Source organism: Antechinus flavipes, chromosome 3, assembly GCF_016432865.1.
Source record: "Antechinus flavipes isolate AdamAnt ecotype Samford, QLD, Australia chromosome 3, AdamAnt_v2, whole genome shotgun sequence".
Taxonomy (NCBI): Eukaryota; Metazoa; Chordata; class Mammalia; order Dasyuromorphia; family Dasyuridae; genus Antechinus; species Antechinus flavipes.
The window spans coordinates 323,917,941-323,978,888 of record NC_067400.1 but is presented as its reverse complement, the minus strand read 5'-3'; the positions used below and the strand labels follow the sequence as shown (position 1 = coordinate 323,978,888).

At 36.4% G+C, this 60,948-nt stretch overlaps 1 protein-coding gene across 1 annotated transcript; it reads right to left on the bottom strand.

The window, feature by feature from the left end:
• Nucleotides 1-266: 266 nt before the first annotated feature.
• LOC127554204 (lactotransferrin-like) lies at nt 267-29,808 on the bottom strand. The gene is made up of 17 exons (XM_051985550.1): nt 29,689-29,808; nt 25,878-26,041; nt 23,624-23,732; nt 22,239-22,427; nt 20,133-20,277; nt 19,414-19,469; nt 18,449-18,627; nt 14,343-14,511; nt 12,205-12,368; nt 11,001-11,091; nt 10,345-10,398; nt 9,626-9,778; nt 8,771-8,918; nt 5,549-5,616; nt 2,575-2,759; nt 1,408-1,591; nt 267-512 (listed from the first exon to the last, which is right to left on the bottom strand). Exons 1-17 carry the CDS (start codon nt 29,729-29,731, stop codon nt 478-480), a joined length of 2,136 nt encoding a protein of 711 aa, XP_051841510.1. The 5' UTR covers nt 29,732-29,808; the 3' UTR covers nt 267-477.
• Nucleotides 29,809-60,948: the final 31,140 nt, after the last annotated feature.

The window sequence follows — 60,948 nt, the reverse complement described above, 5'->3', positions numbered from 1 at the left end:
CTGGCCTCTGCCTGGAAGAACTAATTTTATTTCTGCTCCTTGCTAGATAACCCTGAGCAAACCAAACTTTCAGGACCTCTAGGCCTTGCTTAAGACTGTAGTTGACATAGGAACTGGTCTATACTGGCAGAGTTAATTTCCTCTGAGAAAGTTCCTTGTACCAATGAAATCATGTGTTTTAGTGTAAAACAAAAATGAGATTTCAATATGGCAAAGTAGTTTAGATTTAAGTAAAATCATGAAGTATAATACAAAGACACACAGAATCAGTGACATTCTTCCACTTTATTTATTGTTCAGATGAAAATAGGGAAGTGTGAAGATTGAAGACAATATTCCTCTCTAGGATCATCTGTTAAAAGAAAGTGAGAAGGAAGTCCCCACCATACTTGGTGATCAGGAAAGAGAGCAGCAAAGAGAAATATAACAATCTGGTGGCTAGTCCCTCATAGGTGGATGTCTGATTTTCCTGGCTTTCTAGAATTTGTGAAATTCACAAACAGGCAGGACAGCTGTGGGGAAAGAATAGAACAGATGGTTATTCAGACTCTGCCAGCTATTTGCTAAAAATGATTCTATCCCCACTCCTACAACATGTAAATAGCAATTAAACACTAGAAATTATGGTCAATAAAGAGCATAGAAATAATTCTCTCTTGCATCTCTTAATGGAATAAGGGACCTGCCATGGCCACATATTCCTACCTTTCCTCTTAATAGCCAAGAGGTCCCCTATATAACTTCACACATCACAAAAGCAGACTCTTAAAAATGACTTGTTTACTATTTTCCTATTCTGCTACCTTCCTGTATCGGTTTCTTATTTATTCTGTTGTCACATGCACACATACACACACACACACACACACACACACACACACACACATTTTTAGGGTTGGATGGAAGCCAGAAAGGTCATCTAGTCTAACTTTTGCTTTGTGCAGAATCCTCAAGTTTCAAGTCACTGGAGTTGTCACCTGTGACCCAGACCAATGATTCCAGCCTTGTTAAGGGCCTGGGAAGAGTTGTTGGTATGAAGGCTATGAGTTTCCATACAATGCTTATTGACTTAAGTTATTCTCTTCTGTCTTGCTCTAGACCATAACTCCCTTTTGCCATAGGTTACATTCAGGGCCAACCTTTAGTCTGAAAGGGGAAGAAATAGGCCAGCAGCAAGTTAGAGGGAAATCTGTGTGACCACCAGCTATTTCCTTACATGGCTGTTAACTAGAGACTGTCAGAAGGTAAAAACTAATAGAATGCTCTTTGTCTATTGTTCAGCACCTTGGACAGTGCTAGACCCACAGCTGGTACTCAATATTTATTAGAGTTGATGATTCCCATGTTTCTAAGGAATTCATTTGATTGTGTGCTCCTTGTTTCCCAGTAATGTGTCTTTCTACTTACAGGAAGTCGAGCATTTCTTGAGAGAGCCAACCGCTGTGACATAGTCTTTTCCTAAGAAACTTTCATAAGTGCTGCCATCTGGGATTTTTGCCAAGCACTCAGTGTTGTCTTTGAACAGGAGGTTTCCAGTTTTGGGTAGGATATTAAAGGTTTCTTTATCTGTCCCATAAGTTCCAAAATGGCTCTGGGTCAAAGAGATAGACATGTTATCAGCAGGCATCCACGGAAAAATGAAGAAAAATATAATTTACTCAGGATCAACCTTAGAGAAAACTTCAAAGCAATCCAAATTGATCTCTGGTGTCTTTCTCTTTACCTTGTCACCATTATCCCTTCCTAATATTACCGACCCCTCTTATTTGTCCTCTATCTGGTCCCCTTACAGCCCCAATGGCTATGCCACTGTTTTCTCAGGTCCTGAAAGATTTCTATTTAATGCATTTACCCTACCTAAGGGAAATTTAAAATGGCATTCCTAGAGATAAAATACCCTTACCTAAAGAAATAATTGATAGAATTTGAGGCAGTATGTCATCCAAATGGTGAAGATGCCTTCTGAGAGTAAAGAAGTTTTCAGAATCTCCCTTCAATTATACAATTCATTAACTGCTGCCTTCCCTGTTTTGTTCATTTGGTTTGTCGTTCTTGTGATATCTTGAATTCAGAGACCATGTCTTTTTCATAATGTCCAGTGTTATGCGAAGTCTACCATGCTATTTCTGACTGTTTTCATTTTGATTTTAAAAAGCAGATAATCAAGGACAAAGCCAAATATATTTATCATAACCTATACCCAGGCTGTCTGCCAAGTGATTTAAACTATCATTCTCACCTAGAGAAACAACTAAGTGAAATAGGGTGAGTACAGGGAATCTTCCCAAAGTCTCCCAACAAAATCAAGAAGGAACAGAGTTTGAAAAACTTCATGCCCCTCCGTTCTTAATTCAAAAAGCTCATTAACAGAAGGTCATAAAGAGTCCCTGCACATTCTTTTTTACTTTCTATATAGAGACTTAAGGCAATAGTGTTAATATATAGCCACAGCTAATGACCCACTTTCAGATTTAAGTGGAAACAAAATTAAGTGACTGGATTCTGGGTCCTATTGACTCATTCAAAGTCCAGTTAAGTAAGGAAAAGGGATAGCAAGCCCTGGATTATACAGACCTGTTGATCCAATAACACCTGGCGAACTAAGGCTGCCTTTTCTTGGCGGGAGATCACAGCATGGTTTGGTGCCTTGGCCAAGTGACAATTCTCAAATTCGTACACATCCTTCTGTTGTCCATTTAAACACAATAACTTAAAGTCATCACTTTTCAGATTTTTTGCCCAAGATTCTGTATTCTTTTCTGAAATGAGAATGAAAAGTGATTATCAACAACCATTTTTATTTTGACTAGTTGTTAATCTATAGGCTATCACCCATGTAATTATAGTACCTATGGCTCTAATTTACTTCTTCATAAAAATCTATACATCTGTGCCATGATGATTCATGGAAAGAAGAAAATATCTACTATTCTCCCAGGAAGATAGTTCAACTTCATATTTTATAATCAATGATCCTTCATCCTATCCTGAATACTTCTGCCCATGAGACTTTTTCTTGAGGTTCAAAACAAACTTCTGGTTTCAAGACCAAGGAGAATGTAATTTGTTCTTCTGTTTCCAAATACCTTTTAGTATAAGTAGAGAAAGAAAAAAATCTTATTCTTCTGATTGTTTCCCAGACATTGAACATTAGCTTCTATGCTTCACTTGTTAGGTTCCCCTTGGGGGCAAAATTCTTTGGAGGGTCATTTTTAAAAGCTACTTCACAGGCTCAATGAATACCACATGTCTATATACACTAGAATACTCATGTGAATACAAATTTCATAGGCAGCCTTTTCATTTGTTATTTATCCTTTGTCATGCTGCTACAGGAGAAAGCATGGACACTAAAAAGAGTGCTAAGAGAGCATCTTAGACATGATGTTGTGATGTGAAACTCCTCTGGGCCTGTTTCCTCATCAATAAAAGGAAGGAAATTGGCTAAATAATCTCTGACTTCTAACTCCAAATCTACTTCATTTTCCCTTTGCCAAGAGTTCCTTCTTTCTCCTCCTCAACTCACATTACTCAGATGGCTTTTGCCACTATCTCCTTCACCCTTGACTCACATGAAGAGATATCCCCCTTCACCTTGCCTCATATGAAGATATCCCCCTTCACCTTGCTAAACAAAACTCAATCCTCTTCCATTCTGTTTTCTACCCTGGATTTCTCTCTTTGACACCCTCACTCTCACTCAAACATCGGCCTCTCTTCATCTACTGGCTACTATTCTACACTCTACAAACATGCCAATGTTTCCTCCATCCTCAAAAAAATTTCACTTCATTCATCCATTCATACTATATCTTTCCTATCTTTTGTCACCAGACTTCTTGAGAAAAACATCTACAAGAGGTTCCTTCCCATCCTTTCCTCTCACCCTCTTCTTAGCTCTTTGCAGTTTAGTTTGGGATCTCCTCATTCAACCAAAACTGCTCTCTCCAAAGTCATTCAAAATCTGATTGCCAAATCCAATGGCCTTTTATCAATGCTCATCCTTCTTGACCTTTCTTTGGCCTTTCACACTATTATTCATCCTCTCCTCCTTGAGATTTTCTACTAGTTTTCATGATGCCTTTCTCTCCTCATTCTTCTCCTATCTATCTGACCACAGTTTCTCAGTCTCCTTTGCTGGATCTTCATCCAGCTCATGCCCTCTAACTTCATATGTCATACAGAGTCCTATCCTGAACCTTTTTCTCTTTTCCCCTGATAGATTTCCCTTGGTGAATCTCATCTGTTCTCATGGATTTGATTATCATCTCTACCTTGATGATTCTCAAATCTTATGCAGTCATAATTTCTCTGCTAACCTCCAGGTTCTCATCTTCAAATATCTATTGAACATCTCAAATTGGATGTCCTATAGATATCTTAAACTCAATGTGTTCAAAACTGAACTCACAAGTCTCTCCCAACTCCAAATATGCCATCCTGTAGTTAACTCCCAAAGTGATCTTCCTAAAGCATTTAACACTCCCTCCCATCCAACACACACACACACACACACACACACACACACACACATACACACACACACACACACACACACACACACACATATTCAATAAATTTTAGTGATTCTCTATCACTTCCAGGACCAAAGATAAAAATACTGTGTCATTCAAAGTCTTTAATAAGCTGTCTCTCTGTATCATCCTCCTCAATTTTTTTCTTTTTACATTCAACATCTCTGTCACACTTTCTCCTTGCTGCTCCATAGAGGAGATACTACATGTCCCACCTTTGGGCATTTTCACTGCATGTCTCAAGTACCTAGAATACTCTCTCTATTAATCTCTACTTCCAGGCTTTCTTCAACTCCTAATTAAAATTCCATCTTCTACAGAGAAGACACTCTACCCTCCATAATTCTAGTGCCTTTCCTCTGTTAATTATTTCCAATTTTTTCTGCAGATAGCTTGTTTGTATATAGTTGTTTGTACATTGCCTCCCCTGTTAGACTGGGGGCCTCCCTGAGGACAAGAATTATCTTTTGTTTTTCTTTGTCTAGGACTAATGCCTGACACATAGTAGGCATTTAATTGATATCTATTGATTAACACAACTTCTTAAAAGTAATAGAAATAGTGTCAGTTATTAGAAGTGTGAGGTGATACTACTTATTGTGCAGTCTCTGTCACAATTTTTATATGTCTCATATTAAACTCTCATAATATAAACTCCAAGAGTCTGGACCTGAATCTTAGCTATATATTCTATATAGATAGTAGAGTTCAAAGAGACTCAAGAAAGCAATTGGAATCCAACTCTTTCATTTTATAATTGAAGGAACTAAAACTTTGAGAGGAGGGATGGTCAAAAGTCACATAAATAATACTAAGATTTGAACTCAGATTCAACTCTAAATTCAGAGCTTTTTTATTATAATCTACAGCTTCTCCTGGCATCTAGCATAGTGTTCTACATAACCATATTTACTCAGTTTCTCTTTGTTGAACTGAATTGTGCAAGATTGCTATAAAGACCCTTGTGCCACCCTTGATCCTGACTTCACTGAAATCTAGAGGGAATCACATACCATTTACATTATCCAAGACGGTGCTGTGTTTCACAAAAGCAACATCTCCTTTATTCTCAGCCAGGCATCTACAAAAGATGAAAAGCAAATGAGCATTAAGATTCTCTTTCTTGAAGAGAATCTTTTTCAGAATCAAACATCTTCCTTTTATAGGAGTATGGACTTTAAAGCTATAAGGGACTTTGGAGGTCTTTGAGTCTAATCTCCTCATTTTCCAAATAAAGAAACTGAGGTCCAGAAGCTGTTGAGCAAACAGAAACAGGATTTCAACCCAAATCCTTTGACCCAAGAACCAGTGCTCTTTCTGTCATGCCATGCTAAAACCACTATATTCATATAATCCTCACAATGTTCTCTTCAATAATACATTTCCATTCATTTTATTTGATATAAGATAATTGTCTTCATATTATTTTAGCATGATAAAAGTTATTACTTCCTATAATATTTTAGTGGTGTCTTTATGATATAATCTCTAAAACAAAACTTCAGTGATTGATACCAAAATACTACTACAAAGTGATTAGTGATTAATTATAGAACAAAAAGAAGTCGAATGCTTTAGTCATCATAATCCATTTTGATCAATCATAATTTATTCAAAATACTACTGATGATACCAAGTAAAATAAAGTAGTAAAAAATTTTAAATTTCTATTATCAGAGGACTTTCCCCAAAAAAATCTAACAGCATTATGAACTGTTTAATGGGAACAATGGAATTGCTTGTCATCAATAAGTGTTTAAAAATTTGGAAAGATTTTAATTCAAAAGCTCTCTTTGTGAGATGATTCACAACAATTTCCACTTCCTCATCTTATGTAAGTCACTATGGGGGCAAGGGAGGATAAGGTGGGAGAGAGAATTGAGTGAATATATTTCCATTCATCACATTTTGGCTTTCAAATTTGGAGTTTTGCCTTTAAATGTTCTATTTTACTTCTTAATCATTCATAAAATTAGCTATGGAATTATATTTTAAAATGTGAAAACAATTCCTGCAGAGCAACAGGATCACTAAAAAAAATACAAATTGGAGACGGCCATTTCCACATTTGCATTACTACTCTATTTGGGATTTGATACCAGAACTAGATTTGTAACTTTGTTTCAGAGTTTTGTTTATTAATAGTTTTATTTCCTTGTCTCTGTAGATACCTTTGTTGTATCCAATAATGGGCCAGAGTATATAATATTAGTGGCAACAATCTACCTAATACCATCCATAGTTATAGTCAAAGAAAGAATTCTGAACCAAGGATAGAGACAATCACAAAAGATAAAAAAAGTTTTGTTACTTATACCCTATATGATCTTAGACAAGTCTCATGATCTCTTGGTGCCTCAGTTTCCTTATATAGAAAATAAAGGATTTACCTTTTGGGATTCTTCTAGTACTAATAATCTATGATTCTATGATCCCTTTTAGAAGGTTAGCCTTCCCAGCATGATGAAGACCCCATGTCAAGCATCTCCTCTGACATGTGTTAGCTTTTAACTACTGTGTTCTGGGTAACCATTCAAGACTATAAATTAGATAGACTTGTCTGTGCTTAGCAGAAGAAATTTCCTACAACAATGATATCACAGGTCTGTCTTTTCACAGTCTTCCTTTGAGAAAAGTGCCTTTCCAGAATCACTGAGCACTAAGAATTTTCTTGGAGTAGCTAGGTGGCACCATAGTGCACAGAATGGTACACCTAGAGTCAGGAACTGATGGCAGATCTTGGGCAAATCACTTCACCCTGTTTGCCTCAGTTTCCTCACCTGTAAAATGAACTAGAGAAGGAAATGGCAAACTGCTCCATTGTCTGTGCCAAGGAAATCTGAGATGGGGTCACAAAGAGGCAGACATGATTGAAATGATTGAATACCAGCAACTTTTTAGATCAATCCCAACATGGAATAAACACCTCAGGGAGTGGTAAGTTACCTATCTATCTCACTTCCCAGAAGTCTAGATCATCTCTGAGATGTTAGGAAAAGAATTTCCTCTTGGACATAAATTGGATTAGATGGTACCTGAGCATCTTTCTAATTCTGAGATTTAATAATTCATTCCATAATAATAAAAGAGACAAAATAATCATAGCACTAAAGTGAGATCTAGAATAACCTTAGAGAATCTTTTTGGACCAACTTTATTTTTAGAGAACAAACTGAAGCTTAATGTATTCAACATCATACAGGTAAATAAGTATCAGAGGACATATGTAAACTTAGGTTTTCTGACTTCACAATCAGTATTCTTTCCAATGCAATGTGTTGCCTTTTCCTATAGCTGTTCAACTTCTAATGTATATTGTCTTCACTCCAACTAAGAGGCATTAAAAGGCCTCATTGCCCAACAATCTGTTAGGAAAAAAGATCCAACAGCCACCCAACAAATTTGATGATGCTGGCAAATGACCAAACATACAGAGCCACTGATCTGGACTATATCCTATTGACCTGGTCTAAAATCCTTAGTGAGAGTGGGAAGACCTCACCAGTAGTCATGGACCTGCCCCTAACCAGCTGCACAATCCTGAGCAAGTCACATAAGGTTTCTCCACTTCAATTTCCCCATCTATAAAAATATAAAAGTACACTAGAAAAATTCAGGGCTTCTTAAACTTTTTCCACTCATGACCTTTTTTTACCCAAGAAATTTTTACATGGCCCTGGATATAATAGATATATAAAATCATTCAATCATAATTTCATGACCCCCACATTACAAGATCCCAGTTTAAGAAACTAGGGATTAGATGATCAAAAAGAGCCCTTTCTGATTTATGATTTTACAATTTAACTATTAATCCTGTGCCAGTACCATTTTCATCTCTACATTAGTGGGAAAGAATTTATAAGCTGTAATAATGAACAATCCATGATAAAAGTCTAAGAGAATAGGAAGGACAACAATGGAAGTGACAAAAGGCCTGAGTCCAAGAGAATAGGAAGGAAAGCAATGGGAAACCAAGGTTATCTTGAGGGATCTTACAGATAAGAAAGAGTGTCTTCCTCAGGTATCAGGGACATTTGGATCCCTGATCATGTCATTGTGTTCGTCTTTCAGTTTCTTTGAAAGACTATTTCCTAAAGCTGATACCCTTCTAAGTATAGCCCAGAGCTGTTAAACTGAAGGAAGAGTTAATGTATTGGAAAGATGTCAAGAAAAAAAGGGAGAAGAGAGTCCTGTTGGTGATGGTATTTTAGGGTTGGGTTTAATACACTTACCTAAAAGCCCCATTGTAGCCATAGTAGGTTTCTTTGGTACTAGAAGCACATTTATCCAAAACTGGTGAGTCTGGATTGCCAATACATAAGCTACAGAGATTGGAAGTAGGATCAGCACCAGGAGCACAAGATTCACTGAAGTATTTATCTGCACAGAGAAAAGACAGTTGTTTCTACTTGAATAAATATGAGTGCTTCCTTTTATTTTCCATGTCAAAAACCTCTTTTTTAAATTACATAATTGCCCCAATTAAATGAAGACATATGATCATAAGCCCAAAACCCGAAATAAATCAGAGGTTCAGAGGTAAGGCAACATTGCAGGGAGAGAAGAATCACCCCTCATGGTGATTTTTTTTTTCTTTTTTAAAAAAATATTTATTTATTTAAAATTTTTTTTAAAAACAGAGAAAGAAAGACAGAACATGGAAAGTAAAAACATATATTGTCATGTGTCTAGCAGAATAGCAATATTCAATAAATTTGCATTTCAAGAAAACAAAGAAGACATTATATTTATGACTGTCCATTTTTTGTTGTTGTTGCTTCCATGTAGGTTATTCTTTTGTTTTCTACTGTACACTTTTTATTTTATTCTTTTTTCAGATAGTGATTTTAAAAAACACTCAAGGCTCCTCTTTAGAAAGTCAATTCACATACCACACTATCATTCAGGTGTGTTGGTGACTGCTTTTCTCCTTCAAATCTGCCCTTAATATGTTTTAACTTGATTCTACATATATAGAAATATTTAGCACTCTCTACCACCCAAGGTAATGAGGGACTTCACAGTGTAAATTTCCCTAAGTCTCTGACAATTAGAGAAAATCAGACTTCCTCAAAGAATCAGCTTACCAAATGCACAGGAATGGGTTTGGTTGTATATCAGGCCCATGGGAATGTTCCAGCCAGCAGTTCTGCCAACTGCAGTGTGGCAGGATTTCTTGTCTTTCAGTGAATTCCATGAGAGATCAGTACCTGACCTAACAACGGCCACAGCATAATAACCTTGAAAATAACAGACACAAAAAAGCAAAAGTTAGCATTGTGAGCCATTCCAGAAAGGGCCATTTGATGCCACTAGATCAAGCCTACTTTGTGCCTTGGAGAAAATAGATATATAGATGTCCTCAGAATTACAGGAACCAGAGCATTGGAAGAACCTCATTTACTTCATTTCTCATGACCAGAAAGTTATCTATACTATAACAAACTCAACAAGTAGTCATCCAGACTATTCTCAAAAGATTTTTCAATTAAAAAGAATCCCATTATTTCCTAAGGAAATATCTTCCATTTAATTATTTGTGTTCAGTCATTTTTTCAGTAGGATCAGATTCTTTGTGACCCCATTTGGGATTTTCTTGGCAGAGACACTTGAGTAGTTTGAGTTTCCTTCTCCAGTTTATTTTACAGATGGAGAAACTGGGGTAATCAGAGTGAAGTGACATGCCCAGAGTAACATAGTGATTAAGGTCTCTGGCTAGACTTGAACTCAGGAAAATGAACCCAATGATCTATCCTGTGCCACCTGGTTAACCCTTCCATTGCTGTCTTTACCAATTCAGACTCACCCTGAGCAGGTTTATTCACACAGTCCTCCCCATGACTCTGTCCATCCTTAGGTGCTGAAAAAATAAAGAAGCCAGAGGAGTGAATCTTCTATCTGTGTTCACTAAATGTCAGGTCTTCTTAAGCATAAGTGTTTATCCCATTATAATGTTATTCCATTCCATTCCATTCCATTAAGGAGAATCCATTTCATTCTAGTCGGGAGAATCTTTGATTCTCCACAGTTTAGAATAACATAAAAATGAAAATTCATTCCTATTCAGCTAATTTTGCTTCTATTTTGATCCCACCCTTAGAGTGTTCAGATGACTCAGGCCCAAATTTTCTTTTTCTTTGTGCTTTTTAATCACTTCAGGGTTTATTAGAACCTTTCTGTACCAGACGCAAGATATAGTATATGACCTTTGCTATATATTTGTATATAATATGTGACCTTCGCTATATATTTTGTATCTAGCAAAGGAAAAAAATGAGAAAGAGCTAACCTAAGTTGTCTCATCTCAGGGTTTTAAATGTTTAAATGATTAATAGTGATTCTAATTTATCCCTTTGCTATTTCCCACCCTTCTTCTGCTACCTTAGTGAGAGCTATGTGCAAAATCTTTTGTTCAGAGGCGAGAAAGAGTCAAACTAAAGGAGAGATATTCCCTCTACTTACTGTAGTTTTCCACTAGGACAGGTACCAAACCACACTTGCCAGCAATATAAACATATCCTCCATCGGTACTCATGGCATCAGCTTCCCCTTTCTGTGGAGGCAAAGTAAATCATTACAAAAACATTGTTCCATGTAGCTTAGGAGCCCTAGGCTGTGCCCTCAGGAGTGCCACCACATACACTTAGTGACAGGGCTGATTGACTAGGGAGGAGAAGGATGGGAAGTACAAGAACTTAGAGTTTCACATGAGAAAATTATCTTCAATATCAACCTCATATAGCAGACCACAACTTTTAAAGTTACTTCTAAAGCTTCTGGCATCATAAATCTAGAGCTGGAAGTGATCTCCAAGGTATTCTAATTCAATCCCCTCATTTTATAAAAGAGTAAGAAAGTAGACAGTCTAGGATCCAATACAGGAGACCCAAAACACATGGTGTTTTAAAATATTACATTTTATAAATACAAAGCTTTTACTACAAGAAAATCCCACTCTTTCTAGCATGGGAAAGAGAGGGGTGAATTTCTTCTATACTAAGTCAAGGTACACATGTCACAGAGAAGGGTACAATAACACATCTTTATGGTCATATAACAATGAAAAAAACTAATTTCATTGAGGCAGGGAGTAAAGTTTCCAGGTGTTATCTACAAAGTACAAATTCTTTGACTCATCTCTGTGCATATCACAAGGCTAATAATACACTAGGGATGTCTAAGGAGATCCAGGTTTTCTTCTCAAATACAGATTCCCAGGAGGACCAAAAAGCATTCACATATTAGTCTCTGACTTTTGACTACACTGAGTTCCTGGTCATGGAGGAAGGGACTCAAGTTGAATGGCAGCACAAAATGGACTGTCATCATGATAATGGCAGCAATATACTTTGTTCATGGGAAGTTGGTCTTTAATATAATTCCCTAACAAAGTAGCTCAGATACAGAAGAAATATTGTGATTATTATCATTTTTTTATCATTGTCCTTTTCTAGGAGGAAATATCTACTTTGAATTAAAAGAGTTTAGAATTAGACATTATTTTCAATATCACCTATACCAAACTTTCCATTTTCTAAGCAAGGAAACAGTTCTAGTGAGCCAACAATTTTTTCAGTCACACAATTGATAGAACCATTAACTAGTGATCCTTCTAGGCTAAAGAATCCCAAAACACTGATGCTGTACCAAAATGGGAGCTACCTACCATTATCTTGACAATGCAATCTTCAGAGTTTTCTCCTACTTCACATGCAATAACTCCATTACTGAACACGCTCCATTCATCACATTTTTTCTTTTCATCATCATTTACTGTGCACCACTTCACCTTCTTGTCCCCTAAGGGATGAATCTTGTCTAGGGCATGACCTGGGAAAAGAAGTCAAGAGTTTAACCTCCTAATCAATCTTTAAAATGCACTATGTAAAAGCTTGTACTATGACCAGTGAAAGAAGAAATGGCTTTCTGAAGATTTGATCTTTTGAGTTTATTGATTTACTAAATAATGTATGGTAATTACCCAACAAACAAAGACCAGATTCCTCAACTTAGGTCTGGGCCCTGAAAACAGGGCTAGTTAGACTTTTATACATTAAAAACAATTATTCAAAAAAAGCCAATTAATTAGAAGGAAACAATATAACATTGAGTCATCTAATTTGATGAAAGAGTAGAGATTTTCCAAGTTGGGAGGAAAAACACAAACAGGTACAATTCTCGAAATCAAAATTACTCCCCCTATGTATAAATAATCAACACAGCAACAATAACTGATTGATATGGAGCTAGTTTTCAGATAAGAATTGCTTGAGATATACAACTATAAGAACTCTTACAATTAATAAGAGAATCAGAATACAAATGACAACATTGAATCACAGGTCTAGACCTGTAGATCTCAGAGGCCATCTACTCCAACCCCTTCATTTTATAGAGGAATAAATGGAAGCAGAGAAAGTTTACATGACTTGGCCTAAGGTTGTGCAGGTAGCAAGCACTGCTTTTAACCTAGATGCTTCAACCCTAGAACAGACCATTTTTCATTTCCATTTCTACTCTCCCTACAGCCCTGATGTATTTTCTTTAAATGTAATTAATAAGTATTAACTGTATATATCAGATGCATTCATATATATTGTTATATATATGTATATATTCATATATATATGATTTCCAAGATTCCTCTTGATTCCTCCTATCCCTGAAATTCTTTGATATATAATCAGATTCTCAAATATATTATATGTATATATAAAATATATATAAATAAGTATAAGATCTTTCAAATATGTGATTCAAATATATGATTTATAAGGTCTCTTCTATCCCTGACATTCCTTGATTCTGTACTTCCTTAGTGGTATCAGCCAGGCATTGTGCTAGAGATTGTGCATATTTAAAAAACAAAAGTAAAATATGCCAGAAGTTTATTTTCTAAATATTTTTTCTTCTTTTATCTTTTTTTTTCCTTTTTTGGCAATTGGGGTTAAGTGACTTGCCTAGGGTCACACAGCTAGGAAGTGTTAAGTGTCTGAGGCCAGATTTGAACTCAGGTCCTCCTGACTTCAGGGATGGCACTCTATCTATTCCCCCACCTAGCTGCCCCCCAAATAATTTTTAATTAACTGATTTGACCTGGCCTTTCAAGGACCTCTCTACAGGATTTTAGAGTGTTATTTTCCTTTGATGGCCTCTGTTTTTCATATCTTTAAAATGAGGGAAACAAATATATGATCTCTAAGGCCTTTTATATCCTTGAAATTCCCTGACACATAATCAAGATTCTCAAGTATATGACATATATATGATTGATCTTTCAAATATGTGATTCAAATATATGACTTCTAAGATCTCTTCTATCCCTGACATTCCCCAATTCTGTACTTCCCTAGTGATACTAGCTAGAAACTATGATGGGTAATAAGATTTCCTGAGTAGCTGCACTGAGGATCACAGATATGATCAGAGAGGGGCATTCTGAAAACTTTAGAAATAATACTGAATATAATGTAGAATTTCTGTATGTAGTTCTTGAAATGTTCACCCCTCTCCTTCATCAGAACTAACTCTATAAAGCTCCTAGACTCAGATGACAAGTAGAACCATCTGGCCTAACAATCTATGGGAGACTAGTACCAGAAAGCAATTTAACCCCTCCAAATTTCAGTTTTTTCCATCTTATCAACTACCAAAGATATTTTTAAAAGATCAAATGCCTGGAAGCATTATAATGTCTTACAATGACTGCAACTGAATTAGAATCATGGACCCATATGTGAATAATGTACTGCTTGGGCCCCCACTCCCCATCTCTGAAATGGACATGGACCAGAGTCTGCTTACCCTTCATAGGCTTGATGGCCTGGATGAATTTGTATCCTAGGTACAATTCGTAGTCCATTTTTGGAGGTACTCTCAGAAGTCTATTAGCAGTGTCCTTAAATAGCAAGTCTTTTCCATGTTGGGAAGCAAATAGCTTGAATTTCTCTGATTTGCCCTTGCCAAAATGCTCCTATTCAAGGGAAAAAGAGAACCATGAATGAAAATTGCTAACACGAGTTTGGCCTTTTTTGCTATATTCCTTCATGAGGTCTGTAATCTAATCTGCTTCCATACTTTTAATTACCATTTCTATGCCATTGCTCCTTTATTCTGTCCTAATCTCTCTTGAGCTCCAGTCTGTTTCTTTCATCCCATCTACCTATTAGAAAGTTCTACAAACACCCAAAACAGATCTCATGATCTTGTCCCATACTCACATTTTTTTCTACTAAATGTTTCTATTTTAGTCCAGGCCTTCACCATCCTTCTATTTATTCAGGTTCACAATTTTGGAGTTTTCCTTAACTCCTCACTTTCCTCCCTCCCCAACTTTTACAATCCATGCCTAATTTTGTGAGCTTCACAATCTTTTCTATATGCATGCTCTTCTTTCCTCTCCATTCCTCCTCTCCTTTCCATCACTATCTTATTTCAGTCCCTAACTTTTCCCCTGTACCATAGCAATAGCTTCCTAATTGGTCTCTCTGCCCTATTTCTCTCTCCTCTTCTCTCCAACATATCCTTCACCTAGTTGCCAATGTGATATTCCTAAAGCCCAGTGCTGACAGTGTTACTTCTCCCCTACTCAATAAACTCTAGCAATTTCTATCACCACCAGAATCAAAATATAAACTCTGTTACTTAAAGGCTTTCACATGCTTCTACCCTACCTTTCCATTCTAATTACACATTACTCTTTTTCACCCACTCTATTGTTCACATTGGTCTTGTTATTGTTGATACAGAACACACAATCTTCCATTGCCATGTCCACTTTACCCAAGCTCCTTTTCACCCACTATAATTCAAACTGGTCTTCTTGCTATTATAAATACAGAATACACATATTCCATCACCATGTCCACTTTACATAGAATTCACTCTCTCCATATCTGCCTCTTTGAATACTTCTGTTGCCTTCAAGATTCTGCTCAAGTGCTACCCTCTACATAAAATTTAACCTGGCCTCCTCAACTGCTATTCATCTCTCCCATATACTACTGTTCTATTCTTTTCAATTCCCAGAGGAACTGATTATATCCTGTAACCCATTTATATTTTACCTCTTTCAGAACATCCTAACCATCTCTACCAGGTTTGTTGCATAATCAGAGATTCCATCTTATATATCTCATAATCTTGTCTACTTTGTAGGTCTCTATTAATCTCCCGGTTTATCTATCTCCATTTATCTTCTCTAAGACTTTCGTTTAATTGTATTCCAAAGCATAATGTACCTTAGGCAGTTAAATGAGAAGTATCTTCTTAGTTCTTTTCCCTTTGAGAAATTACCTCTCTTATGACCATAAACAATTTTGATTACATTGAGAATCATCTGTTCAATCATTTCTTCCAAAATGATCACAAAGGAAATGTTCAGCAATACTAAACTTGTATCAGAAAGAATAGAGTTCCAATGGGGCCTCAGATACATAGTAGTTGGATTTTTTTTGAGCAAGTATCAGAAGAATAGAGTTCAAATCTGGCCTAAGATACATAGTAATTGGATGGTTTTGAGTAAGTAATTTAATTGTAAAATCAGGATAATTTCTATGTAGCATAGTCCATAAGGTGTTGGGATGGAGTCAAGAAAATTCATTTTCCTGAGTTCAGATCCAGTACCTAACACTAACTAGTTGTGTGACCCTGCACAACAACCCTGTTTACTTCAGTTTTCTTATCTGTAAAATCATCTGGAAAGGCAGGACAAGCCACTTTAACATCTTTAAAAGGATTTAAAAAGGAACAGGAATTAAGAATAAGAACTTAGCAGAAGGAAAGATGATCAATAGTGATATGAAAAAATTCTCTAAATCACTAATAAGTAAAGGGATCAAATTTAAATAACTCTGAGGTAATGTCTCACATCCATCAGACTGACTAAGATGTTAAAAGCAAAATGACAATTGATGAAGAAGCTGTGGGAAAAGAGGTACACTATATATACTTTTAGGGACCTGCGAATTAGTCTAATACTAGAAAGCAATCTGGAATAGTCCAGAACTGTGCACAATAAACTCTGCATGCCTTTTTTTTTTTTTGCAAGAGAGGATATCTTTTATTTTTCCAATAAGTTTATTAATTTTTAATATACATTACTTTATGAATCATGTTTGGAGAGAAAAATCAGCAAATGAGAAAAATCATGGGAGAGATTGAAAAAAAAACAGAAAAAAAAAAAGAAATGAACATAGCATATGTTGATTTATATTCAGTCTCCTTGGTTCTTTTTCTAGATACAGATGGCATTTTCTTGTCAAGGTTTATTGAGATTGCAATGGGTTAGTGAACCACTGAGAAGAATCAAGTTTTTCATAGTTGATCATTACTCATTTTTGCTGTTATTGTGTACAATGTATTCCTGGTTCTGCTTGCTTTGCTCAGCACCAGTTCATGTAAATCTTCCCAGGCCTTTCTAAAATTAGCTTGTTCTTCATATTTTATAGAATAATATCCATTATCTTCATATACCACAACTTGTTTAGCTATTCTCCAATTGATGGGCATCTATCCTTTTCCAATTCTTTGCTACCACAAAAAAGAGTTGCTACATATATTTTTACACATGTGGGTCCTTTTCCCTCCTTTAAGATTTGCTTGGGATACAGACTCAGAAATGACCCTGCTGGGTCAAAAGGTATACACAGTTTTGTAGCACTTTGAACAGAGTTTCAAATTGCTCTACAGAATGGTTGGATCATTTCACAACTCCACCAACAATGCATTAGTGTCCTAGTTTTCTCACATTCTTTCCAACATTTATCATTATCTTTTCCTGTCAAATTAGCCAACAAGTGGAGGTGGTATCTCAGAGTTGTTTTAATTTACATTTCTCTAATCAATAGTCAGAGCATTTTTTCACATGACTGTAGATAGCTTTAATTTTGTCATCTGAAAATGATGTCATATTCTTTGATTATCATTTGGGAATGACTTGTATTCCTATAAATTTGACACTTTTTAAATATATTTTGGAAATGAGATCTTTATCAGAAACATCGGCTGTAAAGATTTTTTCCCAGTTTTGTACTTCCCTTTTAATCTTGTTTTTGTTGGGTTTGTTTGTGCAAAAACTTTTTAATTTAATGTAGATTTTTTTATTTTAATTTTTAAATTAAATTAATTTTTTAATTTAAAGTTGTCCATTTTTCCTTTTATAATATTCTCTAATTCTTCTTTGATCATAAATTCCTTCCTTCTCCAGAGATCTGATAGGTAAATTTTCACTTGCTCTCCTAATTTGTTTATGCTATCATCCTTGATGGCCAAACCATCTACTTAGCCTTTCATCCTGCAATACCACTACTAAGTCTATATCCTAAAGAGCTCAAAGAAAAAAAGATCCATGTTTATACAAATATTTATAGCACCTCTCTTTGTTGTGGCAGAATTGGAAACTGAGGAGATACCCATCAATTGAAGAATGACTAGAAAAGTTATGGTTTATGAATGTGATGGAATATCATTGTGCCATAAGAAATAATGAAGAGGATGGTTTCAGAAAAACCTGGGATGATTTATAGGAACTGATGCAAAGATGAGAATAGAAGCAGGAGAACTATCTGCACAGTAACAGCAACATGAATAAAGATGATCAACTGTGAAAGACAGTAAATATAATCACTGCAATGCAATGCAATCAAAAAATGTCATCCAACTTCTGAGAAAAAGCTGATATTCAGAGTACAGATTGAAGCATATTTTTTCTTTTCTTTCTTTTTTCTGATCCACCCCAACCCCAGAACAAGTCTAACAAGATTTTTTTATTTTCATATGACTTCATATTTGTAATGAGTTTCATATTTCTTGCCTTCTCAATAAGTGGAGGAGTGAATGGGCAGAGGACAGAATTTAGAAGTGAAAATAAAATTGAATTTTAAAAAAAGAAGAAAAAGGGATGCCAATACCTGTGCAATGGAGAGAAGATCCCAAATCAAATCTTCCTTGCCATTCACACTTCGGGCCACAACAGCATGAGCAGCAATCCTGGCCAGGTGGCACTCCCTGTACTGATCAATGGACCTTCTTGTGTTATCAGGGCACAGTAGCTCATAATTTTCTTTTTCAGCCTCGGTTTGAAGGTTTTCTGCAAGAAAAAGCAAAAAACTCCAAATAAGACTAGAAAGACCATTCTCAAAGAGAATAAGCATTTATTAAGCTTCTATTGTGTGCAAAACACTTTGACAAGCATTAAATGAGATACATATTTTGAATAAAACTAAAAGATCAAAAGAAAAAAATCTCTGACTAAAATCTATAGTGGAATCAGAATTCTAGGCCAAAATGATGCTAAGCTGACTAATTTTTGTGCTTTTAGAATCTTGGCAATACTCTGTCTTAAATTCAGGAATATGAATCTTCTTGACTCTTGACTCAGCACTCTATCTATTGAACCACTGAGAGCAAATTTTACATATTACCCTCCTGAAGGCAATGTATTACTTGGTTGTAATTAATTATCCATTAATATTTTACTTTTTTTTAAGAATATCTTAGCATTCTTCTCCATCCATCTCCCCCTTTCCACTTCTCTTGGCTGTTGAGCCTTAATGATTCCACCTTTTATGTCCCATATTTTTGTCACTCTGAAGGACATTACAATTTAACAAGGTGGGTAACTTCAATCTATGAGTATTAGGTGGTGGGAAGGGATGTCGATGAAAAGGTTAATAAATAGCTTTGTGCAGGGAACTCCAGCAGATGATAAATGGTATAATCCATAAGACCACTGTGAACTTTTTAAAATTCTCTTCAGAAGAGCATTGTAAGAAACATGAGGGCAGGAAATAGGATGAACCAGATTGAGGTTAAATAAAGCTGTGTCCAATGCTTGGGATAGTGGGGAATTGGGCCTCTCTACCCTAGTACTTACCTAACACAGTTGTATGCTTGACAAAACTCACTTCTCCAACATCATCCTTCAGGCACCTAGGGAAAAGGAAAATCACAAGAATGGGCAGAGTCCAGCCTTAATAGCTTATCCTATGCTTTCCAATAACCATCATAGACATAGAAACATATGCAGAATTTCCAAGAGAATACAAAGGAATCCAGAGAGTATCTACTTCACCAAGGCTTGCAAGGCAACAAAGGTAGGAAGTCCTAGAGCTAAGATTCAGACCTAAGTACCCATTTCCACCAACTCCTCTAACTTGCATGATCCAATTCATCCCTTCTCTAATAAGCAGGGACTCTTGGTTAGACTGCTAGATACTAAAGAGCTTTCTTAGTCAGGCCCTTTGTCTTTCTCCAGTTTAGGCTTAGACTAGGTTCAAGAAACTGAAAGAATTGGCAATGATAATATTAATACTAATAACAGTGCCTCTGCATATAATGCTATATGTTCTGCAAAGTACTTCCTATAAATTAATCTCATTTGAACAAAAGTAGAAGCAGCTGTGGAAGGAGGGGGACAAAGAACAAGCTACCTGCTGTCCTGTCCCCACTACTTTGGAAAACCAGGATCAGAACGGTTGAAGTTAAGATGTGACTATTTATGGGACCCAAGAAAATCATAGAAATTGGGGAAAATGTTCACAGATCTATTGATGCTTGACATTTCATCGGAGTTATGGGGAGGGTTCAACTTACTGGAATGCTCCTGAGTAGCCAAAATAAGGTTCTCTGTCTGAGCAGACACACTTATCACCACCTTTTCCGGCACACAAAGAGCACAATTTAGGATTCCTTCCCAATGCACAGGGAACACAGCTGCCTGAGAAGAACCTGGCCACAGCTATATAGAGAAAAAGAAACAGCTCACATGAGCAGTGTAAAGGGTATGTGGGAAGACACACAGAAACAATGTCCAGCTTCAGATATAAACTTTCTAGTCTTGCCTTCTTTCCAGAAGACATATCAATAGCAATCTGCATGAATTGAGAGATATGAAGTAATTGCTTTTCATTTTGGATGAATGAGTTAACAAGGTCAACAATCTACTTCTAAATTCAATTTCAGTCATGTCTTACTCTTTGAGACTCCCTTTTGGGTTTTCCTGACAAAGCTACTAGAATGGCTTGCCATTTCCTTCTCCAGCTCATTTTACAGATGAGGAAACTGAGGCAAACAAGTTAGTTTAGTCACTTGCCCAGGATCACACAGCTAGCAAGTGTCTGAGGCCACATTTGAACTCAGGAAGATGAGTCCCTCTCACTCCAGACCCAATATTGCATCTACTGAACCACCCAGCTACCCAATAATTTCCCACTTTCATTCTTAACATTCAGTCATGGGCCCATCCTTCAGGTGTTAATTCTGAGCCAATACTTTGACCTGAGTCAAATATACATCTACCCCCTAATCCCTGGAAAAGTCTCAAAGCCTGGAAAGAATTAATTAATTATAGGAACTACTTTTTCAATATTAACCTGAGAGTCTATGAACTGGCTTTTTAAAAAATATATTTTTTCCTAACTTGTGATCCTTTGTGATCCTATGTGTTTTATTTGTATGTATTTTATTTTATAGGTTTTACCAGACCGCTGAGAAGATTCATCACACCAAAAAAGGATAAGACTCCTGAATTAGAGGAAGCTTCTGGAGAACATTCAAATAATAGGGTGCTTCGCATACTAAGAGGCAGCACACTGCTATCCAAGTCTGGGCAGACTTTAAGGTAAAGACTTCAGGCAAGAAATTGATAATGAATAAAAAGTCAAAGCTTCAGATGATATTCTTTTTAGAAAGCACATTTTTCTTTCTTTGTTGGAGAAAACTAGGATTGTGACTTGCCCAGGGTCACACAGCTAGTAAGTACCTGAGGCTGGATTTGAACTCAGTCCTTCTGACTTCAGAGTTACCCAGTTGTCCCTGAAAACACAATTTTAAAACACAGAAAGAAAACTACACCATTCCCAGACCTTTACTCATCCCTATTTGTCCAGAAAAATATTTTCAACAAATTTTATGTAAAATTTGCCTTTCATTCAAGACATACATTCAAATTTTGCACACTAAATCAGATAAAGATTGGTAATAATTGATGACAACAATAAATAATATTTTTTATTGTTGCCATTGTATATGTGATCATCCTCTTTATGGTTGGTGATGGTGGTGATATTTGTCTTAGTGTTCTAATTTCTGATTATATATGACCATCCTCATTGTGGTTTTTATTTGGTGGTGATGGTGGTGATATTTCTCTTAGTATTCTAGTTTCTGATATGTAGAGTGAATATGTGTTAAATGAACACAGAATATGAGAAAGTGATCAAAAAAGTGGCCTCTGACATTTTACATAATTGTGTAATTGGATTTTTACCTGTCTTATACAATTGTATAAACTATAACAGACTGCTTAGTGAGAGGGAGGGAAAAGAAGGAAAGATGAAAGGAATAGTATTTGGAACTCAAAACTTTTTTTAAAAAATTTTTTCAAACTGGTTTAACATGTAATGGGGGGGGGGGGAAGAGGGGGAGAAATAAAACATTTTCTTAAAAAAAAAGAAAATTGGCTTCTGAGTCAAGACGACCTGAAGTCAAAGTCTTGCCATGTACAGTCAAATTCCTTGAACTCTCAGTGCCCCAAACACCTTGAGTCTAAGTTTATAAGTTATAGTAGAAAATTTTCCCCTCTTGAGAATTCATTTCACTACTGAAATCAGAACTGATGGGGGAGAGGGGACTTAATAATAATAATACTGCAGCTAATAACCACTACATTCAGAGTTCTGACTGTACTTGCCAGCTTACCATCCTCGATGGGTTCTGGTGGTCCTTCCCACTCCAACAGGCCAAGTGAATAAAGTGTCCCCACAGGGATGATCCACCCAGCTGACCTGCCCAGGCCAGTGTGACAGGACTTCTTGCCTTTGAGGTCCTTGAATAGGAAACCAGTTCCTTTCTTCACAACAGCCACAGCAAAGTACTGAGACAGAGGAACTATACAACACAGAATAAACAGGAAGATTCTCAGCTAGGAGTCAAAGACAAGAAGGTGGCATTCTCTGATGATCTCTTAAGGGGTGGGGAAAGGCCAAGAAATATCTGGGATCCTGGACTTGCATTTGGTGATCAGGTAAAGGAAGAATTTAAAAATGCTTATAAAACACATACCCACACCCACAAACATACATGTATACATACATATATACATACTATATATACATACATATATATAAAATGCAAAATAATGAAGAGCAAAATGAACAGAACCAAAAGAACATTGTATAAAATAACAGCAATATTGTTTTAAGAACAACTTTAAGAAATAAGTTATTTTGACTCTATTATACCCAACTTAACTATAAAGGACATATGAAGAAAGACACTATATTCAAAAAAAAAACTGATAAATTGAGATAAGTGTAGAATAATACACACACACACACACATGCACACACACACACACTTATTTGTGTCTAATGGTGGCTATCTTGGGAAGCAGTACAGGAGGGAAGAAAAAAGAAATCTACATGATGACTTTGTTGCATATTTTAAAAGTAATAGCAAGTTATTCATAGATTTGAAGTTTCAAATACAACCATCTTTTTTACTATACTGTCTTATGGAAATGCTTGTTTTATTCCCTGAATTAAGAATGAAATAAATTTTTAAAAAGAAAACTCTTCTTTGACTATTATAGGAGAAAATAATCAAAGCTCCCTTTTCAAATCATTAAATTTTGGGAATTTTTCCAATGGTCCTATTCAGGCAAATGAGTAAGTAGCTAAGAACAGCCCCTAGTTTACATTTCCCATCTCTATAGTCTCTTCTCAGGCAATTTCCCAGCTAAAATCCTTCTATTGTTTTGGTGACCTGAATGATATCCCTTATTTTTTTTTTCCTCTCTGTGCTCCTTACACCATGGATTTGAATTCGCCAGTGCCAGAAGTACATAGAGAAAAGAAGTTGAGTGAGCAGAAAGGGAGAAGGGGGAACTATTTTTATAAGGCCATTTTCTATAATCACGGAATTTCTGGAAGTTTTATTCCACAGCAAAAACCATATTCTCTCATTCTCATTTTGAGAATAACTTCACTTTCTGGATCATCAGAGTTTAATCCTGTCAGCAACTCAAGGCTGTCCAAAACTCCTGTTCTGACATGGGATCCAATATATGCAAATCAAGAACTCACTTTCTTCGGTACCATAATCTTCAGCAACAATGGGTTTCAGATTGTAGGGGACCAGACCTGCTTCATAGATAAAACCACCATCGATAGTCACAGCATCAGCCTCATTATCCTGAAAGAGATGAGTGAAAACAGCACTGAAGCCCCTTAGCTCTCAGTAAGGAATAGTAGGAACACATGTAATGGATGGGTTTGGAAGGAAATCATAGAGTTTGAGGACTAGAAAAACCTTAACAAAGCTACATTGTCCTTTACCCTGCCTTGAAGATGCCTGAGATGATTCAGTGAATCCTAAGTCTTGAGTCACAAAGACCTGATTTTAAATCTAGCTTTTTTTTAGACACTTAGCAGTATGACCTTGAACAAATCATTTATCTCTGTTTCCTCAGTTTATTCAACTGTAAAAATAGAGATATGAACAGCACCTATTCTCAGGGTTGTTAAGAGGATCAGATGAGGTCTTTATAAAAAGTACTTAGCACATGAGGGATTTAATAAATTCAGAGTTCCTTCCTACCTTCCTTTGAACATAATAGAAGCTAAATATGCCAAAAGTTCTCTCTCCCATAAAGTGGGAGAAAATATCTCTCTCATTAACCTTTCCTGCCTATAATTTCCCTGCCTTCCATTCAAACAGCATTTATGAAGCCCTTCCTGATAAAAAATGGCCAAAGAAAATATTAATTTTTTTTGGTCTCTGCCCTTAAGAAAATCTACATAAAGATAATTGGATATAGAATTAAAAGCCAAAATTTGAATTCAAATCCTGGCACTTCTATTTATGGTAGGTACCTTAGGTAAAGCACTAGACCTCTCTGAGTCTCATTTTTCTCATCTATAATATGAGGGAGTTGGATTAAGTAACCTTTAAGGTTCCTTCTTGCCCTAAATTTCTAAACTATTAAAATTAATAATGCTAAGTATGTAGGAGTGGGCCAGACTTCTTTCTTTTGTACATCAATTGAAATATTATGTACCAATCATACTCTCTGAATTCAAAGGGTCTAGATTCAAATCCTAACTTGCTTTAGATTACCTGGACAACCTCAGGCAATCTTGCTTAATCCCTCTAGGGTTTCCTTATCTGGGAAAAAAAAAAAAAAAAGGGGAAGGGGTGGCAGGAAGGAAAGGGAAGGAAAGCTAAACCAAGTGACATCAGAGATCCCTTTCAGATCCAAATCCATGATTCCATGATCTTTTTCCATTTGTACTTGAATGCTTCCTTCACCTAAGTTCTCCTTCATCCCTAGAAGATAGTCTAGAGGAATTATTTGTGGCCAAAAATAAATAATAGCTCACCTGGATCCGAGTTCCAGATCAGGAACATGGCTGCACTGATCTGGAATACCTCATCTGGCAGGTGCCCAATCACTAGACCCTCACTTAGCTGATGTCTTTCCAATTTGTCAGGCCTTGCCAAAGCTTGCCCTTTGCTGGCTATTTGCAGATAGCCTTAAAGAAGTTAGGGTTCGTTCCATGCCATTACAAGGTAGCAACAGAGCTGGCAATTTTTTTTTTAAACTAACTGGGTTGCCATTACATTAAATCATTTCTGGATTTTCTTTTTCTTTTTTTTTTTTCTTTTTTTTTTTTTTTTGCTGAGGCAATTGGGGTTAAGTAATTTGCCCAGGGTCACATAGTTAGAAAGTGTTAAGTGTCTGAAGCTGGATTTGAAATCAGGTCCTTCAAACTTCAGGGACAGCACTCTATCCGCTGCACCATCTCGATGCCCTTTCCCTCTATTTTCCATGCAGCTATTTTCTCAGCACAATTCTGTCTCCATCCCCCCCACCCCCACCCCCACCCTCACCCAGGCTCCTTTTTGAGGAAAGCACTTTTTCCAGAATTACTGAGAACTAAGTCTCTTTGCAGCAGCTAGGTGGCACTATAGTGCACAAAGTACTAAACCTAGAATTAGGAAGAATCATCTTCTCGAGTTCAAATCCGCCCTCAGATCTCAAGCAAGTCAGTTAACTCTTGTTGCCTCAGTTTCCTCATCTGTAAATTTATCTGGAGAAGGAAATGGCAAATCACTCCAGTATCTCTGCCAAGGAAACCCCAATGGGGTCATAAAGAATAAGACAAGACTGAAACAACTGAACAATAACAAGAATTTCTTAGAGACCTTCATGGAAGGGAAACATTAGTGTAATGAAACAAAGTAAGAGGATTGGCGAGGAGCAAAGAAAACATTCTTCCATTCTCCTTCAGGCAGACAGTCACACACCCGCCACACTAACAAGGGCTTGTGACCTACTGAGATGGCCTTGACACAATCCATGTGGGAGGTTTTCTTAATGCAGGCCAGACTGGGGCTCTTGGTGGTCTTTAAGGCTTCCTTAAATTCGTTACATTTCTTCAGCTCGTTTTCTGATATGGCACACCATCTTACTTGTTGTTCTGCAGAAGCCAGGCACAACCCTAAAGGAGAAAAGCCAGAGGGGAATGAGTTCATGACCACACTAACTTCTCTCAACCAAGAGTAGAGAAGGTGTCCTCTATCCCAGGCCCTGCATCTTCCAGAGAGGAGCACAGAGGAACAAGACCTCCAGTGCTTGCTTGCAAGATAGGAAACTGTGCCCACCAAATAGTTAAACAAAGCTAATAACTTGACCTGGATTAATTATCAGCTTTCAATTATCCAAGCCACAAAATTTCATTTCTGAGATGCCTCCCCTTTACTTCCAAAACTAGTAGGGAAGGACTCAGAGGATAGAAAAAAGTTGATACTCCCTCCTCTCTCCCAATTATTTTCCTCCTCATCAGTGATTCTTTTTTTGAAGGGGGGATAATGGAAGGGAGTTGTTTTGTTAGTGTTGCTGTTATTTTTTTCCATTAAATCTTTCAGTATGAAGCATAAAATAAAATACAGAGGATTTCAAAAGAAACCAACTGTATTAAATACAGTTGGAAAAAAAAAACCAGGAAATAGGACTAGATGCTTTTTACACTTAAACCAAAATATGTGTCAGTTATTTTTAGTATGGTCTAAGATCTCTTCCACTTCTAAAGTCATAAATTTGTGGTCCTAGGACAGCATTGAAACTACTATACATGAAGCTTCCCAGCTTAGATGGAACTGCTGGGTTTTGAACTAAGCTCACATTGTCTTTTAGAAGCCAGGGTCACCCTCATGGCAAGATGAAACATCAGAGGAAGAATTCAGCAGAGGGAATATCCTTACATTACAGCCACAGAGAGCTGGCAAAATATTTAGTTCCCATAACTAAGACCCAACAAGTCGGCTGTGTGCTGGGCTCTAGGGATGATATCATCCTCTGGTAAAGTATATTGCTTGGATCAGCACTAGGTGTTTACTGAGGGATTTACCTTTCCCTGTTTACAAGGCCTTCTGTCACAAGTTCACAATCCCTGTTCCTTCTCACTGACAGGAACTGCACCCCTGTTCTCACCACAGAATTCTGATTTTGTGCACCACAGGGTGGCCAAGACTCCCCAAAAGTTGAGACAATGACTTCCAGCAAGAGCAAAGAATATCTGTATTGTTCATTTGAATTATCTCGAGATCTAAGAATTCTTTGTTGTGAGCCAATTCCTTTTGTGTGTGTGTGTGTGTGTGTGTATGTGACCCCAAAATCAGCAGCATCAAGCCCTCTTTCTTAACAGGTGGGTATCTGCCTGCAGCTGTCATTTTCCTCCCTCTAAAATTAATTAAACTTCTGTTTGAGTCCTGATTCTCCTTTCTCTAGCCTGCAGTATTTCAGTTTCAGCCACTCTCAGGTTAGAGACTAGTTCTGATCAAGTTGACAGGGCAGCTAAGAGGTTCAGTGGATAAAGCATCAGTCCTGGAATCTAAGACCTGAATTCAAATCTGGTCTCAGACATTTAGTAACTATGTGACCTGGGCAAATCATTTAACCTTCTTTGCTTCAGTTTCCTCAACTATAAAATGAGTAAGACAAGGAAATAGCGAACCACTCCAATGTCTTTGCTAAGAAAACCCTAAATGTGGTCATAAAGGGTCAACCACAAAATAACATCAATAAGGAAACATAAGCACAGTAGTTCACAGGAATATATTCAAAGTATGTTTTACAAATATGCAGAAAACCAAAGCCCAAAGTCTGGGAATTCTTTAGCTATAGATTGAAAATATTCCACAGTTCCCACTCAACCTCTTTGCTCTCACCAGACATGTCCTCAGGCAGTTTTTCCCAGAATGAATAGTTTTTGCAGTTAAAGTGTCTTCGTTTGCAAAATGCAAGGATGGGACCAGCTCCCTAAAGTACCATAGAAGATCTAAAGGGCCCATGTCCTTCCACCTCCTTTGCTAAACATTCAAATTCTACAGTCTAGTTCTGACCTCATCTTCCCAGACTTAAATCTTACTTCCCTTCAAGCACTCTACCTTGCAGCCAATCTTTTCTCCTTACCATTCTTATACATAATGTTCTATCTCCAGTGTTGGCATCTGCTGTTCCTCGGGACACTAGACTGACCTTCCTCATTTATCTCTTACAAGCTTTTGTTCACCTCAAAATTAGGCTCACTGGTCACATTCTACATTAGGCATTTCCTTATGCTCCCACACTTAATCTAAGGGGTGCTGTACTCCACCTCATTTAGCCCTGAGAGACTTAGAATGCAATTAATTCCAATACCTTCATTTTATAGGAAGGGAAACTGAAGCCCAGAAAAATGAAGTAAGCTTTTCCCAGAGACATAGGAAATAAGAGCCAGAGCCAAGAGGAATCCAAGTCCTTAAATTTCTTTCCTCTATATTAGTCCTTTAATTTAGACTTTAGAATTTAGTTATTCAGAATTATTAGTTAAAATGGGATGCTGTTTTGATGGCTGGGGTGAATTCCTCCCCACCTTCCTTCTTCCTTCTTTGCCCTCCTCCTCTCTACATGATCCCCTCAATTCCCTAGAAGAAAAGGAGAGGGGATATGCTAAGATCTGTTTCCCCCCATGTGGAGCAGCTCCAATTCCTCCTTAAACATTTGTTAAGAGGCAGTGTGACTTCAGAAATCAAGACCTAGGTTCACTTGCTGAGCTTTTTTCCTCCTGCCTCTACAGCTATTAACCTGGAACCAGAGAAATTGGTTTTATGTTGTTGTTTTTTAAATGTTTGGATGAGTCTATTTCAATATGCCCAGCTTCCTTTGTCATTGCATATATTTTATTTTGTGCATTTAAAACATTACTCTCAGAAACTGCCAAAGATGTAGCACGCGCACACACACACACACACACACACACACACACACTCACACAAAACATTAATAACTCCTGGACTAGACAGTCCCTATTTCTAAAGTTATGGTTCTATGCTTTTTATCTCAGAATCTGCATTTTGTCCTACTTTCTTCAAAAGTAGGTTTTACCCACTGACTACTGTAGCATTGATCAGAAAACCTCAGACAAGCTCTGGATTTCTATAAGGCCCTCCTATTATAAAATAATCTTTTGAGATATGTCTCCCACTCCCTTCAAAGAAGCTGTGTGATATTAGGCAAATTATTTAGCCTCAGTTTCTTTATCTGCAAGAGAAGGTTGAATCTGATAACCTCATAGGTCACTTGTAACTTCCTAAATGTCCAGTATTGGAGGAAGGAAAACTTGAATTAAACTCTATCCCAAATTCTTACTAGTTATGTATCTATTTGTGAGTCTCTTAGACCTCTCTGAGGTTCAATTTCTTCATCGATAAGCTGGGAATCTTAATAACAGCCACCTCACAGAGTTGTTCCATGGGTCAAATAAGATACCTTATGTAAAGTACTTTATAAACCTTAAAATGCTATATAAATATGGGTTCTTAATATTACTAAATCTACAAGGGAAGCAGGTCAGGATGTCAAAACTTCAGTCACAGATAGCTTAATCCCTTGATTGATCTCTCTTCCAAGCCAGGTTTGAGTCTGCCTCATTCATATTTCTTTTGTGAAGACAGGGTTGGGAATTCACTGACTGACAACCTCTAGTGTTGTAGCCTTAGAGAAAGCTCAGTTCTTTCTCACAAAGAATGGGTAGAGAAACTGCCCCCCCACCTCACCCCAAATCAACAATCCTTCTAAATCAACCCCCTTTCAGTGGTCACTTACCTATTATCCCGAAGGATAATAAGGCGGAAAAAGTGAGTCTCATTTCTTTGTTGGTTCTGGGTCTGGCAGCAAGGGGGATGTAGGGCTGCTATCACAGAATGACCCCCTAGATTCTGTGATGGCTTCTAAGCTGCTCTCCTGGCCCTTTTATAGAAAAACAGGAGCTGTGTTAGCAGAATCAGTGACCTAACAGTGTTTGTCCTTCCTTGTTGCCCAATAGCCATTCAACCACCTTCTTCTCCCTCTTTCCTCTTCCCTCCCATTTCTCCCTCCCCTTTCTCCTCCTCCCTTCTTCTTCCCCTCCCCTTTCCCTCCAATGATCAGTACATTTTCAGGAAGGTTTGGGCTATGTTACTGCACTGCCTGGCAGGAGCCTGGGGAAGGAATGCTGATTAATGAGGATGGAGCTAGGGCTGGGGGAGAAAGAATTAGGAAAAGCTATAGATGTTTTGTAAGGGCCTTTTGTGGTTAAGTACCTCAGGGGTTCATACATTTGAAGTCAGCTAGGCTAGAATCAAAATGGGAAATACCCATTCCTCATCCAACAACCCCTTTTTAAGGAGAATGGATGAGAATGGGCAGTTTAAAAATGTCACTGATTAAACCCTGAATTTAGGATTTTTCCTCCTTCACTACTATTTTATTCCTTTAGGATAGGGAGAGGGACTGGACCTATAAGAATAATTATAATCATAATAGCTAATATCTTTGAGGTTTGCAAAGCACTTTACATATATTATCTCTTTTAAGGTAATCTCCTGAGAGGATTTTTGATTCTCACAACAATCCTGTGAGGCAGGTATTATATTATCTCCATTTTACTAGGTAAAGACACTAAGGACCAGAAAGCTTGTCACTTTCTGGATTCAAATTTATTTCTTCTTGATTCCAAGTCTACCACTCTATCTACTGTGTCCCTTAACTGCATTAGATATATCTAGACCTCATTTCATTGGCTTAAAAAATTCCTAGATGATAATCTTAGAAAGTTGCCTAGAATATTGCAAGGTTAAAAGACTTGATTAGTGTCACACAGACACTAGATTTGATCTCAGTTCTTCCTAGCATGGATACTGGCTTTCATCTACTATATAGGATGCCTCTCTTAATTTATTTCAAATAAAGAAATATTTTAAATGTCGGTATCTGCATCACTGTATCTGAATAGAATGAAATTATTCATTCTGGCAAATTGGAATGGGAGAACGGAAATGCTTATTTCAAATATACAACATTTTTAAAGCACCCTCTAGATCACAGGTTTAGTGCTAGAAGGAATCTTGATGGCCATCCAGTTCAGTACCTTCATTTTATACATGAAGAAATTTAGACATATATAGACTAGTCCTAAAATGCTGTTTTATACAAAGAATCAGACAAACTGCCAATAAAGCTTGTTGCCCAATAGAGGTCCTTCAGAGATCTGCTTTAATGTTATAACAGGCACTTAAAGAGAGATATCAACAATCTTGATGCAAACAGGGATTTCTACAGTGTTTTGAAGAGTACATCCTCATTTCTCTGACAAAGAGACTTAACTGAGTTTCATTGGATAAATGATGGACAGAAACAGCTACACCCAAAGAAGGAATACTGGGAAATGAATGTGAACTATTTGATTTTTGATTTTCTTCCCGAGTTACTTTTACCTTCTGAATCCAATTCTCCCTGTGCAGCGGGAGAACTGTTGGGTTCTGCAAATATGTATTGTATCTAGGATATACTGCAACATATTTAACATATATAGAACTGCTTGCCATCTTGCGGGGGGGAGGAGGGAGGGAGGGGAAAAAACAAAACATAAGTGATTGCAAGGGATAATGCTGTGTAAAAATTATCCTGGCATGGATTCTGTCAATACAAAGTTATTATTAAATAAAATTAAATTTAAAAAAAAAGTTTCAAAAAAAAAATGAAGAGTACATCCTCTTATGTTAATGTTCCCCTATGATCTTGTTTATGTAAACTTGCCTTCTGGTGCTGAACAGATAATAACCAATACAGTTTTAGTTCAGTCTATGGGAGATTCTGAAGTGATTAGAGCCAGAATCAATATAATGTAGCTGTATTGTCAGGAAGGCAGTTCCTGAAGTAGTTTCCTTCTCTTCCTGTGAGTCAAAGAAAACCTCATCTGATCACATCCTGAAGATTTGTACAGAAAACAACTCAATGTATAGAAAGATTAGATCTAAAAAAAATTTATTCTCCACTTTCAAAGGACAGATAAAGTGTAATAAAACCTTACATAGATGTATATGAATGTGTATGTATATATATATATATATATATATATATGACTATAGTTATCTAGGTATATATATATATGTAATATATATTTATACATTTTTATATAGACAGTGAAATAGAGAGAGATAATATGTGCATGTGGATTATGCATGCTTAACTGTAGTCTGATTAGGGGAGGAGGGGGGAGGAAAAGGAAAAAAAGAATAAAATAAAAAATGCATAGCAAAGAACAGAAGAAAACCTTCAAAAGATAAAAAGAAAAGATGGACAGTTTTGAATACAATGTATTCTATTATTATATATGCTTTCTTGAAATGGAAATTTATTGTTACATATCCTGAATCCACCCTGATGTTCTGCTATGCACATAACAATGTATTTTTTTCCTTTTTGGTTTTGTTTTGTTTTTTTTTCTATTTTGTATTTAAGTTTTAAATAAATAAATATATTTTAAAAAGAAAAAGGAAAGAATGGAACCAAAAGCCTAGAAGGAAAGGTTGGAAATTATTAAAATTTTCATGCCTCATGCATTGTAAACTCCATATTTCAATAAATGACTTTTATTCCGTTATCTTCAAGATTAGATATAAAACCCTGTCTTTTAAAACTTTTTGTATCCCTTCTGACTATTCCAATCTTCTTTACTCTCCTGCATGTATCAGCCAGTGACCTTGATGCTCTTTATGCCCAAAAAACTCCATTTCCAACTCAGTGCCTTTTCTTTGGATGTCCTGATACCTGGATTGCTTTTACTCTTCATCTCCACTTCCTGGTTTCCCAGACTTATTCCAAGTCCCAGCTAAAATCCCATTTTCCACAAGAAGCCTTTCCCCTTTAATGCTAACATCTTTCCTCCGTGATTATCTCTGATTTATATAATTTGTTGGCAGATAGTTGTTCCCATGCTGTTCCACTCATATGACTGTTGGCTTCTTGAAAGCGGGACTGCCTTTGCCTTTCTTTGTATTCTCATAATAAAGTAGTCCCTTAATTGATGCTTACTTATTAACTTAAGTATAATTATTATCTTTGCATTACTTTACACACATAAGAGGTTTTTAATAAATATTTGCTGAAGCTATTTAAAAGGACCTGAGAGAGACTTTCTATTCCATGGGCTCTAAACCTTTTTTGTGTGTCTGGTGACAGATTTTGAATTCCTCCTCAGAATAGAGGGGACAGGGGGAAATGTAATAATATTTCTTTTTTTTCAGTTGCATGTAAAGACAATTTTTAACATTCAACTTTAAGAAATGTTGAGTTTCAAATTTTCTCTCTCTCCCTCACCTTCCCCCTCCCTGAGACAATAAGCAATTTGATATAGGTTATATATGTTCAATCATGCAAAGCAAGTTACCATATTAGTTATGTTGTGAAAGAAGACACAGACCCAACCCAAAGAAAACATACATACGCATACACACACATAAATACAGAAAGCAAAAAACAGTATGCCTTAATCTGCATTCAAACTCCATCTATTCTTTTTCTGGAGGTGGATAGCATTTTTATCATGAGTCCTTTGAAATTTTCTTAAATCTTTGTATTGTTGAAAAGAACTAAGTCACTAATAGTTGATCATCATATAGTAATGCTATTATTGTGTACAATATGCTTCTGGTTTTGCTTGTTTTACTTGGCATCAGCTCATTTAAGCTTTTCCAGCACAATATTATTCCATTACAATTATATATCACAACTTGTTCAGTCATTCCCCAATTGGTGGACATCTTCCCATTTTCCAATTATTTGTCATCACAGAATAGTGTTTCTCTAAATAATTGAAGGAAATGCTAATTGTCAGTTAGAAGTTAGTGAAAATTAAAGAAGCCTTTTTTTCTCATTCTGTAATACCAAAGAAACTGAAGCAAGACAGAGATTAGGTTTTCAATATTTTAATAATGGAGAATTCAGGCTAGCCAAAACCAGCTGAATGGAACTCTTGTCTCAAAGCATCCAGCAGTGAGCAATTAATCCCAGAGATTTTTATAGGGCTCCAGCTATTAGGAAAACAAAGGCAAGGTGGGGAGCAGAACACTGGGTGAATGGACGAGCTATAATTTTAGGAAAGGATCATAACTTTAGTTCTGACAGGTTGGAGATCAAGAAGATTGGAAGAAAGAGACAGGAGTCTGAAGCAAGAGACAGTAAGCAATATCCAGGCATTTGAGATAAGCTATCTGGAGTTTTGTGAGTTATATCTGGAGTTTTATGACTCACTGAAATATGAGAGTGATCAGAGTTTAGTGGGGTAAGGAAAGGGGTAGGGAGTGGCCATAACATTTTATTCAGGGTATAGCATAATAATTCAGGGAAACTGAGGTTATTACATTTCAGGAAAACTGAGTCAGGAAAACCGAGGCATTACAATCCAAGTTCCTAGATTCCTTGAAATCTATCACTAAGGTATACATGAACCCCAGGTTTAAAATCTCCAATCTAGTTCTACCTTTTCATTTTACAAATGAGGAAATACAATGTCACTTTCTTAAAATCACATACTCATTATGCTGCAGAATCAGGATTTGAATCTAGAGACTTTTGCTCTCTGTCTAGTGCAATTTCCATTAACCCATCTATCTTAAAATAAAGAAAGTAAGATTTGAGCTATGTTCCAAAGAACAGTAGGATATTAATAACCTTCTAGGCATAAAGATGTGTTCAGAAGTCTTACTAGGAGCATAACACTGTATTAGGGGCTGGGGATTCAAAAGTTAAAACTGCTACAATGCTTATCTTCAAGGGCCTTATTGTCTAATAGATGAATATTGCTGTTGCCCCATTGCATGACACCTTCATAACTTCAAGTCAGAAATCTGCTTTAAGATATAGGACCCATTTTAAGGAAAGACATTGAGCTATTATTAAAACAATTGGATCTTCTAATTGGCCTATTGATCAGTACTCTCAACCATATGATGAAAAGTAGGTTATAAAGATACAGTAGGTTATATAGATAGAGAGCAGAACCAAAGATCCCAGAATCCAGGGCTCCCTTCAGAGGTCTTGTCAGTCCCTGTGCTTAGCTTTAATTCTTTCTCTAAGGCTGGTGAGCAAACAGATGAATTTAAAAGCATTTTTTAAAGCAGTTAGTAAATGCCAGACTATGGGAATACAAGTAAAAGCCAACAAGACAATTCTTAATAGCTTGCATTCTGATGGAAGAGATAGCATGGATAGGGGTATAGTGGCAAAGAAATGTAAAGGTAAATGGAATTATAGAGTAATCACTGGTTGATGGATACTTTCCAGAAGCAATGATAGTCTTTATATGGCCCACTCTTTTTAAAGCATTTAGGTGAGTCAGCTGATAGAATGCAGGACCTGGAGATCACATTGCAATTAAAAACTATATTTCATAAGGGACCACAAAAACACAGATTATAAAATAATTAAAAATTAAACAATCTAATATTGAAGAAAGAGTGAGTTAAAGAACAAGTGACAGAAACAAATCAATAATTTCATCAAATGACAATAATGAGATAACATATCAGAAGCTATATGATAACAGCAAAAGCAATGATTAGAGGAAAATTTATACTTCTTAATGCTTACACCAATAAAATAAAGATCAGATCAATGAATTGGATATGCAATTTAAATTTAAAAAACTAGAAAGAGAACAAATTAAAAATCCCCAATTAAACACTTAATTGGAAATCCTAAAAAAATTAAAGGTGAGTTTACTAAAAATGACTGTTAAAAAAAACAAAACACTGAATTAATAAATAAAACTACGACTTGGCCTTATTTTAAAAAAATAGTTTAAATCATTGGTTAATTTGATTTAAGAAAAAAAAGAAAACCAAATCCGTAATACTAAAAATGATAAGGGCAAATAAATCACTAACGAAGGTGAAATTAAAGCAATTATAAAGCGTTATTTTGCTTAGTTATATGCCAGTAAATTTAACAATTTTAGTGAAATGGAAGAATACTTACAAAATATTTTACAAATATTTACAAAAATATAAATTGCCTATATTAGTAAAAGAAGAAATAGAATATTTAAATAGACCTGTTTTAGAAAAAGAAATTGAACAGGCTATAAATGAACTTCCCAAGAGAAAAATACCAGGACCAGATGAATTTATAAGTAAACTCTACCAAACATTTAAAGATCAACTAATCACAATACAAAATAAATTATTTGAGATAATAGGCAAAGAATAAATACTACCAAACAAATATGATATTGATACCTAAACTAGGAAGAGCAAAAACAGAGAAAGGAAGTTATAGACCAATTCAAATAATGAAGGATACAAAAAATAAAGTACTAGATAAAAGATTACACTAATATATTACAAAGATTACATATTATGACTAAGTGGAATGATCTGTTGACATTATGATGAAAGCTATTATTATAAAGAATTATACCAATAATTAAAAATTTTAAATCATTTGATTATATCAATAGATGCAGAAAAAGCTTTTGATAAAATACAACATTCATTTCTATTAAATGAATTAAACTTTCACTTGAAAGTTTAGGAAATTGGATTTATCCTAAAATTGACCCCCCCTCCCATAAAAAGCATTTCTCTAAAACCATTAGCAAAAATTATTTGTAATAAGAATAAGCTAGAAGCCTTCCCAATTCAGATATGAAGTAAAGATGCCTATTATCACCAATATTATCCAATATTGTATTGGAAATGCTAGCAATAACAATTAAAAACCAAATAGAAGGAATCAGAATAAGGAATGAGACAATAAAATTATTTCTTTTTGCAGACAGTATAATGATATACTTGGAAAATTCTAAAGACTCAACTAAACAAGTTAATTCTAACAGTTAATAAATTTAGCAAAGTAGTAGGATATAGAGTAAATCCACCTAGGTCATCAGTATTCCTATATTTCACAAACAAAATCTGTAAAAAGAGATAATAAGAGATATCTAATTTAAAATTATTCTAGACAGTATAAAATACCTGGGAATAAACCTGCCAAAACAAATCCAGGAAATGTAGAAATAAAATTTGTTTTAACTTTTTATACAAATAAATTCAGATTTAAAGGAATGGAGAAATATTAATGTTGGTAATTGCTTATTTGGTTAGAATCATGGTTATTTCAATTAAGGTGCCAAAAATAATTTTACTAAATTAGAAAAAATAATAATAACTAGATTTGGAACAAGAATTCATTATTTAGTTAAAAAAAAAAGTTCAGAAAATTGGAAAACAGTCTGGCAAAAACTTGACTGGCATAGACAGATATCTTACACCAAATACCAAATGGACACATGACCTAGATATAGAGTAATTACAAGAAAATATGAAAAATAGGGAAACTTATCAGACTTATGAATAAGTGAACAATTTATGAAGAAATAATAAAGAGCAGAGTAAGATATAAAATGGATAATTTCAATTATATCAAACTAAAAAGGGTTTGTACAAATAAAACAAATGTAGGCAAGATCATAAGGAAAGCAGAAAATTGGGGGGATAATTTATAGATAGTTTCTCAAATAATGGTCTTGTATCTCAAATATATAAAGAACTTTGTGAAATCTATAAGAATATGAGTCATTACCAAATTGGTAAATGGTCAAAGGACATGAACAGACAATTTTCCAATGCAAAACATAAAAACAATTTAGTCATGTGACAAAAATGCTCTAAAACATTATCAATTAGAGACATTAAAACAAACTTGAGATATTATTTCACTATTAGACTGACTAAAATGTTTTGAAGGAAAGAGGAAAATGTTGGGAAGAATTGGAAAAATGGGCCACTAATTTGCTGTTAGTGGAACTGTGAACTGATCCAACCATTTTGGAGAGCAATCTGGAATTATGCCCAGATAATTATTAAATTGCCTATGCCCTTTCATCCAGCAATATCACTACTAGGTCTATTTCTAAAGATGATTAATGGAAAAGGAAAAGTATCTATATGTTCTAAGATAGTAGTTCTCTCTGTAGTGGCAAAGAATTGGAAATTGCAGGAATGACCATCAACTGGACAATGGCTGAAGAAATCATATATGATTTTCAGACAGTATTACTGAGCTATAAGAAATGATGAGCTCAATAGTCTTAAAAAAAACATACATAGACTTGCAGAAATAATGAAGGGTGAAACAAACAGAACCAAGAGAACATTGTTTACAGTAACAGTAATATTGTTTTAAGAACAACTTTGATCAAATACTTCATTTTGATTTATAAATACTCAAATTAAATACAAAGAACCTATAAAGGAAAAGGCTATCTACAACCAGAGAAAGAGATAAATAGAAATTTGTTTAGAATGATTTTACAAGTCTGTGTGGAGAGAGAGACAGAGATATAGAGAGAAAAACAGACATAAAAAGAATGAAGATGGAGACAAGGAGAGAGAGACAGAGAGATAGAGATAGACATAGAGACAAAGACACAGAGAGATAGATAGAAGCAAAGAGAGAGATTGAGACAGGGAGAGATACAGAGAGAAAAAGAGAGAGGGAGATAAACAAAGAGACAGACAGAGAGAATGTCCAAGCCCCAGTCAATCAAAATGGTTCAGGTGTCTTTCTGGTTCTGGATGGCCTACAGATATTAGGGGGACACAAATACCACCTTAATGAGGTTGAGGAGAAAAAAAGGAATGGGGGAAAATTTACATGATAACTTTATTACATATTTTAAAGGAATAGCAAGTTGTAATTAATAAATTTGCAACTTCATGTGCAATCATCCTTTTTTATTTTGCTATGAAAATACATTTTTTCTTTCATAAATTAAAAAATAAATTAAATTTTTAAAAAAGACAAATAGACCACTATGACTAGATGACCAGATGATAAAGTATAGAGAGGCAGGTAATGTATAAAAAAAATAGAAGGGGAAAAAAAAAAAAACCTGGACAGATAGGAAGGGAGGGGTCAGGTTATAAAGAGCTTTAAAAGCCATAGAGAAGAGTTTATATTTGACTTAAGAGCTAATATGGAGTCACTGGAATTTATTTATTAGGGGGACTAGAGGTAAGATGATTGGATCTGAATTTTAGGATAATCACCTTGATGGCTTTGTAGAGGGTGGCCTCAAATGGGGAGAGATTTTAAAGCAGAGAGACTAAGGAAGAGTCCAAATGAGAAGAAGGGAAGAGGGCCTGAACCAAGAATGGTTATTGTGTCCCCCTATCATCTGTATGCCATCCAGAACCAGAAAGATTCCTGAATTGTCCTGGTTTCCTGGATCTTGGTCATTTATATATAGAGCTTCATTTCCCCTCTTTGAGCTAAACTGATGACCAGGAATGGCAGTGAAGGGAGGGTGTGCAACAGATTTTCTATCTCTTTTAGATGAATGAATAGGGTCTTTAACTCAGTTACAAAGTTTAACATAAAATAACATAGTTATTTGAACATGAAACTTTTTGTCTCCGTTCCTTGAATTTCCCAGACCTATCCCATCTTCTGTGAAGACTCCCTTCCCAAAAAACATAACAAGATCAAATTTAGGAAACTCCCTTATGATGACCTTCAAGGTGGTGAAAATAAAGAACTCCCTACTGCTGTTGATGCCAGGAGATTACTTAGTATTCCTTGGACACTTTGTGCCAGGCTACCAGATGGCCTATTTTTCAGGAACAGTTCTTGTTTTGTTCATTTTTAATTTTGGAAAATCAGCCTCTTTCTCATGAGCCAGTATTTAAACTGTCTTCCTGTAAAAGGATTGAATGTTGCATTAGATATAGTGGAAATTGTGTTATAATGTTCCTTTTGTTTTATTCTAATTTATAACCTTAAAGTCGTTGACTCATTTTAATCATGTCCAATTTTTTCATGATTCTATTTGGTTTTTTCTTGGCAAAGATACTGGAATGGTTTAACATTTTCTCCTCCAATTCATTTTATCGATGAGGAAACTGAAGCAGATAGAGTTAAGTGACTTGTCTAAGACCACACAACTAGTGTCTGAAACTGGATTTTAACTCAGGTCTTCAAGACAACAGGTCCAGTATTCTATTCACTAAGTAGGGGTATTTTTAGTGTTATATGGAAAGAACAAGGATACATATTTACCATAATAATAACAAGATCAACTCAAATGCATTGGATTGAGAATTAGAAAGACCTAAATTCTAGTCATGACTGCATCATTATTTAGTGTATCACTTTGGGCTCTACTGGACCTTACCTCAGTATAGTGAAAAAAAACATTGGAGTTGGAACCACAGGATTTGTATGGAAGAAGCCTGTTCTTGCTACTTGCCACAAGATCTTAGCAACTCCCTTACCTTCTCTGGGCCTTAGCTTTTTCAAGATAAAATTGGTCTAAGTCAGGGTGAGGATAATTATAACATCATTCACTGGTCCTACAAAATGCTCAACTTCTAGAACTCAAGAAGTGGGAGGTAGTTGCACCTACTTTTTAGCTCATCATTGTTTGTGGTTGCCTTAGCAAATGGTTTTTCAGGCCTTATAGAGCTCATGTCCCAGATATTCCTGAGCCCTGGCCTAAATGATCTCCAAAGTCCCTTCCAGTCCTAAATCCTATAGAATAGGATTGAGCTACATAAGAACCATTTCAGCTTGAAAATTTTTTCAGCCTGATTATAATAAACACTTTTAATTTATTCTTTCAGTTCTTACAACCTGCTGAGTGGGTCCCCTCTCTGTTTTATAAGGCAATTATGGTTTAAAAAATCAAATGACAAACACAGCTAATATAATCAGGACTAAATTCTAGACCTTAGGACTTTAAGATCATTGGGATGGAAGGGACTTTATTAATCATCTGCTGAAGGTTTTACCAATGAACCCAGTTCATATTGATATGCATAAAGTGTCACTAAAACATTCCCCACATGAATTTTGGGTCATGTACAGATATCTTTATACATAGTTTAGTTCCAGTCTGTTTGCCATCTGGTGGACAGGAACCTCTTTGGCTGCAGCTAAGTAGCTTGCACTGAAGGAAGAAGGACATTCAAAAGACGTTGTTATTGCTTCTGCTGTTATTGTTGCTGTCCAACTCTGTGATCCTGTGGACCATAACCCACCAATACTATCCATGAAGTTTTCTTGGCAAAAATACTAGAGGCATTTGCCATTTCCTTCTCTAGTAGATGGAAGCGAACATAAATTAACTGATTTGCTCAGTCACACAACTAGTAAGCATCTGAAGCTGTATTTAAACTTGAAGTGTTCCTGATTTTAGGTCCTAGCTGCTTATTAAAACATTAGTCATACCAGGGTCACCTGCACCCTGGGTCACTGGCAGTCGTCTGGACTTTTGTCCTGCTACTGGACTTCCATGAATCAGGAAGAGAAAGTGAAGCTTTGTACAACTCAGCTTCACTTAAATCCAATTCACTGTCATATTACCCATGGTGTCTTCTTCTAAAGTAAAGATGAATAACAATAACAGTCACTCCTTAATCTATAGGGCCCAAGAACAAACAAAGTACTAAGGTATTTTACGGAGGAGGATTTGGGGGTAGGGGAGAACCATGAGGTCTATACTCAGGTTACCAATGGGCCTCCCTTAGATGAAATACAGAAACAGTCCAAACCACTCCTCCTATGGAAGTTAATCTACTTTTTTCCTTAAAAAGTTTTGAGGCCATCCTTAAGACTTGGTTGGCTCAAGTGTCTAAAGATTCAGACACTGGAATTAGACTGATCTCTACATCAAATATCTGTAGTCTAGGAGTATAAATAAAAAAATTTGGAATAAAAGCCACATCCCTGATCTCTCTCAAAGGGAAGGTGGTAATTAACTTCTTGTCAACTTATAATAAAATAACTGGAAACCCTCCCTCTCAGGAAAAGACCATCAGGAGTCCTTATCAAAGTAAGCAAAAACTCCTTGACAAATAAGTAAATAATAGTAAATGAGCTCTCCAAGGGTGGATCTGGGGAAAGCTCTCTTGCCAGAGGTTAGCTTTAAGCTGAGTCTTAAAAGAAACAAAAGAAACCAAGAGTCAAAGAGGAGGAAATAGTATTCCAGACATTGGGACCAGTTAATGAAAATGCACAGAAATAAGAAGAGTGATCGTGCTGAGAACAACAAGGAGGAGGCCAGTATGTAAAAGGCAGTTGTCAAGACCCCCATGCCAAGATCTTCCCCCCCTCTTTTTACTATTAGGAGACATCCTGTTTTTCAGAACAAGTAAACAAAAGTTTAGCATAACAACAATCCTTTATATTACCCTCTGGGTAAATTCAGCTGCAGAAAAATCCCAGAATTGTTTCACACCAACCTCAGGTGGCCCTCAAGCTCAGACAAACAGAAGCAGGACCCAAGTTTTGGTCATGAAGCCCTGCTATGAATCAAACTTATCACATTGGCACTGTTATCCCTCATGGTCAGATCTATAATTCATTGTGTAACCATTGCTATACGTATTGGAATTTGGCCACACTAAAGCAGGTCTCCATCTAAAGGAAGTCCCAACTAGTTTCCCTTCTCTAACAGAATAAAGAAAGCATTTTGCTTATGACCACCATTGGCCCTAATTGTTATTTTGTTTTTATTTTATTTTATTTCATATCATTAAATGTGGTTGTGGCAACTTGTGTGTTGTTTGTCCTTCATTTACAAGAGATCGAATGGCATCACAAGGTAATGTCTTGACACATGGGTGAATAGAACTTAAATGAAGTAAAACTGTGAAAAGTCATCAGTCTCACTGTCTCTTCCAGTCATGAAAGTACAGTGGCAAAACAAAAATCAGGATGATTGACAATGGCTCAGGATGCAGTGGATGACTTCAGCATCTTCAATATCTGACCAAATTCTAAATGTTCCACCATAAGTGCCTCCTTAAGCAGCCTTCCTAGCCATTGGAACAAATTGGCATATTACATTGGGGGAACTTTTCATAGGCATTGGGTGGACAGCCCCTTAATTCATTGATGAGTTTGAGGTCTATTGGTTACCTGGTTTAGCTCATCTGCCAAAATAGTATTGCTGGGGTATGGCCACTGCTCATACTATAGTTTCTTGGAGCCACAAGTGAAAGTTGGATGAAGTTGGGATACTAAAGTTGGATGAGTAGCTCTGAAAAAGTCTTGACAAGCCCTCATACCAGCCCTCACTATCTTCCCTGAATGTCCCATATACCCCTCACTATAAAATTACAAAGATTGAAAGGGATCAGTATCCAAAGGGTATTGTGAAGAGTATTTTACATTTGATTCTAGAAGTGATCAGGGATCCACTAGAGTGTTCTGAGTAGGAGAGAGTGTCAGACCTGCACTTTGACAGCCAAAAGGAGGATGGACTAGGGTGAAGAGAGAAATGAAGTGAGGTTACCCCAAAGCAAGCTAGTATAGTAATCTAGGTGTGAGATTATGAGGGTTTACACCAAGGTGGTGACAGTGTCAGAAGAAAGAAGAAGACTTATACAAGATAATTTGATAGGACTTGGCAAACAGATTGAATGGGGAGAGGGAAGGGATAAGAGAGTAGGAAGTTGAGGATGGCTTGTAAGAGCCCAAGTGCCTGGGAGGATGGTAATGCTCTTGATGAGAACAGGAAGCTTTTTAGAGGAGTGGAAGTGGAAAAGAAGGGGGAGGACTAATGAAACATGCTTTGGAAACAATGAGTTTAAGACTTCCATGTTTAAATTTACGATCCTATTCTCTCTTTAGAGAGAAATTATTTTTTCTGCTCTTATATTAATAACTAAGTATTGAATTAGGACTAAGATTCTCAAAAATAATTATACTCTATTTCTTCATCCCCTGGAGGCTATTCAATTAGTCTTTGAAGGGCAGGCATGATAAAGAGATGAAATCTTAGACAAACATTTCCCACTAGAAAAACTCAGATCTGTTCAAAAGATAAAAAAAAAAAAATTTATCTTAGGTGAATTGATGGATTCTGGCCCATTGGGTTTTACTCAGGTCTGGATAGAAGTGAATTTCCTGTTTGTCTCGATTACTCTCAATGAGATGATGCGGGTACAGATAATTCTCTTTGACTGAGACTGAGTGATCCAGTCCCATCCTCCACACCTCTCATTATAATATTCACTCCCTTATTACTTGTTAACCAATCAAAATTAATTGTCACCCTTAGGAACACCCACTCTTCCAAGGACACATGAATGTTGGGTTCATGAGGGGTCTTTGACATTCTAGAATGTCATCTGATCCTTTTATTAATTATCTGCTAGCATGATTAATAAAATGATTAATTACTCAGAAGCTATGTCTAGCAACTCTTTTATACATCATGCTTTATACAGGCTATTCCCATGCCTAGAATTTATTCCCTCTTTATCCTAACCTCTTAGACTCCTGTGGTTCCTTCAAAGCTTAGCTGAAGCATCAGTTCCTCCATGAGGCTTGAAGGGAACTGATTGGATGAAGTATTTCTCAGTATTGAGACTAAGTCACATAATCCCTGTTCCCAAAGCTGGTTGATCAGGAGCTCTGGTTTCTGGAGGGACCCTGTGGGGAGTCACATGATCTCTGGAGGGTCAGGCCCTGGGTTACAGGAGGTGACAGGAGGTGGACAACATTGGTGACCATTGATCAAGGATGGTTACATCCTTTTGGTCTATCCAATGGAAAGGCTTGGGTCTTTTGCTATTTAACCCGCTCCTAATCAGGTTCAGGAGCACAGGGCAGGAGTTGTGATGGCTCCCAGGTGCTTGTCTGGGCCTCTCCCTGTAGGGATTAAGTAAATGCTTTCTCTTTGTACCTGAAGATGTCTCTAATTTGTTCATTTGAGAAAGGATCTAACACCCATCCCAAACAGGCTTTTCTTAATTATCTCAGCTCTCCTGCCTGTCCCCCATTATATGTATTTATTTTGTTTTTAATCTATATATGCTTCCAGTGGTTAGAAAGTCTGTACTTTAAAGGTAGGACTGTAATGTTGCTATCTTTGTATTCCCGGTCTCTGGCACATAACAGTCTCTTAATAAATGCATGTTGAAGGATTGATTAAAATAAATTTAATTCAATTATAAGACCAACTTTTTTACATTACCCTAGCAAAGGTATTTGAGTCAGATGTGAATTAACACACAGATTGCTAGGTCCTTATTGCACCAACAAACACTGTTATTAGTTTCATAAGGAAGTTACAAAAAATATTTCAAAGACAGTGAAGAAATATAAAATTAACCAATCCCCAGGAGCATGAAACTATTTTTGTGCTCAAATAAGCAACTTGGCCTCCATCCTGCCAGGTTTAAAAAAACTTTGAGAAAGAAAAGTAGTCCCTGAAAAGTTGGAAAATATCACATACACACACACACACACACACACACACACACACACACAGAAGGAAAAAAGGATAGAAAGACAGAAAGAAAGGAAGGAAGAAAGAAGGAAAGAGAGAGGACAAAAGAGCAAGAGAGAAAGAAAGAAAGAGAAAAGAGAGCGAGAATGAAAGAGAAAAGAAAAAGAAAGAAAGAAAAAAGAGAGGGAGGGAAAAAAGAGAGAGAGGGAGGGAGGAAAAGGTAAAAGGAAAAAGAGAGAGGGAGAAAGGGAGAAAGAGAGAGAGAGAACTATGGGATCTGAGTGTGGATCACAACATAGTATTTCCATCTTTTTATTGTTGTTTGCTTGCATTTGTTTTCTTCTTTTTTTTCCACTTTTGATCTGATTTTTCTTGTGCAGCATGATAATTGTGAAAATATGTAGAGAAGAATTGCACATTTAACATATATTGGATTATTTGCCATCTAGGGCAGGGAGTGGGGGGAAGAGAGAGAAAAAAATTGTAACACAAGGCTTTGCAAAGGTGAATGTTAAAAATTATGCATATTTTTTTTTAAAAAACAGCTTTAATTTAAAAAAAAATTTTTTAATTAAAAAAGACAAACTCCACCTCAGACAGAAAACAGATCCCTCCAAAATCAGGAATATATTTATAGCTGGGGATGGGGACTTAAAAGGGAGAGGTGGAAAGAGGAAATGGGGAGATAAGGAGATGAAGGTGAAGGACACTGAAAGGGCAAGAGTCATTTGTTACATAATATAAAGAATTCCTGAGAAGCAATAAATAGAGAAATCAGCCTCAGATTTGGGAGGACCTGATTTCGGGTCTGTCTGAGGCCCACTAACTGTAAAATCCCAAACAAATCACTTAACTTCTGAGGGTCCCTGGCATTTTCTAAGGTTATAGATTGCTGAACTGCAATGGTTGAGGGGTTTCCTTATGCTAATGAAATCTCAGTCTGATGACCACAAAAATAATAAAATAAAAATGTCTGTATTTACCATTTCTGAAAGATCTAGATGAGCCAATTCTCTGTGTGTATGTATGTATGTGTGTTGTGAGAGAATGAGAGACAGAGACAAAGACACACATAGAGGAACAGAAAGAATAAGATAGAGACACAGAAACAGAGACAGAGAGATACAAAGAGACAGAGAAAAAGATGGAGAGAGATGAGAGACAGAGAGAATGTAAAAGAAACAAGACAGAGACAAGAGAGACAGAGAGACAGAAAGAGAGACAGAAATAGAGAGAGGAAGGGAGGGAGGGACAGAGGAGAGAGGAGAAGGAAGGAAGGGAGAGGAAAAGGGAAAGAGGGAAAGGGAGAGAGGGAGACCACCCTCTGCAGTTATTTGGGCAGTTATCATTATCTTCATTTTATAGATGAGAAGCCAAGATGTGGAAAGTTTTGATGATTTGTCCATGTGATAGTGAGAGGCAAAGGTAGGTGGTCCTGGAATCAGGAAGACCTGCGTTCAAATGTGGCCTCAGACACTGACTAGCTGTGTGACCCTGGGTAAGTCACTTCACCTTGTATCCCTCCATTTCCTCATCTATAAAATGCTCTGAAGAAGGAAATGGCAAAATGCTCCAGTATCTTTATCAAGAAAACACCAAATGGGGTCATGAAGACTCGGATACATTGGTATTGTTGTTATTGGTATAACCAGATGACTGTGGTCATACCTATGTTCTGTTCTCTACACCAAGATGCCAAAGCCTTTTTCTATCCAGAATGACCAATGTCTCTATTTGAGATAGGAATATTATTCCCTCAGGGACAGGCCTTTTTTTTAAATCTTTCCTCAGCTCCCACCAACTATTCTTTGCACACAATAGACATATTTTATAAGTAGTCTCCAGATGAGATAAATCATGATGAACAAAATCAGCTGAAATAACAGAGGTTTAATCTGTTTGCATGAAATCCAGAAGCATAAACTCAATAGGAGTTCATCCTCCCAAGATATGCACATAGACACATTCCCCCAAAGCTGAAGCAGGTAAAAGATTTCAGCTGAAGTCTCAGAAAGGGCTTGGCCAACTGCTGCCTTCTCTGATTTCAGAGCTAACAGAGAAAACTCATAATGTAGAAGGACCATCAGAAATGATCCAATCCAGCATCTTTGTTTTGCTAATAAATAAATAAATAAATGCCCAGGAAGGAAGAAGCATCAGAGGTGAGATCTGAATCCAAGCATTTGACTCTAAATAAATTTGACTCAGTAAAAACTGACTTCCTGATATAACCTAGTAAATAAACATAAAAAGTTTACCAATTTCCCAGAATTCCCATTCTTCCCTCTATCAGGGACCAAAATAGCCAATCAATTAACAAATATTTATTAAACACCTACCATGTGGCAGTCACTGTTAAGTGTTGGGAATACAATATTATAAGTAAATCAAGTCCTTTCCCTCAAGCTGCTTACATTCTATTACACTAAACTTGCTATTATAACAGCTGGCAATCATGCAACATTTTACATGTCCCATCAAAACCCATGTACGACTTAGAACCAAAATTCTACCAATATTATTTACATCATTTTACAGATATGGAAATTGAAGCTATAATATATTTTTTCTCACTCCCATATTGTTTCCCCTACCCTCACACTAAAAAAAAACAAAGAAACAACAACAACAACAACAACAACAACAACAAAAAAAACACAAAGCAAAACAACTCTTATAACACAATTCTTTGTAAAGTCAGAGTTAGGATTCAAAACCAGGTTTCCAGTCTCCTATCCAAAGACAATTCTCAGCTCACCATGTCACCTCTTTTTCTTCAAGGATTTATTCTTTTCACTCACCTAGAAGCTGGAAGAAGAAAAAAAGAGACAAACAGTTTGACAGACTGAGGAGAAAGAGAAGGGGATGGGGAGGGGGGCAGAAAGAGAGCTTTAGAGAAAGATTTGAATAAAGACAGCACAGATTTGCATAACTTTTCATTGTCTCCTGTTATTTGACAGAGTTTAGTTTTGACAAAAAGCTTCTTCTAGAAAAATAATCATTTTCTGAAAAAAAAATTTAAGGGAAAAACTAAAGCTAGGTCAAGGGCTGACTCTCTTTAAAAAAATAGATGAACTAATTGGAAGGGCCTGGAAGTAGAGGATTAGAAAGAAAGGACCTGGAAGAGGAGGGGCCTCTCTGAACTAATATTTGTTGCCAAATATTGCTCAATTTATAAGTGACATAATAACAAACAAAGAACCTCTGTCTGCCTAAATCAGCTCCCTCCTGCTGTTCCTATTCTCTGCCCCATGGTGGGGGCTTCCTGTCTTCTGGTCCAAAATGAATTGGCTGGGCAGATTTCCAGAGTGGCTGTAATTCTGGGGCACCCACCACTAGCCACATGATTAGTGTTGAGGGAAAAGGCAGTGTGTTCATTGCTTAAATTCTCCTACCTTCCTATATCTGATGAGGGGGAAGAAGGATGAGGGAGAAGATATCAATCCTTCAGCATTCATCAAACACTTGTTCTGTGTGCTAGCCATTATGTTAGATACTAAAACTACAAAGAAATACAAAGAACAAAAATAAAAAATGATCCTTGACCTTAAGGGGTATAACAATACCCGACAAGCATATAGCAATATATCATACTGCTGCCATTCTTGTATAAATAATTAGGAACATGTAAACTATATACAGTGTCCAATCATGTCTGATTCTTCAGGACCTCATTTGGGGTTTTCTTAGCAAAGATACTAGAGTGATTTGCCATTTCCTTTTCTAGATCATTTTACAGATGAGAAAATTGAGGCAAACAGGTTTAAGTGACCAGTCCAGGACAGATTTCAATTCACGAAGATGAGACTTCCTGGATCCAGATCCAGTGCTCTATCCAATGTACTCCCTAGCTGCCCATATACATAGTAGATGGAAGGCAATCTCAGAAGAAAAGGCAGAAGACAATAGCAACTGAGGGAAACAGGAAAGACCTCCTTAAAAAAATGGGATTTAAGCTGTCTTGAATGAAACCAGGAAAATAAAGAATTGGAGATGGGGTCAGAGTATCCCATTTATGGGGGAAGCCAGTACATGAGCCAAGGTGGAGTATCATGTAGGAAAAGCAGCAAGTATGTCAGTATAAGAGAATTGTAGAGTCCACAGAAGGAAGTAAAATAAGATTCCTGGAAGGATAGGAAGGGGCCAGACAAGGAAATGCTTTACATGCCAAACAGAACTTTATATTGGAGATATATATAGGAGATAATAGACTTTATTGAGTGTGAACAGGGAACAGGAAGAGATAATCAGATCTATACTTTTAGAGGGGAAAAAATCAGCTTAGTCATTGAATTAAATTGGGGAGAGAGATGAGTCAGGGATATCAATTAGAAGTTGAATGGCTCAGTCATTTTGACTACTATAAATACCCAATTAACTACAAAGGACATATAAAGGCAGATACTATCTGCATCCAGGGAAAGAACTGATAAGTAGAAGTTTACATTCATATATATATATATATTTGTGTCCAATGATAGCCAAGGGAGAGAGAAGAAAAAGAGGAGAAAAGGAAAAGTTATATGATAACTTTATTATATATTTAAAGTGAAAAACAAGGTGTATATAATATATTTGCAGTTTCATGTACAATCAACTTTTTTTTCCTATTCCACTAAATTACAGAAATGCTTGTTTTATTTCTTAAGTTCAGAATAAAATAGATATAGTTTTAAAATAAATAAAAAGCAAGACTATTGCAGTCATCCAAGTAAAGATTAATAGGGATTTGAACTAGAACAGTGGCTGTGTAAGAAGATAGAAGAGAAATATATGAGAAAAGTTGTGAAAGTAGAAGCAATGAGATTTCAAAACTGGACATAAGGGTTAAGTATGCGTGAGAAATTGAGAATGACACCAAGGTTGTGAATGTGGGTAATTGGAAGAATTATGGTGTTCTCAACAGTAACAGGAAAGTTTGGGAATGAAATGGGATTTGGAGGGAAATAATGAATTTTATTTTGGACATGCTGAGTTTGAGATTTCTATGGGACATCCAGTTCAAGATATCCCAAAAACAATTGGTTGTACTGGCATGTAATTCAGGAGATCAATTAGAATTGGATATTTCTGATATTGGAATCATCTTCATCAAGATGACAGTCAGATCAGTGGGATCTGATGTAATCTCCAAATGAGATAGAATAGGCTAGAAGAAAAAGGGGAAAGAGTCCCAAACGGTGCTCTAATAGACACTCTTGGTGAATGGATATGACATGGAGGGAAATAGTCAGGGCTGAAGAGAATGTGAAATGACAGGCATAGAAAGTTGGTCTAAGCTATCAAAATGGTTCCTTTTGGAATCATTCTGGAAAGCAATGAGGAGTATGCTTTTTAAAAATTTAAGTGCCTGGAGTGTCTACACCTCTCTATTCAGACATCCTGCTATGAGACATTTAGACCAAGAAAGTCAAACACAGAAAAAAGATCACATATACACCAAAATATTCACAGCAGCACTTTTTATAGCAGTAAAAAACTGAAAACAAAGTAGATGTCATATTAAGGGATGTGGCTAGGCAATTTGTGGCAAATGAATATAATGGAATATTATTGTAGCATAAGAAATGAAGAATCAAGAAATCAAAGAAATAGGAAGGTCTATATTGCATTGATGTAGAGTGAGTCAAGAAGGACCAGAAAAATAATAAATACCAAAGCTTCAGCAAGATAAATGAAAAGAATAAAAAATAGAAAACTGAACACTTGTGATCTTGACCCTCGGAAATAGGTGTCTGTAATTTTTCTATCTCGGGAAGAGAAGCAGACTTTCAAATTCAGTTCTCTGGTTAAAATCCAACAGGCTCATTTCCTCCTACATCTCCTTTTTAGAAACACGGTAATCAAGCCTCTTCCTGCATTAAATTATAATAAGTTTATTCACTTGAAAGACAATTTGAAATTTATTTATCTGGATGGGTCCTTGAGGTCCCTTTACACTCATAGTTACAGCTGTCATTAACTAGCTGTTTGATCTTGGACTAGTCCCTTAACCTCATCCAGCCTCATTTTCCTCATTTGTATAATTAATAGGTTGAATAAGATGATCATCTCTGAGATGATTTTCAAATCTTAGGTATGAGGATTCTGTAAGACTCCTAATAAAATAGATAATTCTATTTGATTTTTCTAGGTATATTCTGTTGTCTGGCAGCACTCATGCCCACACAGTTTAAGGAAGTAATAGGAAATAAAACTGGCTGGTGTTTTTAATTTGGAGGAAGTGGGGAGATTGAAGAGGTAATTAATGAATACAATGTTTTCTTCAGGTTCTTTCCCATCTGTTATGAAAAAAAAAATCTCAGTTCTTCCTACTGAGAGCAAACAGGTAGGTACTCCTACTGAAAGCAAACAGGTACTAAGAGCAAAAAGGTAGCTGCTTAAACCAGAAAGGGACAAATTTGTCATTCTCTTTACAAGGCTGTTAGGGACAAACTTTGGATTAGGAGACAACAGTTAAATACAGAAGAAGATTCCAAAGGTTAACATTTGGTCCAGAAGTTAATGATCAGCCCAAGATTTTCCATACCCAAAGCCAACAGGAAACAGGGGGAGAGGTTTGTGAGCCCAGTAATGGAGTTGACCCTGGAAAGCTTTCCAAGTGAATGAAGAGAGGTTACTTTCATAGTAAGCCCTCCTAAAGAATGCTATACTCTGTCATGGCTTCTATGCAAGATGCCTACTACAATTTAAGGAGGGTTGCTGGGTTCAGACAGCAGCATTAAGGTTGAAAGACAAGACCAGATCATAGTTCAGGGACTTCTTAGTAGGGACAACTTTAGGCAAAATTGTGAAATAGACTCCTAGTGTCAGAGTTGGAAAGGACTTTAGATCATCTCCTTTTTTTTACACATTTAATTTTACTTAATACTTAATTCAATAAATATTTCATCTTTTGTGCTTTTTTATTTAATTTTTTTCAACTAATAAAAACCTATTTTTCATTCCTTTCTACCTCTCCACTGGGGAAGAAATCCCAAAATCCTTGTAAAAATATGCATAATCATAAAACTTGAGTCCATCACCTCTCTGTGAGGAGATGGACTATGTGTTTTTTTTAATTAGTTATTTGGAATCCTGTCTGATCATTGTGTTGATCTGAGTTCTCAAATCTTCCATAGTTATTTGTCTTTATAATATTGTTAATTGTATAAATTGTTTTCCTGATTCTTATTACTTCACTTTTTATCAGTATATATAAGTTTTCCCAGGTTACTCTGAAGCTATCCTTTTTACCATTTCTTACAGCATGATAGTATTCTATTGCATACCAGTATCCTTGTTTGTTCAGCCGTTTCCCAATCATTGGTTACTCTCTTAGTTTCCTGGGTTGTTTTTTTTTTTTTAACCACATAAAAGAGGGGATACAATGTTACATAAGCCTTCCATTGTATCAAGACCAAGAGAATGGCAAATGTAGAAATTTGACATCTCAAAGATGGGCCCTTGATAAAAATATTTTTGTACCTCTCAAAAAAATACCACAAAATCAATCTTATAAGCAGGTTGTGAAAATCTCACCATGTATTGTACATTACACAATTGAGAGTATAAAGACTTTGGTTTCCTCATCTATAAAACAAAGAAAGTTGGCTTGGTAATCCAAGGTCACTTCTATGATTCCTGATGAAATTTTTCCTGCTCTGGAGATCAATAGATAGAAACTAACGCCTTTAACATTGGTACTATGATGGAGTACCTCATCACATCACACCTGGACTATTGCAGTGGCTTGCCTGTCTCAACACAGTCTCATCAGCATACTCCAATTCATCAAAGTAAAGCACATGTCTCTGTCACCCCCAACCCCATTTAATAAATTCTAGTGGTTCCCAATTACCTCTAGGATACAATTTTAAATCCTCTGTTTGGTATTTAAAGCCCTTCACTACCTAATTTTTCCCTACCTTTATAGTCTTCTTACATTTTATTCCCCTCTTCATACCATCCATCCCCATTTTTGCCCTGAACACTAATGATCACAAGAACAAACCCCAAATTCTGAAATAGTTTTAGAAAGAATTTTATTAGGTTATTTGGTAGAAGAGAGTGAGACAGAAAGGGGTTGTGGCTCATTCTCCCCAGGTTCTGGAGAGTTGATATTACATAGGATCCTAACAAAGTTATCTACATAAGGCTCATACTAATTACATGTACTTTGGTTAAGCAAATCACCCTGAGGACAATTTGAAAGCAAAGTAAATTGAGATGAACATGAGTAGATATTTAAAAAATAAAATTTATATGAAGCCTAAATACAAGCTTTGGAGGCCAAAGAACCAGTCTTGGATGTGGCAGTTCAAAACAAGACTGTCTGGGTTACATCATTTGGAGAATGGCTAAATGAGCTGTGGCATATGATTATGATGAAATATTATTGTATTATAAAAAAGGAAAAGCAGAATGATATCAGGCAAATTTGAAAGAACTTACATGAACTGATGCAAAATGAAGTGAGCAGAACCAAGAGAACACTGTATAAAGTAACAACAATATTGTACAATGAACTGTGATTGACTTAGCCAATTATCAATTATCATTATCAGAAATACAATGATCCAAGACATTCCCAAAGGAATAATGGTGAGACATGTAATCTGCCCCAAGAATTGATATTATTTGAAGAATGCTATTTTTCACTCCCTTCCTTCTTTTCATTGTTATTTATTTATTTATTTTTATCTGAGTCTTCTGGTACAAAATAACTAATATGGAAATGTCTTACATGATTGCGCTTGTATAACCTATATCTAATTGCCTGCTATCTCAGGGAGGGGAGAGGGAAGAGAAGGAGGAAGGGAGAGAATTTGAAACTCAAAACTTAAAAACCAAATATTTAAAAATATATTTTATCATGTAATTAGAGAAAAATAAAATATTGCATATATTTTTACTTTATTTTTTGGCAAGATAACTGAGGTGAAGTGGCTTTCCCAGAGTCACACAGCTAGTAAGTGGTAAGTGTCTCAGGCCAGATTTGAACTCTTTACTCCAGGACCAATACTCTATTCACTGCCCCATCTAGCTGCCTACATAACACTTACACACACACACACATATTTATTTAAATGTTTGGGTTGGATTCAGAACCTAAGAGAACCCAAACTATCTTGTTGCCATCTACAGCATTTCTAGAGGTAACATTATAGGTACAAATAACTCCTAATAACATATTGTTGTTTTTTTATTATTGGTACTTCATTCAGAGAACAATGTAGTGAATGATATCATGATTTGCACATGAAGAGAAGCAAAGACTCTGGAATCACATAAAATTGGACTTAAATAGTATAATAAAATAAATATAATATAATATGAAACAAATAAATAAAATTAAAAAGTATAATAATGAAGATGTTTTACAAACACTTTGATAAGGCATTTTTCCATAATGTCCTCCTGCCGGAATACTTGCTCTTCTGAGTTCTATTTTATACCTTTCTTAGCTTGCTTCAGGAGTCATCTCAAATTCTATGGTCTCCTGAAGTTTTTCTTTGTCTCCCCAGCTACTGGTGCCTTCTTTTAAGGTTACTATTCTTCTACTCAGAATTTAAACTACATTGGAGCTATGAGGAGTAGAGACCAGGAGATTCCTTAAATCCTTTCAGCTCTAAGACAAATATTTTTCAATTGATTAAGACAGGCTTTGCTCAGTAAATACTTAAGCATGTATGTAGGGTTATTTACATGTGATCTCCCCTATTAGAACTTGAGCTTTGCTTTTCTTTGTTGTCTCCAGGGCTTAGGACACAGCTTGAGGCCTACCTATTTAGAGCATAATAAATGCTTATTGATGGTTGGCTGAATTCAACCAGAATCTAGGAATTTGGACTTGGGATATAAATAGAGGGAGTAGAAAAAGACACAGCTTCTCAGGGGGCCAGGCAAAAAGAAAACCTGGATTGCTAAAGAGTTGTTTTCTAAACATACCATGTATATGCAACTTACCTTCTTGGAAAATTTGGAAAAAACAAATTTTTTTAAAGAATCCTTACAATAATTATGTCTTCTCTTCTTCATAGCTGTATATTTGTAGTGTTACTGGGGACTTGACAGATGCGGAGAAAGCAGCAAAAACTAATGGCTGAGCTGCCACTGGTCATAGAATAAGGAGGAGATTGCAGGTTCCAACACCCTCACCACCCCCCACTATCTCCACCCCAAATTCCAGCTCCCTCTTTAAAGTTTTCCATCGCAGCAATAGTGACTCTCCAGCCACTTATCACAAGGCCAAAAGCTGGGAATGAAAACAGGCTTTCTCTGTTGTTATTTCTATCTACCCACATAGACAGACCTCAACAAACCTCCAAAGCCTGAATAGGAGGCATGAGAAGTCAGGAATTTGGTCCTACATCTAACTTTGGCTAATAACTAAGCATAAGACCCTTCCCCTCTCTGGCCCTTAATTCTCCTCTGGCCTGGGAGGGGGTGAGACCAGGTGATCCCTAAAGTCCCCTCTGCTCTAATGCAAATATTTGTTGATTGATTGAGATAGGCTTTGGATCACTAAGTGCTTGACATACTTGGACATGCGGCATCAGCATAATGTATTCTTCTGCTTCCCCCATCTCAATTAAAATGGAAAATAAATCTATTCCTGTGACTTCTCTCTACCAGGGCTATGCCCTATCTACAGACACATTAGGGCATTTTGTTTCAACTTCTCTCCTTTCAAAGGGAGGAGTCCACCTATATCTCCCCTGCAGTGTTTTCGGGGATTCCATGATTCCAAAAGCAAGGATGAATTAAGTTGCCTCAGGGTTATATGGCTAGTCAGAGGCAGAGCAAAGTGATCAAGGTTGAGTATTCTTTGTGGACCTGCTTTCTTGAAGAGCAGAAAGAGGGTTGTTGTTCAGTCACATCTGATTATTCATGACTCCCTTTGGGGATTTCTTGGCGAAGATATTGGAGTGGTTTGCCATTTCTTTTCTCCAGTTCACTTTACAGATGGGGAAACTGAGGCAAAGAGGGTTACATGACTAAGTGTCTAGACTTAATACTTTATCCATTGCACCACCCAGATGCCCCTGTCAGCATAATTAACTCTTCTCTTTCTCCCACCTGTTTGAGGGAAATGAAGAGGCTGGGGCATGAAGAAGAGAGCCCTCTTTAATTTGGAAAAATGGAAGCTTTTGGAAAGCAAGAATGATCTGTGAATTTTGTTTTCATCTTTCATAGAATATGTACATATTTAATAAATGTTTACTGAAAATTCTTAAAAAAAAAAAAAAAAAAAAAAAAAACACAAGCAAACACCAAAGAAAAAATGTAAGAACATGCCGGCCTTCACTCCTTTGTAGAAGGGGATATGACCACAAGTATGAACTAAATAACATGAGACTTGGGGGATAGCTGGATTCATTTGGCTGGGATTTGTTTTTTCCTTTCTTTAAAAAAATTCTTTATTATATATGATGGCTCTCTTGGAGATAGAAGGAGAGATACAAGGGGAAATCTAAGTGACATGAAAACAAAAAAAAATCAATAAAATTCCATTTTAAAATAAATCAAATATTTTCTGAAAGGAATTGGATTTGGAAGGGTTAAGGAGAAGTTCTTCCTGGTAGGATGGAGGGGGTCCTGGACTGGGATTCAGACAGGATAGGGCTCCAGCTGTGACTGTCACTCACCAGCTGAATGGCTTTAGGCATTTGGGCCACTTCAGCTCTCTGAGGCTTCACTTCCTCCTGTGATCAGTGAAAGGTTTAGATTCAATGATCTGTAGGCTTTTTTCCATGTGTAATATTACAGTAATCTCTGATCCAAAGGAGCCTAGATCTAGAACTTGAAGGAACCTCATACACCTTTACAATTTGCAGATGAGAAAACTGAGGTCCAACAATATTAAATAACTTGCCTATGCTCATACAAGCCAAAGTGGCAGAGACAGATTGGAACCCTGAGTCTATCCACTATACCACTCTGCCTTTGGTCAGCTTGCTCAAGAAGGGTAACCTCAGGCAGCCTATTTCCAAATTCCAAGGAAATTGCTTTGGCATCCTGCTTCCTGCCCCCTTCCTGCTGTTTCCAAAGAGCTTGTTTCATTTCCCAACTCCTCCAAGCAATGCCATCCTTGTTCCTCATTCTGCGCTTCCTGAATTGCTTTGTACCACTCTGTCTGCCCTATGGTGGGTTTTAAATATATTTTTAAATCAAATCCATGAACCATAATATCCTTTTCCTCCTTGGCATCCAAGGGAGGACTTCCTTCTGAATCATCATTGCCATTGGCCATGTGGTATTGTTTAAATTTATTCATCTGGGCAGAGCCAAGATGGTGGAGTAAAGACAGCAACCATACTGAATTCTCTGAACAACCCCTTCAAAGAACTTTAAAATAATGACTCAAATCAAATTTGGTAGTAGCTGCATCACCAAAGGGTTAAAGTAACATCTTCCCTAGCAAAGACAACTTAGGAGATCAAAAGAGAATTCTCATCCAAAAGAGGCTGGGTGCAGAGTCCAGAGAGTGGCAGAAGTACCAGTGCGGGGCCTGGAAGGCTGATGGGCCAGCATTGGTAGCAACAGCTGGTGCTGATTGGTAAGTCTATGGCCCATTAGCAGTTCTAGATGACAGGTCCAGATTACAGAGGGAAGCCTTTGTGATCAATCACAAGAGAGCAGAGTCCCTGGTCACAGTTCCAAGGCAAAGAGAAATGCTAATGATTATAGATGTAGGAGAACAAGGAACCTGGTCACAGTAACAGGACCAAAAGGGCCACTATGCTTGTGGCTGCAGGAGGCCGGTCCCTCCTGAATAAAGAACAGAACACAGACCAGTGTGTGGCCACTGAGCAGTGACCATGCTTCTTCCCATCACATCACCTTGGAAGGACTGAAAACTTGCAACCCTCCAGAACGAACTCCAAAAACAACAGCATGAAAAAAATCTGAAAATCGGGATGGTGTCTCCCCTCTGAGCAGAGCCAAACTTTAACATTAAGTTCGAAGTTAAAAAATAGATTGGAAAAATAAGTGAACAAAAAATTTAACCATAAAAAGTTACAACAGTATCAGGGAAAACCAAGAAAAAAACTCAGAAGACAACTATGTGAAAACAGTTATAATCAAAATCTCAACCAAAAAAATGCTAATTGGATCCAAGTTCAACAAGAATTCCTGAAGAATTTAAAAAGAGACAAAAGTGGAAGAGGGAAAATCGGGGAAAGAAATGAGGGTGGTGCAAGAAAATTATGAAATAAGAATAACTTGATAAAACAAACAAACAGTTACTGAAGAATACCTTTAAAAACAGAATAAGGGAAAATGTAAAAGAGACCAAAAAATCCACTGAGGAAAAAAAACTCCTAAAAAAGTAGGAAAAACCAAATAGAGGAAGAGATACAAAAACTCACTGAAGAAAATAATTCCTTAAAAAATTAAAATTGGGCAAAAGGAAGTTAATGACTTTAAGGGACATCATGAAACAATGAAACAATATCTAAAAAATGAAAAAAAAATAGAAGAAAATATGAATTATCTCATTGGGAAAACAGCTGACCTTTAAAAGAGATTGAGGAGAGATAATTTAAGAATTGTTGGACTCTATAATAATAATAATAATAATAAATATCTAATACTTATATATTTAATATATAATAATAATACTAAACATGTAGATATCATATTTCTTTTAAAATTATTTTAAATAATTTTTAATTGTTTTATTTCAATAGTATTTTATTGTCCAAATACATGTAATGATAGTTTTAACATTCATAAGATTTTGTGTTCTAGATTTTTCTCCTTCCAGATTGTGATGGAATATTATTATATAAAAAGAAATAAATAAGAAATATGGCAAGATCTATATGAACTGATACAAAGTGAAATGAGAAGAACCAAGAGATCACTGTGCACAGTAGTAGCAATGTTGTAGCGATAATCAACTGTGAAAGACTTAGGTACTCTTATCAATACAATCCAAGACAATTTCAAAGGATTCATGATGGGGAAAAAAATGCTATCCACCTCCAAAGAACTGATGAACTCTGAATGTTTGAAGTATACCTTTCTTGCTTTACTTTTTTGTTGTTGTTGCTTTGTGTATGGCTAATATGGAAATATGTTTTGCATGATTTCATATGTGTAATTGATTTCATTTTGCTTACTTTCTCTTTAGCTCAAGGAGGGGTAAAAAGGAAGGAGAGGGTTTGGAGTTCCAAATGTTAAAAAGAATGTCAAAAATAAATAATAAATTTGGGTTGGGGGCGGGGGGGGGGGGGGTTGTTGTTGTTTTAAAGCTCCTTTACCTCTGTTTCTGGCCTTGACTATGTAAGTCAAAAATGAAAATTTTGAATCTGGCACTTATTCATTGACATTGAGCACCATCCTTCCCATCCCTCCTCCTAGAAAGTAATGCCTTATCCTCAAAAGTTCCCTTTTATCTTCCCTGCGTTTCTTTTCTATATACTGATTTATGTGTTGTCTTCCTTATTAGAAGTAAGTTCCTTGAGAGTAGAAATTATTTTTGCTTTTTTAAAAAATTTCCCCAAAGCTTAATTAGCACAGTTCCTGGCACTCAGTAAATGGTTAATAAATGATAGATGACTGATTATTTTCATACTCTGCCAATTTTACAATAAAGTCAGGAATATTCTTTCACCTCTGCCTTCTGAGAAAAACTCTAGACTTCTCTTTATAACTATAAAATGATAAACTCCTTGAAGGTTAAGGCTATGCCATTATCATTTTACTACTTACCCCAACACAAAGTATAATACTTTGCACTAAATAGATGCTTAATAAATGTCAGGTAGAAGGATAAAAGCAGTTATATCCTAAAACTGGGGAGTGATCCTAGAAGACCCTGGGATTCAGATAGAGAATTTGACTTCTTGGGGATTGGATCTGCTGGTTTCTAAGGCTCCCTTCCAGATCTAACAGTCTATGTATCTGTCTCTGTGTCTCTCAGTCTCTTTTTCTCTCTGTCTCTCTGTGTGTCTTTCTGTCTCTGTCTCTCTTTCTGTGTGTGTCTCTTTCTGAATATTTCTCCTCTGTCTCTCTATCTCTCTGTCTCTGTCTTCCTTCTTTTCTTCTTTCTCTTCTTCCTTCTTCCCCCACTTCTTTCTTTCTCCTCTCTCCTTTTTATTATCTCATTCCCCCTACATCCTTCTCTCCCTCCACCTCTGTAACAAAGATTGCTTCAAAATAAACAAACAATTTGGCCTAGAATTTCTGCAAAATTTTGAACTAGAAAGTATAACTGTAAATGACCAATAAGAGCTAGGTCAAATTAAGCAATGTCCAGATTCCTACACTTAAAGTGTACAATTTAGGAGAGACAATACAGCATGGTAGACAAAGAACCAGCCTTGCCTGAGTTTAAGTGCTCTCCCTGTCTCTGATATAGCTGGCCATGTGACCCTGGGCTGGACAAGTCATCTACAGATTCAGTGCCCAAGGTCACTGTCTATGAGTTGTATAGAAGATAACTGATCAACATTTGTAGAAGGAGTTTTCTATACCAATAGAATCACAGGCTCACTGCCTGTCCTTACAGAGTTAATAGGCAGGATTTCCACAGCCCAAAGAGAAAGAATTTTGAATTCTGGTTGACTGAGAGTAGGTGTTGTAGAGGAGATACTAGAAGATAAAAGGTTAATGAAGAAGGGAAAAAAAGATATATCCTGGTTTCTTGGGTACAACTTTTGCAAGAAAAATCCCCTTTTCCTCTTTGGGTGGTAGCAGCTTAAAATCAGCCAAATTTAAAATACCAGGAACTTATCTGTTTGGGAGTTTCCCTGGATTAATCTTATCAGGACTTCTGAGAACGGGTCACTAGATTTGCATAATGCATTGTATAG

Bases quoted from the DNA above. Each gene is read 5' to 3' on its own strand.
- LOC127554204 (XM_051985550.1), bottom strand. From the start codon at position 29,731: ATGAGACTCACTTTTTCCGCCTTATTATCCTTCGGGATAATAG. The intron at 10,399-11,000 runs GTAAGTAGAGGG...TTATTTTTTCAG, and splicing joins TGTCCTAGTGGAAAACTACA to CACCTAAGGATGGACAGAGT. The intron at 2,760-5,548 runs GTATGTGATTCC...TTCTCATTTCAG, and splicing joins CGTCTTGGATAATGTAAATG to AAAAGAATACAGAATCTTGG.